Here is a 72089-nt window from a genome sequence, read left to right as displayed (position 1 = left end):
AAAAGTTCATGAAATTGGGAAAACTTCATCACTTTTTAAAAAATACCATAGATTTGAAAAACAGTTCATCGATTTTGAAAAAATTTCACCAATCTTAAAAAAGTTCATCGGATTGGAAAAAAAGTTCTTTAAATTTGGAAAAAGTTCATCGAATTTGAAAAAAAAACGTTCGTCAAACCCAGGAAGAAGAAAAATAAAAACAAAAAACGAAATAAAAACAAAAGAAAAATTAATGAAGAAAAGACATAAAAAGATGAAAGCTAGCACGTCCAGTTGGGGATGGCGGGGTGGTTACTGCAGTGTACAATTAAGCAGGACGTCCCCCGTTTGGATCGCAGCACTATTGTACTATAGCGGGTGCAGAGGGCGCAGGATTTAGCGTCGCTTGCTTAGCCGGAATTCCCTATTCGCCACCTTGCAAACTGTTGACAAGACGTACATGCGACCGAGCGAACATCAAGATATGGGCCGGCTTAGGTTTTTACCGGTTTTAGAACCTTCTAGAAGGTTCCTTGAGCATTTTTTTCACATTAGCTTACTTTACTTGTGTTTATGTTTTTTTTATTTTCTTATTCTTTTATAATTTTCCCCAAAACTCACATATTCTCAAAACATGTTAATTTTTTTTTAATTGCATTTTCTAAGAAAAATACTCATAATTTCTAAAAATGTTCATAATTTTAAAAATTGTTCAGATTTTCAGAAAATGGTTGACATTTCTAAAATGATTCGCTATTCCAAAAAAATCAACAATTCTCCATGTTTTCAGAAAATGTTTTTAATTTCAAAATTGTTCAAGATTTCGGAAAATATTCATAGATTGTTTGCATTTTCAAAAGTTGTTCACTTTTACAAAAGAATGTTCGTATGTGAACTATGATCTTTTTGTCCACCATGTGTTTGGTTTTTTCAACGAACTCATTCATTCGGTACCTTTTAGCACAAATTATGGTTATGTTTAGCTGTTTGATGGATCAGTTGGACTTTATCTATGCTCGTAGTTCAATTATGCTGTGGTGCATTGAATAGTTTATGTTGCTTTGAAATGTGATGAATTTGTTTCAATTATTTGAGCAAAGGTTTGAATCGATTGGCAAAATAATTTTTTGAGAGATAAAGCTATAGGGAACTTGCTAGATGAAGAAAAGTATAATCCCCTGAAAATAGTTTTTTTTGGATGAGGAATACATTTTGAAATTTTAGGATAGGGAATCTGCTATAGATGCTATTATCTATTGACGAGATATAGTGTTGCTAGATGTAGCTTGAGCTGACTTGTGCATTGTCGGATGTGCCTCTATAGCTAAGATGCACGCAACCACAAATGAATAATTTAATAAAATAAATAAATATAAAAAACCGACAAGTTGGCAACAGTAAAGACGTATGAGTCTGAAACTATGCCAATGTCGAAGGAGGAGGTGGACCAGTGCGGAGATTATGATGTCATACATGTCACTACTAGGAAAAGGGCTATAGCTAATATGGACATTAATGGTGCACCACATACAGGTGCGCCATTATTGACATATTACTAATGGCGCATCTGATGTGTGGTGCGCCATTACTAGTTTTGAAAAAAAAATTATTAGCAGTGGCGCACCACATGATAGCGTGCCATTACTAATTGACATAGTAATGGTGCACATGTGCAAAGTGCGCCATTACTATGTGTATGACTGCGTCAAACTTAGTAATGGCGCACTTTGCATAGGTGCGCCATTACTATGTCAAACTTAGTAATGGCGCACCTACACAAAGTGCGCCATTACTAACTTTGACCAAGTCATACACATAGTAATGGCGCACTTTATGAAGGTGCGCCATTACTAACTTTCTTTGCACCCCCTGGATCGCCTTTTCAGTTTTAAAATAACTAAAAGAAAATGATGGAAATGTCAAAAAAATAAAATGTGTGTGTGGACATGGCGGCCGGGGCAGGAGCTCACCGGCGAGGCGCGGCAACGGGGGGCAGCGACGGGGACGGAGACGGGCGGTGACGACGGGGATGGGGACGGGGCGGCGACGACGGGGACGGGGACGGGCCGGGCGGGGACGACGGGACGACGGGGCGGGGCGCGGCGACGAGGACGACGAGGACGGGGACGGCCGGGCCGGCGACGGACAGCGACACGGACAGCGACGGGGCAGAGGAGAAAGAAGCAGAGGGAGAGATGAGAAACTGAAAAAAAAATTTGAAGTGTTTTCTTATATAGAACACACCTTTTAGTACCGGTTGAAGCCACCAACCGATACTAAAGGTCTGTTTTGGCCAGGCCAAGCGGCGGGAAGTGCCCCCCTTTAGTACCGGGTGGTGGCACCAACCGGTACTAAAGACCCCCCTTTAGTACCGGTTGGAGCCACGACCCGGTACTAAAGGGTGTGCGCTGCCAGGCGAGGGGCGCAGAAGTTTAGTCCCATCTCGCTAGTTGAGGAGCGCCCAGACCAGTTTATAAGCCCCGGCGCGGGCACTGCTTTGAGCTCCTCTCAAAAGTAGGCCTTCTGGGCCTACCTCTCCTACTCTGCATGTGGGCCTACTGGGCTTGCGGGCCTGCATCCTGGCCCAACTACAGGTTGGGTTTCTAGTCGTATGCAGGCCGCTCTGGCCCAGTAGGTGGGCTTTTTAATTTTCTTTTTTTTTTGCTTTATTTTTTTTGCTTTATTTATTTTTGATTTGTTTTTTTGCTGTATTTAGAGTTTTTTTGTGAATATTTTTGCTTTAGGTACAAAAAATTACAAACTTTCTGTTAGTGCCGGTAGTTTACAAACTTGAATAGTTTAAATTTTGAAATATTTGAAATTTGTGTGAATCACTAGTTTGTGAATAACTTAACTTTGAAAATAGATTTTTCAGTGATTCTTTTTTCTTATGTTTAATATTAGTGTGTTTTATCATTATATTCAATTTGTTAATGCTTAGGTTATTTTAAAAATGAAATGCCTTTGTAACAGATGAGTTTTCGTCCGAAACCCTGATACTTCGAAAGAGATTGTCCATTTTGTACACGAAGTGCATCCAGTTTTTGCGGTAACCCTCTGTACTTTTTTGCACATGCTATGTGGGTGAAATTATGATACCATGCCAACTTTCAACCTTTTCTGAGTTCAACTTTTCTTGCCAAGAAAGATTGGGATCGAAACAAAAAATGAGCGACCAGTCGACGTCGAAAACGCACAACTTGATTAAGGGAAACGATGTCGCAGACACCACAAAAAAAAAAGAATAAGGGAAACGATTCGGTCCGGTCGACCGGCCGAACCCTCCGCAGGTCGCTCGCGCGCTGTTAGATTGAGGCAAAGATCTAAGGAAAAAAAAAATCAGAAACAAACCTTAAACTTGTAAACGATTGCTAAATTGAACCCCAAACTTTTAATCCCTGAAATCAGCACACTGAACTCTTATTCCGGCCTAGTTTAAACCCTGAGTGGGTTTTCGAAGGGATTGTCGAGGTGGCAGCAGAGATCATTGGGTGCGGCAGGAGGCAACTTGGCCGCCCCACCAGGGCGAATTGAGTTTTTCTTTTATGTAGTGCGCGGCTTGAAAATACCGAAAAATGTAAGACTCACAGGGAATCACACTTGTGATCTAACGCTGCTGAACAACTCCGGCTAACCACTCTAACTGATGACTGTTGGTGATAAATGAGAAGCGCGAAAATATTTAAGCACACAACATGGTGTCGAAATTCAAAAACATTTTCTTGAAAATTATCAACAATACTGAATCCAAATATTCTTGAAACAAAAAAACAATATTTCAATTTAGAAACATTTTTGCAAAGTTGTGGACAACTTTTGGAATTATGAACATTTTTTGAAAAGCAACAACAAATTTGGAAAACATGAAGCATTTTTGAAATCCCCGGACATTTTATAAACATGAACCATTGTTTAAACGCTAACAAATTTTTAAACATGAACAAAAAATTTAACTGAGAACAATTTTTTAAAACATGAACATTTTTAAACATAAAGTTTTTTAAAAAATGTGAATAAATTTTGAAACCTGAGCAAAATTTTAAAATGCGAACACTTTCTAATTTTTTAAAAACTTGGAACAAATTTTGAAAGTTTTTTTGCACTTTAAATTTTATTCAGGTTTCAAAAACTGTTCATAATTCCAAAAAGTTGTTCACATTTTTGCAAAAAAAATTGGAATTCTTATGCTTTTAGGAATATTCTGATTTCAAAATGATTGAAAATTTCAAGAAAATGTGGAACATGTTTTGAAATCTGATGCCACGTTGACAATCCCTGTAAACACGCTCTAGGTTTAAAATAGACGGGGATCAGATTGTTTGGTGTGCTGATTTCGAGGATTAGAAATTCAGGCTCGATTTAGCTTTCGCCTACAAATTAAGGTTTATTTTGGACTTTTCCAACAAACAACGGTTTTGACACTCCCTGGTGACACGTTTCGTGTGATGTCCATGCGCCGCCCAAGGTCCCTCTTCATCCTTATCTAGATTCTATACCATACCATAAATAAAAAATCGTATTAACCAAAGAAAAATAGGCTCGATTTGGTTTCTATCAGCTTGGTTTTAAAATGTACAGAGTCAGTGGCCCTATTCACTGCTCTTCGCGAGGAGAGCTCCTATAAGACACTCTGTGCGTCAAAATGACGGAATGAATCATAGAACGTCCGCTATGGGTCGGACCATTCCGTCCGCTAGCAGTGACATTGTCGTCCGCTGGTATTTAGTGATTTAACTAGATCTTTTTAATTTTACTTGTTTTAAGGATGTTTTTTTACTTTCTTTTCTATAAAAACGGGAAAATTATTATGGTTTCAAAAACAAACACGAAAACTATTTAATTTTAAGAAAAATAAACATTTTTTGCCACTTTTACAACATTTTTATGAAAAACATGCGCATTTTCTAGAAAATGTTTTGTGAACAAATTTTTTTAAGTTTTTTGAACAATTTTAAAAATTCTGATTTTTTGAGATCTTGATTTTTCCCCTAAAAGGAAGATTTTTTCTTTTAAGCACGACCACTTCTGAAATTTTCTAAACTTTTTTTAAAAGAAAAAATCCTCAAAAAATCAAGGAAAATGAATAGATAAATGAAAAAAAAGAAAACTAAAAACCAAGAATTAGAAGCTTCCAAAATCTGGAACGTGTAGACGCACTACCTAGCTAAAATAGGATGGACGACTCATGTCCACATTGCTACTCGTACACAGACAAAAGGAGGCGACCACGTTCGAGTGCCGTCGGCGCTGCCACTGGTTCCCTCTCCCTTCGCCGGCCACTCCGATAGCGGGAGGGAGGGGGAACCTCGGAGCTGTGCATCGGATGGGTTCTCAATAGGGTTAGTGTTGAAGGAGATGATGTCGAGGCTGTTGCGGCGGCATCGCGTTTGAATAAGTTTCCTCGGGCTCCGTTCGCGATTAGGTGGGGCTCTTGCATTCGTCTAGGAGCCAGCGGGGTCGAAGATCCCCGGGTTTCGTTGAGGTCGCGGGCTATGGTGTCTGAAGGTCTACTGACCGGTTTAGGCCTTGGATGGGTGGTGGTTGTGTGAAGACAAAGATTTTTCCTTTTTCGTCGGTATGATTTTCGGTTGCCGTTCTTCCTCTTTCTTTGTGCTGCTACTAGAGGGATATCCCGAGGACCAAGCAATCAGACAAGCACGTCACCAAGATTTGTTAACGATGTTCACCATCATGGCTACATCCCGGGGCCCGACTACGGGCGCTCCTCCCCGTGACACCGCTACAATACCGCACACCAGCCATCCGGGCGCCGGCAGACGCCGCCGGCTCCCCCTGTGTGCCTGTGTTATTATGTTGGCATAGGTTACATCGTGTGTCTACTCTCGATATATATGAGAGGCCTAGGATACAAGTGTCCTATTAGGACACAACTCCTACCATGTCTACACACAGTTTAAAAAACCAAGTCCAACTGTAACCTATCTTTTACAATAATATTCGACACAACTCTAACAACTCTACCTTGGCGAATATTCTCCAGCACCTTGAATTCATCCATGCATCGAACTTCCATGTACATTGCACTTGAGATACACCATGAGCACTGCTGCTACTCCTAGACTCCATGTGACTCCACCTGCAACTGTAGTCCCTTCTCGTCCTCTTCACAGTCAGCACTCGAGCAAAAATTAAGTTCTTCATTACTCTACTTTGGGCTCCCAATTTCTGGAGTATCCACTCAACGCCATCACACACCGACCACTGTCTGCATGAAAGTGAACAACTTACATATTGGATGCTACATATAGGAGTTACCTAAACTCAACGTCACTGCTCTTTCTTGATTCCTTGTCTAAAACTTGAAGAAATTTCACCGTCGCCCTTTGTCATCATGAGTCAAATTCACAGTTGTCTCGTCCTTATTCCGGATAGTCTCTGGCATGTCCCACAACTATAGCACTCCGCCTCCTTCTGTATTTGTCATCCGCACTTTGCCATGTGCACTGAAAACCACAGAATATACGGCCATGTACTCTCTCAGCTTTTGACAATTTCAGACTTTCCGCGACTTTCTCAGATTCTCCATGGTCAACTCCTGTCCATCAACCGGCACCGATAGACCCAGTCACCAACTAGAATCCGGTACTCTCCAACACTGCTTCAGCACCCTTGCACACTTTGTCTGACCACATGTCTGACCACTAGTGCCTTGGCCTGTCGTTGTGTCCCGTGCTTACCGCATACCTCGCCGCTATCACCGCGTCGAGCCTCTGCTGTCCCGATCGAGTCTCAAGGGTCGCGAACCCACACCACTTAACCCCCACTGCAGAGAACCATCGATCATCACTAACCGATGTCGAGTATCACGTCTCCATCAGACCACTGGTAACTAGTCTGAACCATGTGTCTCTCGCTATCCCGCTGAAATAGGCTTCGACTGTCCGAATTCTTACGTCATAGCCCCTCCATCAGCACAGAGTGTAGTCATCCATCAGACTCCAGCTTCACCTTCAACATGACTCCATGTAGCTGGCCATGCTACCCCGCGCCCCGTCGACTTCAAGCTCTCTCATGTGTGCACCATCTTGAATCAACCCCGCGACATAGTCTGTCGAAGCCGCACAAGCCCTCAGGTATGCACCACGTGTTTCCACGCCCCAGAATTCGACCACCATCAGCATCACGCGCTTATGCCGTCATCACTGAAATCACCGCCGTCTTCTGCTTTGACCAACATCCCTGCCGATCCGTCAGACTGTCACTGTCCAGTCCAACCCAGCCGAAATTATCCGACTACAACCATGCTCCACCCTGCGTCGTGTCGCCCGCACTTCTCCATGCATTGCTTGACGCCCTGTGTATGCATGATCCACATGACACGCTTGTCCACGTCCTCCGTTGCCTCTCCACACGCTCCAAGCCATCTGATCAAACCAACCTAGCAAAACTTTCATGCAAACTTGAATCTGACAAGTCCCTCGTCTGCAAATTATTATGCTCGTGTTTGATTTATTAGCTTCTCCGCGCACCTAGCAGAAAAGAATCAAATCCTTTCGATCCATGCCAAACCACTCTTGTGCACACGTGTTGGACCTAGCAACACTTTGTTTTCTCAAAACAAACCACGTGTCTGCACAACACCAAGCAAGGCACACGTATACATGACGTACACGTCCAGGATCAGCAGCACCGCTACCTTCTCGGCCACCCAGCACCTGGGCCTGCAGCCGTCCCGCAGAAAACCAAAATACAGCCGTCCCGCAGAAAATTCCACGCCTTGGCCCGCCCTGGTGACTGCCTCCTGCGACGCTCGCTGCGCTCCGTGCCCTAGCCGCCGCTGCTTCAGATCCGACCTGCCGCTGCCTTGGTTGCTTCCGATTGCTTCCAAACCTGCTGCTTTGGCCTCCGTGTCACGACCATCTGACCTTCACATCAGACCTTATCTGCTGCGTACCGTCAGTAGATCGGAATAGAACACGACGCCTCTCTTCAAGACCGACCATCGGAGCTTTTCCTCTTGATCAACAACGATCCAAAACCTCTTCAAAACCTTGCTCATGATACTACTGGTTAGAATGAATCCGAAGCGCACCATCGATCTACCGAGGATCAAGCAATCACACAAGCACATCACCAAGACTTGTTAACGAGGTTCACCATCATGACTACATCCCCGGGGCCTGACTACGGGCGCTACTCCCCGTGACACCGCTACAATACCGCACACCGGCCACCCGGGCGTCAACACGCGCCACCGCCTCCCCTGCGTGCATGTGCTATTATGTTGGCATAGGTTACATCGTGTGTCAACCCTCGATATATATGAAAGGCCTAGGATAGAAGTGTCCTATTAGGACACAACTACTACCTTGTCTACACACAGTTCAAAAACCAAGTGCAACTATAACCTACTTTGTACAATAATATTCGACACAACTCTAACACTTTGTATTTTACTACTTGTTAGAGTGCTCTTTGTTTTTCTAGTTTTTTGTGTGTGCGTTAGGGTGTGCTTACTTGTACGTGTCAAGGACTATGTATTACTAGTAGACTGGCCGTGCGTTGCCACGGGCTTTTGAAATAGTTTGCAAGAGTTACATGTTAACATTCTAAGGTCTCGCCCCGTCGTAGATCCAGATCCCCACCACTGATTCCACCCCGCCTAGGCCGCCGCCTACCGCTGCGCTGCCCCATCACGTTCGCCTCCGTTCCGGCCGCCCCGACCCCGCCCGCCTCCTCTCCGGCCGCCTCCGCCTCCGGTCCATCCTCCGCCCGGCCCCGCTCCGTCCGCCTCCTCTCCGGCCCTGCTCCGTTCGCCTCCTCTCCGGTCCGTCCACCGCCCCGCTCCGTCCGCTTCTGCTCCGCGCCGCACGCCGCCGCCCCGCTCCGTCCGCGTCCGCCCCGCGCCGCACGTCGCCGCCCCGCTCCCCGCTTGGCCGCCGCCCGCTCCCCGATGGCGCCGAAGAAGACGCCGAAGGGAAAGTCCGGTTTCTTCGGCATGAGGGCGAAGCCCTCCGGGACCTTCGGACTGGAGTTCTCCGATGCCGGGCAGCGTTGGTGGCTCGGCACGTATCCCACCGCCGATGAGGCTGCTTGTGCCTACGACGTGGCGGTGTGGCGTGCCGGACGGCCGAAGACGGATCTAAACTTCCTGGAGGTCGAGTCCCATGCGGTGGCGGAGTGGCTCGTGCCGCAGGGCATCCGGATGGAGGAGATGCCGGCTAAGAAGGCGAAGAAGAGACCGGCGGTTGTTGTCGCTCCCGGCGAGAGCAACGAGGCGACGATGGCTTGGTTTGCGTGATTTGCAATTTGCTGCAAAGCCATCTCTAATGAAATGCTATTTGCTACATTTTTAAATAGGAAAATTATTATGATCAGCCAGCCATAACTCAACAGACCAATCTCTAATGAAATGCTATTTGCTACATTTTTTAAATAGAAAAATTATTCCGATCAGCCAGCCATAACTCAACAGACCAATCCGAACCCACATTTTCTAAAGTAAAAAAAAATCCCTTGATAGATCAAGATGCCAAAGTGTCGTTTGCCCGACTGCTATGTTCCTATACATGCAGAGCAAATTAATTTTCAAATCAAGGAATTAAGAAAAGGAAGAATATCATGATGTTCGTGGCACTTGCCAGGTCTGCCATGCTACCATGGCATCGTCTTTTTAGTCTCTACCCACATGCCGAGTTGAGAAATAATCTTCAGATATACCCACTGTTAACACACTCACGTACATAATGGCCCTTGGCTGATTGATTTGGCTGGCTGTTAACACAAGCACACAACACACAAAATCAGTCAATAGCCACACGTATGCATTGTTTACTTTATTCCAATTGTGATGCAATCGTGACACCTACACGCCTCGTCCGCTCGCCCGTCACGGTAATTGCCTACTCGCCGCTGGTGTCAATTGCTCGACCTCGCCACCGCCGCTCACCACTCAGTCTCCACCGGCTGCCCATTGCCTCTTGCGCCACCCGCGCGCTCGCTCGGCCCAATGCTGTTGATTGGAATGCGGGACCGAAGGTAATCCATGGACAGGTTTTAGTTCTGCTTGGCATCAATCTTTGGTACTTGTCAATCCATCTAACACAAAAAAATCGACTCTCAGACAGAAAAGTGATCTAACTCTATTGATGAGCACAACAGTACATACCATCCCATCATGATTACATCTTGTTATTTACAACATGTACACCATCGGGCGATTGCTTTATTAGAAATATATTTACACAATATGATCAGAGCAACATCAAGGAGTCGGATGCTGGTGCACAGATTCTCCTCAAATTCCACATGCAACCCTTGTAGAGAAGAACGACAGATTTTCCTTAGGTGATTTTTGACCGAGCTCCTACAGAAAAATTCAAAGAAATCATGAGGAGCATGGAGCCAGGCAAACTAATCAGAGTAAATCATGAGAGGAGAAGCCTCTCAACCTACTACAGAGAATCGAGTCAACATTAATTCGTGTAAGAATTAAACCGTAATGTAGATCAACAACCCAGCAGTTGATAAAATAACCCTGACACAACCCATTAATACAATATATGGTCACAGGAGTAGATTGAGATTGTGCAGATATCATGATCTACGAACCGTATCTACGAATATTGATTGCAAAGTCACAAACAGAACCTCCTCACATCACAAAACAAATGTTTCATCAACAGAAACTCTAGCGAATGCCAATTGGATTATAGAAGTAAGATAGAGACATCGAAAAAAAGAAAAGATAATTCAAAGAGTATATATTCTATTTTCTTACTTGACATCACAGAGAATGCAAGTCAAAGATATTGCGATACATCTTACCCTTCTATAAATTGACTGCAAGGCACAATCCCCAGCAAAATATACAGAATGAATTGCTCCTATGGTCCAAGTATTGCATAAATAGTTATATACAGACTATTCAACAGTGAGCATAAACATGGCATGTACTACCAAAATCCCTTGGATATGGAGCTTAGTCTGCATGTCTATTCGTCTTATTTCCCTAGTACAATGCCCATGCGTTGCCACGGGCCTTTTAATTTTTTTTTTGATTGCATACATAAGCATAATGCACTTCCATTTTCACATGTATAGAAAAAAATTACAGTAACAATCGGAAAATGTACTTGATGCAATGTATTTTCATTATTCCACTTCACTTGCATCTCCTAGTAGAACGCCCGTGCGTTGCAACGGGCTATATTGACGACTTCTTTTTTTTTACGTCAAAGCACTCTTCTTTTCTTCCATTCTTCCTTCCCCCAATTAAAAATGTTTCTCAGAGTGATATGTGAATGGATAAATTTACAACGATACTAAAATATGAAGGACTAAAACCATATTTATGGAAGAACATATTTCTACAACACATTCGACATGAAACTTATGGTGTTTGATAGATTGGATAAAACACGATGCTAACTTAGCACCAAATCTCATTGATATTTCAAAACATGGTTGTCGTACCATTGTACCTGAAAGATCTGTCTCCCCCTTCCTCGCTCCCTCTCTAGTAGCCGTCCCATGAGCCGGTCGTCATTGTTGCTGTTGATGGCGATGACAACAATGAGGAGGAACACCACAAGAGCTAGATGTTCTTGACCTCTTCCCTATGGTAACTGCCGCCTCTGCATTGGGTGTCGTTCATCAACACCACCGCTGCGCAAGCTACTACTTGTATAGAAAATAAGAAGATAGAAACTTTGTGTGTTGGGTGGGCTTGAATTTGAAATTATAGCCTTATAGGAGGAAAACTTATATGAAATATGCTACAAAAATATCATCTTGTGTTTAAAGCCATGGAAACAAGATCTTTAATAAGGCCATGAGAAGACATGTGCAAAGCAACATAGTACTAAGGTGACTATGCTTTGCCATGGATTCAAGAAAGACATGAAAGTCCAGCTATAGTAATTTTCTCCTACACATTATGTGTAATTTAGACATAGATCTATTCAAGTCCAAAAAGAATAGTGATGAACACTGATTTATCACAATTTTAATCACAACACCTGTTTAAAAGATCCAGGGAGAGAAAGAGATCCATCCGGGGAGCAAGCCTGTGTCGTTTATGATGGCCAAAGTGCAAAAGTAAAAAGGAAAACGACCAGCAACACCACCACAACCCAGTTCTCCTTCTAGCACCGCGTGCAATGAAGAGGGTCTGAGCTTGAAACAACAGCCTCGTTGGGTCTTTTTTGTTGCAGCCGAGATGTAGGGGATTGCAAGCACCCTGCCTAGAGGATTCCAGAATGAAACCTGCAATATATAAAGGCAAACAGAAAATCATTAAAGGCAATCTTAGAGGTGCAAAATCATCAAGCTATGGATGCCCTCATAGAGAGACTTCTTGTCATCAAAATCGACAAGGTACAACTTGCGTACTCACACAGCTCCCACCGTCTAATTTTACTTTTTACCAATCCAAGTTATTTTTAAGGCTTCATTGGTATGCTGCAAAATCACACACATGTATAGAAATTACCATTACAATTTGTGTGGCATTCATAGAAGTTACTCCCTCCGTCCCATAATATAAGAGTGTTTTTGACTCTAGTATAGTGTCAAAAACGCTCTTATATTTTACGACGGAGGGAGTAGAAAAAAATGCTAATCCAGTTTAGCTTGATTGGTTACCTTGGTAAACCCACATGTCATTGAACTTAATTATACCTTTTCTAATTTGGGAAGGAATGGGGAAAACATTTGTAGTCTGCACAGTTGTTATATGTAGATGTATTGTCTACCCAACAAAGGCCTTTTTTAGGAGAAAGGCAGGAGCTTTGCCCAATTCATTAAGAGAGGAAAATAAAATTACAGAATGGCCCTGTTTATGAGGAAAACAAGGCCGAAAACCACGCGATTTAAAAGGGAAAATTGTGCAAAGCCCCGAAAAAAGAAGAGAAACAAAAAAGAAACAACAATTCCGACATCAGCCAACTCGAAACTATACCACCAACTTGCCCACACCCCAGAGATGAGTGGATGAACTCTTCCGAGATGCCTTCAAGAAGGATAACGACGCCCAAGGGCGCCGCCGTTTCCCTCCTTTTCCCGCTAGGATCGGAAATCCTGTATTTTCCATATCCATACAATCGAGTCATTAGGTTTCTGAAATAGTGTAATGGAAAAAGAAGTGCTTCGAATCATTGCTATTTGACTCGGACCTGTTCTGAAAAAGTCGAGGTATTTCGAATTGTTTGTTGACACGGACAAAGTAAGTCGCGGTCATCGACCCCTTCGAAGACTTAAGATTTCGCCCAGAGTTACCCACAACAGCTGGCAGACCTCAGGAGATGGCCGCCCACACCAACAACCCCCACGGCAACCCTTAAAACCAGCAAGCCATGGTCTAGTGAAGAGGAGGAACTCATCGATGACAACTCCAAAGAGGAGGGAGCTACAACGCCATGGTCGCTGGTATCCTTCAACGCCCATCAAACCAAGACTTTCGTCCTAAGCCCCTCGACCTAACCCAGCCCCGAGGAAGGAACTCAGCCACCGCGGATCGAGAGCAAGCCAAGACCACGCTATACGGGCAGCAGCAAACCATGACCACCAGTTCCGAGAGCCCTTCGATCGATCCGCACGACCAACATGGAGGCGAGTCAACACCAACGCACAACACAACACAACCGAGCCTCAGATACACCACGAAAGCCAAAGCTCACGCAGTAAGCACGGCCTGGACGCAGCCCAACCATGCCCATGTCACAGTATCCAACGGCCAGCCCCATGGCCGGAGCGGACAGATCGGGACCGCCATGATCTGAGCCTTCGAGCCCGCTCCCGGGCAGCTGCCCCAGCAACCGAGTCGCCCACGCCTCCTAGGCCACCCACCTCACCACATCCGCCGACGCAAGAGGCACGACACCGCGCTGGCCGTCGCCCTCCGCTTGCCGCCCGCCCCATGAGCTCCCCAACTCATGGAGGACACAACCGCGGAGAAAAGGAACTGTCCCCGCCGCCGCCCGCTCGGCGACGGTGAGGGGAGGAGGGTGGGGGTCGCCGGGCTTAGGGTCGCCCATGGGGATGGAGTGACATGGGGCTGGTCGGCATTTCACTGTCTAGCTGTTTTATCATTTCCAACAAAGGCCTTTCATGCAATATAATTGGGCTATTAAGTTCTAGTATCGATCATACTGTGAGAACAACAAAAAAGAGCATATTGTATACAACGCCACAATAATGATATCATAGACATACATAAAAGTACATGTTAGTACCTTGAGCATTTTAATCCCTTCCTCGTACGTTAGCTTCAACGTTTTCTCTAGGTACTGTATATAAATTAGAAGAAGTTGAGACAGTAAATTAAGCAAAAGCACACATATAACAACACAAAACAGTAAGGAGTAATGTCTTACCTTCAGAGGTTCAAATGGATACTGCCTATTTATTGTCTCGAGTTCCTTCTGACAATTTTCATTTGGGTGTTTGAATATTGCTACAATTAGCAATCTATGATATCACAAACCTGAAAACAAAAATCAGTACTTGGTCAGCATCGCTTCAATAGACAAACTAAAGAATTATTTCCTCCAAATCTTCCTTGCCTCAAAGTAGTGCTTCTTAATCTCCATTTCTGCATCCAACCCAATAAACTCACACAGATGCCTGTGAGTGTTTGATTTTTCTGATCTAAATACCGGACCAGCCTCAAACACGCGCCCAAAGCCACCACAGATGCTCATTTGCTTGTATGATTGTGGAGACTGCGCTAAACAAGCAGGCTGGTAATTGTACACCAGCTTGAATGGAGATGCACCAAGTTCACTTGATCCACCAATCAACTTTGGACTGTGGATCCCAAGTCCGAGAACAAAAACTCGCTGAAAGTCTGCATGTGTATCCAACAATCATGACATGTACTCCCTATGTAAAGAAATATAAGAGCGTTTAGATCACTTCTTTAGTGATCTAAACACTCTTATATTTCTTTGAGGAGGGATTATGGACCAAAAGAAGAAAATAAACATTGCATGCTACAGAAATGGATAATAAAATCTATCTGCATGAGATGCCACATGAATGTCACAAACATAAGCATAGTTTCGATGCACACTATCTCATGTTGCATGTTAAATACAGGTTTGTGCACGTTGCCTTTTGCTGGTAGATGGAGATACTAAGATGAAAAAATGGTCACACAAAAATTGCTTTTCAAATGTTAATATTACCAAGACTAATCCATGAATAAAATGTATGCAACTATGCACAGTAAAGATACTTAAAATAGTTACTGTACTAAACTCACTGATATAGAGCTATCAAAACCGGAGCCAAAGCTCAAATCTTGAACAACGATCAAAGCAGACTTCAGCCTTGTGGTTGCCGCATAGGCTCACCACACTGACAACACCAACTCTCTTCCGTCTTCTCAGTTTCTTGACAAAAAATGATACTGCTATTTGCACATTAGGGAGTAAATTATGCTTCAAGCATTCCTCAAACCAAATCGGCAATATGTAGGCTTAAAATATCAGCAGGCATCCACACAGATTTCTACAGCTGAAATATAGTGTTGTGATTTGTGTACCCATAATGCAGAATAACCTATTGTTCTATTTGGTGGTTAAATAAATAAATATTATTGTTTTTGGCTAGTGCCGGTAGAGCTACTAAATGATAGTCAGTGTCACTGTATATTTCTAAGAAAGAAAATTATAAGACTTCATTGGTTGTAAATAACGCTAATTGTATTGGTTGCCACCAATGTCGACTTGAAAAGAAAATTATGGAGCTTCAGTTCATATGCATCTAGTCATATAAAAAAATAAGAACACATGCTTCAGCTCCTGTTAGTTCAGTCACAAAAAAAATCACCACCAAAAATCAGAAGACAAAGTATCATTGTTATATTTGTTGACTTGATTGATTACTGTAGGTTAACACAGCCAACTGGAATTAACCTGCAATAGGATAAAAGAAATTAAGATTTGAGACGTGTGTTATAGGGTTCATAGAAGAGAGAAGAGGGAGGTACCATAGCAAATCATTGGTCGCACAGTTTGACATTCAACTTTCCATTTGCCAATGAGACCTCAGGGATTCATATACATAAACGTTGATTGATATATCAGGTCCAACTCCCTGTAACTCATAAAAGTTACTGGGAAGTCAACTAAAAAACAATTCTCAGTAGAAGCAGACGGCTTACCAATAAGGTGGACCAAAGGCCTTTATACAATCCTCTACCACTCTCTTCTCTACAAATTGTAGACAACGTGTGAAAGATGCCCTTGTAATACCTAGTGGTTTTCTGCAGAATTTTATAGACATGAAAGTTTAGCTTACTAAAACCTGTTCCTTTGGTCTGTAAAGCTGCATTGCATGAAAGCGTTAGGTAAAGATGCTCTAAGTTCTAACTGGAAGTTATATTGATTGATTGATTGGCTTAGTGTTATTCACAAATCACAAAAGGAAGAAAAGCATCACCTGTGTTGTCAGGTGATTTCGAACAACATCCAATGGGTAAGTTACAGATGCAGGTGTCACTCACGCTAGACCACCACCAAGTAAACATATAGACACTAACATAATTTGGGCCGTCCATTCCGTGAAGCTGCAACTATATTTCGAAATTTATAAACCTATAACAAAAAAAAATAGTCACGAGAAATCTTGCAAGTTAACATACTAAAATTCAGTGCTGAACTTTTTGTATCGCTCATATCAATAGAAGCTGATGGCGGAATAAGAAAATCGATGTACAATTTTGACAAGATTGCCTTTCGAATATGCCCAAAACACTTCTTGTCGAACAACCCACAAAGCCATGTGCCATATACTACCCTTCCTTAGAGCTGCAACATCTGAACGCATACCTGCCACCTGTCGGATCAGTATGCCACAAGCTCATACAACAAACTTTATCATCAGCATATGGGTTATGTGACAAAAAAATTACTGTATTCAAGAACATTTTCAAGAGATTGCAATTTTGTAGCTATGAACAGCATATGGTACATACAATGAATCCACAGCCAAGGTTTAAGTTTGGACCATGATTGGACAATACAGCGCAGAGTGTTGTAAATTAACAACAATAATAATAGGCCATGACTGTCAACCAGAGATATATTGTTTGGGGCAATCAATTCAAAGGGAGGGAAGAATATATATATATATATCACATTCAGGGAACTAAGTTGATATTATCAGCATCCAATTCCTTTGAAGAATCTATATATGTGCAGTGTGAAGGCAGAAGGAGCACAGCAGCACCATGAAATAGAAGAGAAATATTCCTTCACGCTCACAATCCGTGCACACGAGAACGCGGGAGATAAAAGAGGGGGCGGAAAGCCTATTACCTGCAAGAGGATGGAGAGTGGCGAGGATCGAGATGCAGATCTTGCCGACCACGCCGGCGAGGTGTGCGACGGTGATCCAGCCAAGGAGCCGCTGCGCTTGGCAGGGGAAGGCCCCGCCGACGCCATGGAAGAGGACACGGTGGCCGCCGCCAGTCGACGGCATCGGGGACCTGGCCGATATCAGCAGGGCCTGGATATCACCTCCATCATCCCAGACACGCCTTCATGGTGGGCATCCTCACGGCCCCTTGAAACCGCAGCAGCTTCTCCTTGCATCCCGTCGCCAGATCATAGCAAACTGCACACACGCCCGAATCAGATCAAGATGCGGAAATAACCAAACCAGAAAAAGTGGAGGAGGGATTCGTACCTGGTCGAGGCCATGGACCAGAGGGTGATCTGCGGCGCCCACGCCAGATCGATCATCATGGCCGCGGGCGAGGGAGGCGGCGGCGACCTCGTTCCCCGGCGGCGGCGGATCCTCTCGGGGTTGGGGCGTCTCCTCTCGGCGGCGGTGGCTCCTCTCGGGGCTGGGGCGTCTCCTCTCGGCGGCGGCGGCGGCTCCTCTCGGGGCTGGAGGCTGAGATGAAACAGATCGAGATTGAGGTTAGTTTTACGTGCGGGGTGAGATACGAAAGAAAAACCAGACGAAAAAAAAACGACGAAAAAAAACCAGACGAAGGTGGGACGAAAAAAACCAGTCGAAAAAAAACCAGACGAAAGTGGGGGGACTATTCAACCAACTCGTCCATTAGAAGTAGAGATTTGATGATTTGAATACAAGCATGCTTTCTAAAAAAACCAAAACTGAGATGGCCCAGTCCAGCCACTCGCTCGTAGGCTCTATGTAAGACTCGATATTAAGTCGCAATGCGCGGTAAATAGAAAATGCTCCTATTTTGCGCTTTAAGGGCCAGGTTGCCACAAAAATGGGCACGGGCCACGGCCCACAATCCTCTGGTTCACTCCTGCTGGCTTGGAAAAGAATGCTATCTTTTATCATTTTCAGTTTTGAAAAAGTTGGTGAAATAAAAAATTCACGGATTTAAAAGATTCATAAATTTTCAAAATTATGACAGATTTGGAATAATGTTCAAAAAAATAAAATACTCAGGAATTTGCAAAAGTGTTTACGAATTTTAAAAATCACAAAATTTTAAGAAATTTTCACGAATTAGAAATATATGATAAATTAAAAAAGTTTGTATATTTAAAAGTAATCAAATTTTCTAAAAAACACTACCGAGAGGAAAATTTATAATAAAAATAGAAAAACAACAAAACCAGGAGAAAAAAGAAGAAAAAAAACGTGCACACGCCCTCACGCCCGTCATGAGCTGCCAATTGCTAGGCCCAATTAGAATATGTCTCCACAAATATGGTCACACTCGGTCAATAATTTGGTGGAATCCCCACTGCATACACACAAATGGCACTCGGAAGTCTTTAAATTTTCAGTCCATCATTTAAGAATTAAAAATTTCCAATCTTTCTCACAAATTATGCAATACTTGAGCAAGTGCCGGAGAACAATACAAACCTATCAACTCAAGAGCACCGTTGGTGGCAATTCGATGTTAGTTGTGCTCCCTTCAAGCATCTCGACAACTCTAGTCATTGTTGGACGATCTGTAGGACTCAACTGTATGCACCTCCCTACCACTATCATCTTCCTTACAATCTCTGAGGTCCCTCCATTTATCTCGGAAGCACTAAGACAATATTCATCTAAATGTTCATAAATCCATTGTGGGAAATATTGGCTGGTAGATTCACTATTTTGGCTGATATTCTTGTCCCTTGCCCCAACCATCTCAAGAACCATCATTCCATAACTGTAAACATCAGACTTAGTACTTACTGTTCCAAATTGCTTCGAATAAACCTCGGGGGCTATATAGCCTATTGTTCCTCTTGCACCACCAATGGAAATAACACTTTCTTTATTGAGGCACTGCTTGGCTAGTCCAAAATCAGAAATCTTTGGACAGAAATTTTGATCCAATAGAATGTTGTGGGGCTTGATATCAAAATGCACCATGCGGGTATTGCATCCTCTGTGGAGATATTCAAGTCCTCGAGCAATGCCCACTGCTATATCAAATAATTTTTCCCAACCTAAAGTATTTCCACCTTTAGAGCCATCCTTGAAGGCATACTTTTCAAGTGAACCATTAGGCATATAGTCATAAATTAATGCCCTTTTAGATCCTTCCAAGCAAAATCCTAAGAGATTAAGAACGTTAACGTGAGAAGTTCTACTAATGCTAGCTACCTCATTGATGAAATCCTCCCCATCAGTCTTGTAGTCCTTGAGTATTTTGACTGCTATCTGACGACCATCAAAGAGGTCGCCTCTGTAAACAGCACCAAATCCACCTTGACCTAGCTTTTCAGCAAAAGATCTCGTTATTCTTTTCACTTGGGCATAAGTGTACCGTTTCAAATGGACAGTTCCATTCTTTTGTAGGATGGACTCAATCTTTGCTCTCTCCTTTGATTTCCTTTTGGATCCGTACTTCCTGTAGCCCAACCAAAATGCAAAAAGAAGCATAAGTACGCTCGAGCTGCCTGCTATTGCATCTGCATCAAAATTTTGGAGGGGAAAAGGCATCAAACGGGGAAGTAACTTCTACAATCTTCTAGTTAGTGATTGCATCTTGCAAAATGTGTGGAAATATTCTAGTTAAAGACCCTTTTGGCAAACCTATTTGTATATGCGTCATAAACTCCAGAATTAACCAGTGTGTCAAGAACTCGTGCACTTTTCAAATAAACTGGACACAACTACTAAATACATACAATTGAAGCAGAGCTTGTTAAAGGACGGACAAATATATTCCTTTTGTTTATCGTACACATTTGAACAGAATTAACTTGCTATTCATCTACTAGTCTAGCACATTAGTAATTTCTGTTACAGGAACAACCACTGTTGTTTTCTCTAGAATAAGAAAGGCCGTTGTTTTCTATGCATAACCATTAACCTCTGAGAGAGATAAGTTTATACATGAAAAATAAGGGCCAGTTCTTATTTTCTCAAGAAAAGATCATCACTTGAAGTTGATCTTATAGTGACCAATAGGGAAGCCTCTTGTCAGTTTTAGGATTAGTGGTGATGAATTCGTTTTGAGATCAGATTGGTGTGATTGTTCAGGTGTCATCGGCAATTTCAGGTCAGAATAGTCAATGCCAATGTGTAAGCGAATACTGTCAAGTGACGAACACAACTTAACTAGTGTTCACAGGAGAAGATGTTGATGATCTACTTCTGAATAGGTCACGGTGCTAAACAGATGATATTATCAGCCACGGATGGATTTGTTTGCTGTCAATATGCTAAGCAGTTCAACACACATCATTCATATGGATATGTCTTGCCCACAACCATAAGGTGGTTCCTGTCGAGCAGTCCCGTGAATAAATCAGTTAAATCCATCTATGTGGGTGTTCGCCAGAAATAAATTGGTTCAAGTTTCCAGTGCCAACTAAGTCGAGAACAAGTAGTCCGAGGCAAGGTTCCTGGTTCAAGATGGGTTTCAGTTTAACCACTAACCTGAACAACTTTATTCAAATTACAGGCATTGCCACACCTGAAGAAACGTGAGGGAACTGACGATTCATAGTTAGATCTGACAGGCTTGATTTACAGCGATCAGAAATGCTCGAATGAGTAGCAAGATCTTCAAACCGGATGAGTAGTAAGATGTGTCATCGAGGATTGTTTGAGTTTGCATCTGACAGATAGAATGGACAAGTTGGTGGTTCAAGGTTCAAGCAGTCGACAATCGGACATAATTAAAAGAGAACTAAATGAAGTGGAATTCCAGTTTCTCTACCTTAATTAGACACTAAAAGATCTACAGCTTTGTAACACATAGAAGAATGTCAAGGTGTCAAAGGATTACCAGGAGCTGGAGCCAATGGCCTGAACCACACTAGATCAAGATGATTGTAGTCCCCAATCAGTACTGGATTGATCCGAATTGTATGCAGGCTAAGAGAATAATTCATCGCAGTAACTTGTTCGGATGAGAAGCTATTTCCAGTGTGGGGAGCTATGTCCATTGTCATATTTAGCCCAGAAGTTCCAACAACATAGAAATTTACAATCTCAAACTGAGTAACCCGCAAGTTGAGATGTGACGCAAGCTCCTCAAGAAATTCGTTGCTCCAATTTGAATTCAAGGAAACATTGTGAAGAAAGAGCACAACTCTTACCGGGTAAACACAATGGCAGTTCTCGCTACCTCGTCTCTGTACCATGTTCGGAGCACAACAGCCTAGTGAAACAGAGAGTGAATTATATAACATATTTGACTGTACGACAGCGCATCTAGAGCAAATATCAGGGTGTACTAACATACATAAGTATCTATGATTGATGTCAAATGTTATCCATCACCATTGATTATTTATGAAACTGCTACCAACCATTTCATCAGTCACCATTCCAAAATGATGGATCAAAACATTATGCTTGAACTAATAAAAGCTAACAAGCTTATATAATTTACAGCCAGGTAAGAGTGGTTTTAAATAGCGCGATATAGCTCTGTTATAACACGCTATAGCGTTTAGAAGAGGTACTGTGCTAAGGCACTTTGGTCCAAATACATGAACACACATTTTAAATAGCGCGCTATAGCGTTTAGAAAAGGTCCGCCGCTAAGAGGCATAGCGTGCTATTTAAAACTATGGGTAAGACAATTGATATTACGATCAGTCACATGGTGCTACTTTCCCAAATGAGGAAGATGCAGATTAGATTAAAATACACAAGTATCACCTTTTATGTAATTTGTAGTCATGTTTGACATGATGAAATCATTTGGAATTAAATTATTTCAGGATCTAGGAAAACTTGAAAAGTTACCATCGTATGGAGATAGTGGGGGCTGCACCACTCCAGAAGGAGCTGTACTAGTATTCGAAGCTGCATCAGGGAGGTCAGCATCCACATGAGCAGGAACCTCTTCTGCTGAGCGCCTGTTGTGCTGCATCGAAGGATCGAACAGGTCCAGTGAATCAAAAGAGAGTTCAGAAGCACCCGAGATGGAGCTATAGCTCGGCGCAGAGATAGGAGAGTGCACAGATGATAGAGCTGATGGTGATGAATATGGCTTCTTTTGTCTATGCTGACTCATTGCAATACTTGTGACAACTTTGGTTTGGGATACCATGGGCCGAACTGAACTCCATTCTTGTGAAGCAGACATAATAGGAGTGTGAGTGTCAGCCTTTAGAGCCGATGTTTTGGCAATCAAATCAGCCTTATTGATAAATTCCAGAGCCAATATAACGACCAAGAAATTAAATAAAAGTTTCCTTGGAGCATCTTCAAACAGTCCTGCCAAGAAACAGTACAACCAACCAATCAGCATCATCTTAATTAAGATAGGGGTATGCTGAGAAGTGCAACTAATTGATATGAACTCACATATCTACAGAATTAGTGTGAACAGCCCATGGTCCGCATGGCCCATTAGTGTCAAAAGCGCTCTTATATTATGGGACGGAGGGAGTAATACACAACCTGCCTTTCTAACTAGTCAGGTCGAAATGTTTTCAAGACCATCTACCACTAATGCAATTTAACTGAGTTGATGCGAAATGAGGCTAGAGTACATACTTTTAATTTAACTGAGTTGATGCGAAATGAGGCTAGAGTACAGACTTTTTTTTTAAGTACAGAACAGACACACTTATGTTTATCTCAAAGCGATGGTGAATTAAGGACACTCAGAATACTTATCGTCTCGATTGCCTCCAAAGCATTCCTTATTAAGCCAATAATTAACTAGTTCTCTCTAGAAACAGATCTACCTACTGAAGCAGCACTATTTGATAAGAACGGTTAAAAAAATACAGTGAAGTGTTCCACCAATGAGCAACGGATCTTTTGAGCTAACTAAAACCACGACAAGTATTTTTTAACGGCGGGAGTACTGAAGCAGGGCTATTTAATAAGAACGGGCAAGAAAATATAGTGCAAATGTTCCATCAAAGACACGGGTTCATGGCATGAGACAATTCTAAGCTCTTGAAGCATTCCCTGATTAGGCTCCCGCTACACAGCAAAGCAAGGGCAGCGCAGGAGCTACTCACCTCCACCATTCCCACGACTCCCAACCGAGCTCCAAACGATTTGGACAGTGAACAAGCGGGGCAACGAAGATCCTAGAACAGCCACCACGGCGAACACTGAATTGCCGTCACCTCACACCCCCACAGAAACGCTAAGCAAAGTCCGACTTTCCAACAGGTTTGTCTGCTCGAGCGCCAGTTTCGATCACGCAATATAGTCGTTTTTTTCAGCGCGCGGCTAATCTAGCGCATCTGTTGGAGATTCTCTAACGAAGCAAAGCAAACAAGACATCAAGCACGGGTCCCGGTGTTGCAACGCAACCTTGGAGTGAGCTCAGATAAGGGGAGTCTGGCTTACCTTGTTCAGCGCGGCACAAGGCATGCCCGGGCAGCATCATCTCCTGGCGCGGCGGCGGTAAGGACCGGCGCCGGCGACACCTGGCTACGTTTACAGGAAGCCGGAGCCGCGCCGCGCTGCGAATTTGTGTCTGCTTTCTTTTCCTCTCTGCTATGACTCAACCTATGGTGGGAGTTTGGTAGGAGAAAGAGACTTGGCAGAAACAAGGGAGCAGGTGGGAGAACGCGGACGTTCGGTGTTCGGCCGCGTTGGCCGGCGCTAGGCGCCAGCCGGCTGTAGATATGAAATAATCAGTAGCCGCGTGAGGCGTGACCCTCTATCAACCTTGGGCAATGCTCACGCACGCATCGTGCATCACTACCCGTGCGGCCGTGCCTCCCTCTCGCTCTCATCGACTGCACGGCACCATGCTTGCGGCATCTGGCATGGCAACATCGTCAAAATCCTCATAGTGTCGCCTCGCAGCAGCAGCGGTGCCCGAAGTGAAGAGCTCGGCGGCGGCGGCGGAATCGTGGTTGCGGCTGGGGTTGTTGGGGGCATTGGCGGGCGTCAAGCAGTCGCGTCTATGCCCCAACAACTCTCATCGCTCGCAGCGGAGGAAGGTGGGCCGGTCATGTACACGTGGGTTCTTCTTTTTTTTTACGAAAATGTTAACGCCCACACGTGTGGGCGTCTGGCAACTCGCCCACACGCATGGATCCTCGTCCAACCAATTCTGCACGAATCTTGGCGCGTTTTAGCAGTTTTTGTGTGCCACGTAGGACTAAGCTGGTGTGTGGGCATTCATCCGGTCGCCCACACGTCCTTTTTTCACCACACGGGGGCTGGTGTGTGGGCGTTTATCACTTCGCCCACACGCCCGTCTCCTAGCCCACACCCAAAGCTGGTAGTTGCCATGTGTTTCTGCAGGTATATGACAACTGCCCTAGCTTTGCTTGTAAGCAGATGGCAACTCTTTTTTACCCGAGTTGCCATGTGTTTTTGCATGGTACATGGCAACTGCCGTAGCGTGCACGTAAGCAGATGGCAACTCTTTCTTTTACATGGCAACTGCCCTAGCGTGCTTGTGAGCACATGGCAACTCTCTTTTTTACCCGAACATGTTTTTTTGCCATGCCTTCTTGTAGTGCTACATGGCAACTGCTAGTGTTTAGTGGGTGGCAACTCCTAAAGTTTTGAAATCATGGCAACTACAGTAGATCAGATCATACATGACAACTGCAGTTGAGCACCATGGCAACTGTAGTTGTCTGACATGGCAACCGAAGTTCAGCGACATGGCAACTGCAGTTAAACGAACATGGACGAGGGTCTGGACCATGGCAACTGCAGGACGCGCGGTGACTGTCACGCGGGCATGCGGGACCACGAGGTACGAGGCCTGACGTACGGGGCGTGTGGGCGTTATCTATTTCGCCCACACGCACGCGTGTGAGAGGGGTCGGGAGGGAAAAAAGAGGTGTGTGGGCATTACTTTTTTTGCCCACACGTGGGTGTGTGGGCTGTTCCTCTTATACACCACACAAAATGTGTGGGCAGCCCCCCTAACGCCCACACGTGTGGCACTTATCGGCGTCTTTTTTTAGGATATGTACGCGTGGGTTCGCTGTGTTATTCTCGGTCGTTGGCTGCTGATGAGTTTTTTCCTCTTTTTCCTGTGTCGTATTTTGGCTTTGGTTTTCCTTCTTTTTTCTTTCTTCCTGATTTTTTTCATTTGGCATATTTTATTTTCTATATAGTTTTTATATTATAAACATTTTTTCTAATCCCCCCAATATGTGCTTTCTCATGGAAAATCTCACGCGTAGATGTTGGCGTCAGATAGATTGTAGTCCAGTGAGGCTTCAAATTTCCTCATCCGAAATCAACACCCCTAATACCCCCCAATATGTGCTTTCTCAGGGAAGTCTCACGCATGATGTAGCTCGTAGCCAATCCCCGAGCGAGCGATGAGAGTTGTTGTAGAATCTCCCCTACCTACCACGGTAAACATATTGTAGAGCATAGGCTTCAAGATAGCGACGAATCCGAACGAGATGGAAAGGGGATGACGTGGTGTTGGCTATCTGTTGGTCAAAATTGTCATGGGTAGTTAGCATTAGGCTAATAGACAATTAGCGTTATCTTTAGGCTAAACTACCAGCAGTTGGAAGACCTACTTTGTCCAAACATTGTGTATGGCAGTTTACCTCTTCCGTAGGATGGAAACATGTAACAACTGACATTGTAAACGACTGTTCAGACAGTATATAAGCCTGAACAAATTATCAAAATACAAGCATCCATTCTTTCTTTCAATCCGTGTTTCTCTTTGAAAATTGTTTGTGACTAGAAGATCCAAGAAGGTGGAGTCTAGCAAATCTGACGGTGATGAACGTGTCGCGCATGAAACACAAGGGAGCGAATGATTCTCTCATGTCAGGCCACGTTGGCAAATTTCTGCGATTCATGCATGACATCGGACGGCAATAATCACATCGCACCATGGAGCCATCGAGGAAGCTACCTTTTCCGTCATATATTGCGCATTGACTTTCAGGAAAAATCAAACTTCATAAATTTTAACCGAAACTACAGAGAAAATTATCTATATCTACAACATGTAGGAATAGTACACATATCATATGAAAATATATTTCATGATAAATCTAATACTATTGATTTGGTATTTTAAGGGTTGACATGTTTTATATTTTGATCATAGTCCTGAGCATATCATTTTGATCATTTTGATTATGTTTTTACCTCTCACCTCGGTCACTTGGTTCTAGGACATGGCCGACTGTGGTTTAGAGATATTGATGCTCAATAAGAGAGAAGGAGAGGCCGAACATCGGTTAGCAGTTTGCCTTTGTTTCTACCCATGGACAGTATTGTCAACGCATCCCCAATTTTACAATAGGGTGATGGCCAAACATCGATTTGCAGTTTACTTTTGTTTCTCTGAAACATTTCATACAATTGTGTACAGCTTCCTCTAGAATGGCCACTCAGTTCCAAAGAAGTGTTAAGCAATCTGCTCTTCTTTGAAACTTAAAATTTAGAACTTCGGAACTTCGGAGAAATTAAATATTGCTTCTTGATTGCACTGAAAGTGACTATATTTGTTTGTTTTAGTCAAGCACCTAGTTTGTGAAAAGAGATTTTGCAACACCCATTCACGCACATGTTGTATTCAGTGAGTTTGTTGTTTATCTTTTCACAGTCAGGAAAGCTACTTTTCTTGGTTTATCTCACACATATGCCAATTGGCTGTGAAATGCTCTCCGGCTCTTTTGATTCAGAACAATGTTCTATGACGCTGGCTATATATACTTTACTCGATGCAAAGACATGATGTTTCCAGCGGCTAGATGCAACCGTTTCAAGGGGGTATATGTCAATTTGCTGGCCTGCCTATATGCTAATCCATTGGACGTGGAGAGTAAGTTGCAAAGACATGATGTTTTCAGGGGCTAGATGCAAACGTTTCAAGGGGGTATATTGAAATAGATTGGTCAATTGATCCTGCCCATTCATGCATATCTGACGCACCTAGAGGTCCGGTAGCAGCGGTTCTCTCCATGGCCCAGAGCAGCGTCTCGTGGCGGAAAGGCAGCGACTACTGCTAGTGGAGCGGTGTCCGGTGCAGCAACCGGACTGGACATGTCCTGGAGCTCCAACATGGAAATAATGAGTCGATTTGTGATCAGCAATACCATGGCCGGAAAACATATTTAACAGGCGTCTATCCCTATTTTCTTTGGAGCATCTGGAGCACTTGATCTCTGTTCGAATTTGTTGGATATCCAAAGTGATGGCCATCCTTCAAATTTATTGTGATCTTGGGAGAGCCTGAGATATATGAACCTCTCGGGCATAGGATTGGACCTCACGCTGCTTCCATGGCTTGCACCTCTGGGACTGGACATGCCCTGAATCTTACTCCATAATCGGTCCTTTAGATACTTGAAGGCCCCGTTCTTGGAATTTCCAATGTCGGACGGCATGCCCAATTAGTTCTCGCCCAAGGTTTCATTTGGGACGTTGAGGAGAGACTTTATTTCTTGGCGTGTGGTATCCGACAACCCTTTACTGAAGAAAATTGAAGACCTCGAGTAATTGATTCGTTGCCCTGTTGCTTGATAGTATATGTACAGAACTAGGTTCCCTCTGTAGCACCCATATCGTTTGCCTTGAAGACCAACAGGCTGTCATCGACGAACAAAAGATGGTTTATCGATGGCACTCGCGGTGCTACCTGAATCCCATGCAAATTGAATAAAAAATGGTATATAGAGGTAGTACTGATGAGCGTTAATATTGCTCGCCTAACATGTCGGGCCAGCCCATGAACCACTCTCGCCTCCGAACGCGTGTCGCTTGCGAGTCCTCTTCATTGGTGCCTTATGCACTGCTTTTGCCTCATGGCGCTTATGTCCAAGCTCACTTGGGCCGGCCCACTTATCTGGATCGATCCCTTCCTTCAGCTAAATCCTATTTGGCGCCTCGCCCGTTTTAGTTGTTCCCGCAATCGGGCGCATACCCCCCTCTCCTCGCGTCGCGTTTTTGGGCCGGCCCGTTTTGCTTCCCGCAAAAATCGCGAAGCAAAAGAAAAGCGGGTGAACCGGGATTCGAACAAGCAACCTCCTGCTTCAGCAGCACACATCACTAACCACCACGCTAGCAAGCGTAATGTGGTTACGTGCATCTTTCTTGTTCTTTTCTTCCTTGTCTTTTCTTTTTTCCTTTTTCCTTTTTCCTTTTTCCATTTTCCGTTTTTCTTTTTTCTCTTTCTTCCTGGGTTTGATGCAAAATCTATGAACTTTTTCTCAAATTCGATGAAATTTATATTTCAAATTTTGGTGAACTTTTTCTCAAATTCGATGAACTTTTTTTAAAATCAATGAACTTTTTTAAAATCTCGATGAACTTTTTTCTAACTCGGTGAACTTTTTTCAAACTCGATGAACAGTTTTTGAGCTCGATGAACTTTTTCTCAAACTCGATGAACTTTTTTGAAGCTCGATGAACTTTTTTGAAGCTCGATGAACTTTTTCTCAAACTCGATGAACTTTTTTGAAACTCGATGAACTTTTTTCAAACTCGATGAACTTTTTTGAAACACGATGATTTTTTTTTTCAAATTCAATGAACTTATTTTTAAAGTTGATGAACTTTTTTCTAAGACAAGTGTACATACAGTAGCAAACCGGTTTTTTCTAAGAAAAATAGTCTGTACTGTAGCATTTTTAGAATGAAGAAAAAAAGATCAAGCGGGAGCCAGCGATCGAGCGGGCAGCGATAGCCAGCGATCAAGCGAGCGGCAGCAGCCAGCGTTCGCTGCTGGGCCAGGCCCATGCTAGTGACACAGTGGGCGCTGGAATCGCCAGCGGGCGCTGAAGGCGCCAAGGAGGAGCTCTCCTTCCTTCGATCGCTCCACAAAAAGAAACTCGCTCGTTCAGTTCAATTGACCGCTTTGATCGTTCAATTGAGTTGACTGTGTTGACCATTAAACGTTTGACCGCTTTGCAGTTGACTGTGTTAACTTTTCAAAAAAAAAATCATCAAATTTGAAAAACAGTTCCTCGATTTGGAGAAGTTCATTGATTTTTGCATCAAATTTCGGAAAAAAGTTCATGAAATTGGGAAAACTTCATCACTTTTTAAAAAATACCATAGATTTGAAAAACAGTTCATCGATTTTGAAAAAATTTCACCAATCTTAAAAAAGTTCATCGGATTGGAAAAAAAGTTCTTTAAATTTGGAAAAAGTTCATCGAATTTGAAAAAAAAACGTTTGTCAAACCCAGGAAGAAGAAAAATAAAAACAAAAAACGAAATAAAAACAAAAGAAAAATTAACGAAGAAAAGACATAAAAAGATGAAAGCTAGCACGTCCAGTTGGGGATGGCGGGGTGGTTACTGCAGTGTACAATTAAGCAGGACGTCCCCCGTTTGGATCGCAGCACTATTGTACTATAGCGGGTGCAGAGGGCGCAGGATTTAGCGTCGCTTGCTTAGCCGGAATTCCCTATTCGCCACCTTGCAAACTGTTGACAAGACGTACATGCGACCGAGCGAACATCAAGATATGGGCCGGCTTAGGTTTTTACCGGTTTTAGAACCTTCTAGAAGGTTCCTTGAGCATTTTTTCACATTAGCTTACTTTACTTGTGTTTATGTTTTTTTTATTTTCTTATTCTTTTATAATTTTCCCCAAAACTCACATATTCTCAAAACATGTTAATTTTTTTTTAATTGCATTTTCTAAGAAAAATACTCATAATTTCTAAAAATGTTCATAATTTTAAAAATTGTTCAGATTTTCAGAAAATGGTTGACATTTCTAAAATGATTCGCTATTCCAAAAAAATCAACAATTCTCCATGTTTTCAGAAAATGTTTTTAATTTCAAAATTGTTCAAGATTTCGGAAAATATTCATAGATTGTTTGCATTTTCAAAAGTTGTTCACTTTTACAAAAGAATGTTCGTATGTGAACTATGATCTTTTTGTCCACCATGTGTTTGGTTTTTTCAACGAACTCATTCATTCAGTACCTTTTAGCACAAATTATGGTTATGTTTAGTTGTTTGATGGATCAGTTGGACTTTATCTATGCTCGTAGTTCAATTATGCTGTGGTGCATTGAATAGTTTATGTTGCTTTGAAATGTGATGAATTTGTTTCAATTATTTGAGCAAAGGTTTGAATCGATTGGCAAAATAATTTTTTGAGAGATAAAGCTATAGGGAACTTGCTAGATGAAGAAAAGTATAATCCCCTGAAAATAGTTTTTTTTGGATGAGGAATACATTTTGAAATTTTAGGATAGGGAATCTGCTATAGATGCTATTATCTATTGACGAGATATAGTGTTGCTAGATGTAGCTTGAGCTGACTTGTGCATTGTCGGATGTGCCTCTATAGCTAAGATGCACGCAACCACAAATGAATAATTTAACAAAATAAATAAATATAAAAAACCGACAAGTTGGCAACAGTAAAGACGTATGAGTCTGAAACTATGCCAATGTCGAAGGAGGAGGTGGACCAGTGCGGAGATTATGATGTCATACATGTCACTACTAGGAAAAGGGCTATAGCTAATATGGACATTAATGGCGCACCACATACAGGTGCGCCATTATTGACATATTACTAATGGCGCATCTGATGTGTGGTGCGCCATTACTAGTTTTGAAAAAAAAATTATTAGCAGTGGCGCACCACATGATAGCGTGCCATTACTAATTGACATAGTAATGGTGCACATGTACAAAGTGCGCCATTACTATGTGTATGACTGCGTCAAACTTAGTAATGGCGCACTTTGCATAGGTGCGCCATTACTATGTCAAACTTAGTAATGGCGCACCTACACAAAGTGCGCCATTACTAACTTTGACCAAGTCATACACATAGTAATGGCGCACTTTATGAAGGTGCGCCATTACTAACTTTCTTTGCACCCCCTGGATCGCCTTTTCAGTTTTAAAATAACTAAAAGAAAATGATGGAAATGTCAAAAAAATAAAATGTGTGTGTGGACATGGCGGCCGGGGCAGGAGCTCACCGGCGAGGCGCGGCAACGGGGGGCAGCGACGGGGACGGAGACGGGCGGTGACGACGGGGATGGGGACGGGGCGGCGACGACGGGGACGGGGACGGGCCGGGCGGGGACGACGGGACGACGGGGCGGGGCGCGGCGACGAGGACGACGGGGACGGGGACGGCCGGGCCGGCGACGGACAGCGACGGGGCAGAGGAGAAAGAAGCAGAGGGAGAGATGAGAAACTGAAAAAAAATTTGAAGTGTTTTCTTATATAGAACACACCTTTTAGTACCGGTTGAAGCCACCAACCGATACTAAAGGTCTGTTTTGGCCAGGCCAAGCGGCGGGAAGTGCCCCCCTTTAGTACCGGGTGGTGGCACCAACCGGTACTAAAGACCCCCCTTTAGTACCGGTTGGAGCCACGACCCGGTACTAAAGGGTGTGCGCTGCCAGGCGAGGGGCGCAGAAGTTTAGTCCCATCTCGCTAGTTGAGGAGCGCCCAGACCAGTTTATAAGCCCCGGCGCGGGCACTGCTTTGAGCTCCTCTCAAAAGTAGGCCTTCTGGGCCTACCTCTCCTACTCTGCATGTGGGCCTACTGGGCTTGCGGGCCTGCATCCTGGCCCAACTACAGGTTGGGTTTCTAGTCGTATGCAGGCCGCTCTGGCCCAGTAGGTGGGCTTTTTAATTTTCTTTTTTTTTTGCTTTATTTTTTTTGCTTTATTTATTTTTGATTTGTTTTTTTGCTGTATTTAGAGTTTTTTTGTGAATATTTTTGCTTTAGGTACAAAAAATTACAAACTTTCTGTTAGTGCGGGTAGTTTACAAATTTGAATAGTTTAAATTTTGAAATATTTGAAATTTGTGTGAATCACTAGTTTGTGAATAACTTAACTTTGAAAATAGATTTTTCAGTGATTCTTTTTTTTTATGTTTAATATTAGTGTGTTTTATCATTATATTCAATTTGTTAATGCTTAGGTTATTTAAAAAATGAAATGCCTTTGTAACAGATGAGTTTTCGTCCGAAACCCTGATACTTCGAAAGAGATTGTCCATTTTGTACACGAAGTGCATCCAGTTTTTACGGTAACCCTCTGTACTTTTTTGCACATGCTATGTGGGTGAAATTATGATACCATGCCAACTTTCAACCTTTTCTGAGTTCAACTTTTCTTGCCAAGAAAGATTGGGATCGAAACAAAAAATGAGCGACCAGTCGACGTCGAAAACGCACAACTTGATTAAGGGAAACGATGTCGCAGACACCACAAAAAAAAAAGAATAAGGGAAACGATTCGGTCCGGTCGACCGGCCGAACCCTCCGCAGGTCGCTCGCGCGCTGTTAGATTGAGGCAAAGATCTAAGGAAAAAAAATCAGAAACAAACCTTAAACTTGTAAACGATTGCTAAATTGAACCCCAAACTTTTAATCCCTGAAATCAGCACACTGAACTCTTATTCCGGCCTAGTTTAAACCCTGAGTGGGTTTTCGAAGGGATTGTCGAGGTGGCAGCAGAGATCATTGGGTGCGGCAGGAGGCAACTTGGCCGCCCCACCAGGGCGAATTGAGTTTTTCTTTTATGTAGTGCGCGGCTTGAAAATACCGAAAAATGTAAGACTCACAGGGAATCACACTTGTGATCTAACGCTGCTGAACAACTCCGGCTAACCACTCTAACTGATGACTGTTGGTGATAAATGAGAAGCGCGAAAATATTTAAGCACACAACATGGTGTCGAAATTCAAAAACATTTTCTTGAAAATTATCAACAATACTGAATCCAAATATTCTTGAAACAAAAAAACAATATTTCAATTTAGAAACATTTTTGCAAAGTTGTGGACAACTTTTGGAATTATGAACATTTTTTGAAAAGCAACAACAAATTTGGAAAACATGAAGCATTTTTGAAATCCCCGGACATTTTATAAACATGAACCATTGTTTAAACGCTAACAAATTTTTAAACATGAACAAAAAATTTAACTGAGAACAATTTTTTAAAACATGAACATTTTTAAACATAAAGTTTTTTAAAAAATGTGAATAAATTTTGAAACCTGAGCAAAATTTTAAAATGCGAACACTTTCTAATTTTTTAAAAACTTGGAACAAATTTTGAAAGTTTTTTTGCACTTTAAATTTTATTCAGGTTTCAAAAACTGTTCATAATTCCAAAAAGTTGTTCACATTTTTGCAAAAAAAATTGGAATTCTTATGCTTTTAGGAATATTCTGATTTCAAAATGATTGAAAATTTCAAGAAAATGTGGAACATGTTTTGAAATCTGATGCCACGTTGACAATCCCTGTAAACACGCTCTAGGTTTAAAATAGACGGGGATCAGATTGTTTGGTGTGCTGATTTCGAGGATTAGAAGTTCAGGCTCGATTTAGCTTTCGCCTACAAATTAAGGTTTATTTTGGACTTTTCCAACAAACAACGGTTTTGACACTCCCTGGTGACACGTTTCGTGTGATGTCCATGCGCCGCCCAAGGTCCCTCTTCATCCTTATCTAGATTCTATACCATACCATAAATAAAAAATCGTATTAACCAAAGAAAAATAGGCTCGATTTGGTTTCTATCAGCTTGGTTTTAAAATGTACAGAGTCAGTGGCCCTATTCACTGCTCTTCGCGAGGAGAGCTCCTATAAGACACTCTGTGCGTCAAAATGACGGAATGAATCATAGAACGTCCGCTATGGGTCGGACCATTCCGTCCGCTAGCAGTGACATTGTCGTCCGCTGGTATTTAGTGATTTAACTAGATCTTTTTAATTTTACTTGTTTTAAGGATGTTTTTTTACTTTCTTTTCTATAAAAACGGGAAAATTATTATGGTTTCAAAAACAAACACGAAAACTATTTAATTTTAAGAAAAATAAACATTTTTTGCCACTTTTACAACATTTTTATGAAAAACATGCGCATTTTCTAGAAAATGTTTTGTGAACAAATTTTTTTAAGTTTTTTGAACAATTTTAAAAATTCTGATTTTTTGAGATCTTGATTTTTCCCCTAAAAGGAAGATTTTTTCTTTTAAGCACGACCACTTCTGAAATTTTCTAAACTTTTTTTAAAAGAAAAAATCCTCAAAAAATCAAGGAAAATGAACAGATAAATGAAAAAAAAGAAAACTAAAAACCAAGAATTAGAAGCTTCCAAAATCTGGAACGTGTAGACGCACTACCTAGCTAAAATAGGATGGACGACTCATGTCCACATTGCTACTCGTACACAGACAAAAGGAGGCGACCACGTTCGAGTGCCGTCGGCGCTGCCACTGGTTCCCTCTCCCTTCGCCGGCCACTCCGATAGCGGGAGGGAGGGGGAACCTCGGAGCTGTGCATCGGATGGGTTCTCAATAGGGTTAGTGTTGAAGGAGATGATGTCGAGGCTGTTGCGGCGGCATCGCGTCTGAATAAGTTTCCTCGGGCTCCGTTCGCGATTAGGTGGGGCTCTTGCATTCGTCTAGGAGCCAGCGGGGTCGAAGATCCCCGGGTTTCGTTGAGGTCGCGGGCTATGGTGTCTGGAGGTCTACTGACCGGTTTAGGCCTTGGATGGGTGGTGGTTGTGTGAAGACAAAGATTTTTCCTTTTTCGTCGGTATGATTTTCGGTTGCCGTTCTTCCTCTTTCTTTGTGCTGCTACTAGAGGGATATCCCGAGGACCAAGCAATCAGACAAGCACGTCACCAAGATTTGTTAACGATGTTCACCATCATGGCTACATCCTGGGGCCCGACTACGGGCGCTCCTCCCCGTGACACCGCTACAATACCGCACACCAGCCATCCGGGCGCCGGCAGACGCCGCCGGCTCCCCCTGTGTGCCTGTGTTATTATGTTGGCATAGGTTACATCGTGTGTCTACTCTCGATATATATGAGAGGCCTAGGATACAAGTGTCCTATTAGGACACAACTCCTACCATGTCTACACACAGTTTAAAAAACCAAGTCCAACTGTAACCTATCTTTTACAATAATATTCGACACAACTCTAACAACTCTACCTTGGCGAATATTCTCCAGCACCTTGAATTCATCCATGCATCGAACTTCCATGTACATTGCACTTGAGATACACCATGAGCACTGCTGCTACTCCTAGACTCCATGTGACTCCACCTGCAACTGTAGTCCCTTCTCGTCCTCTTCACAGTCAGCACTCGAGCAAAAATTAAGTTCTTCATTACTCTACTTTGGGCTCCCAATTTCTGGAGTATCCACTCAACGCCATCACACACCGACCACTGTCTGCATGAAAGTGAACAACTTACATATTGGATGCTACATATAGGAGTTACCTAAACTCAACGTCACTGCTCTTTCTTGATTCCTTGTCTAAAACTTGAAGAAATTTCACCGTCGCCCTTTGTCATCATGAGTCAAATTCACAGTTGTCTCGTCCTTATTCCGGATAGTCTCTGGCATGTCCCACAACTATAGCACTCCGCCTCCTTCTGTATTTGTCATCCGCACTTTGCCATGTGCACTGAAAACCACAGAATATACGGCCATGTACTCTCTCAGCTTTTGACAATTTCAGACTTTCCGCGACTTTCTCAGATTCTCCATGGTCAACTCCTGTCCATCAACCGGCACCGATAGACCAGTCACCAACTAGAATCCGGTACTCTCCAACACTGCTTCAGCACCCCTGCACACTTTGTCTGACCACATGTCTGACCACTAGTGCCTTGGCCTGTCGTTGTGTCCCGTGCTTACCGCATACCTCGCCGCTATCACCGCGTCGAGCCTCTGCTGTCCCGATCGAGTCTCAAGGGTCGCGAACCCACACCACTTAACCCCCACTGCAGAGAACCATCGATCATCACTAACCGATGTCGAGTATCACGTCTCCATCAGACCACTGGTAACTAGTCTGAACCATGTGTCTCTCGCTATCCCGCTGAAATAGGCTTCGACTGTCCGAATTCTTACGTCATAGCCCCTCCATCAGCACAGAGTGTAGTCATCCATCAGACTCCAGCTTCACCTTCAACATGACTCCATGTAGCTGGCCATGCTACCCCGCGCCCCGTCGACTTCAAGCTCTCTCATGTGTGCACCATCTTGAATCAACCCCGCGACATAGTCTGTCGAAGCCGCACAAGCCCTCAGGTATGCACCACGTGTTTCCACGCCCCAGAATTCGACCACCATCAGCATCACGCGCTTATGCCGTCATCACTGAAATCACCGCCGTCTTCTGCTTTGACCAACATCCCTGCCGATCCGTCAGACTGTCACTGTCCAGTCCAACCCAGCCGAAATTATCCGACTACAACCATGCTCCACCCTGCGTCGTGTCGCCCGCACTTCTCCATGCATTGCTTGACGCCCTGTGTATGCATGATCCACATGACACGCTTGTCCACGTCCTCCGTTGCCTCTCCACACGCTCCAAGCCATCTGATCAAACCAACCTAGCAAAACTTTCATGCAAACTTGAATCTGACAAGTCCCTCGTCTGCAAATTATTATGCTCGTGTTTGATTTATTAGCTTCTCCGCGCACCTAGCAGAAAAGAATCAAATCCTTTCGATCCATGCCAAACCACTCTTGTGCACACGTGTTGGACCTAGCAACACTTTGTTTTCTCAAAACAAACCACGTGTCTGCACAACACCAAGCAAGGCACACGTATACATGACGTACACGTCCAGGATCAGCAGCACCGCTACCTTCTCGGCCACCCAGCACCTGGGCCTGCAGCCGTCCTGCAGAAAACCAAAATACAGCCGTCCCGCAGAAAATTCCACGCCTTGGCCCGCCCTGGTGACTGCCTCCTGCGACGCTCGCTGCGCTCCGTGCCCTAGCCGCCGCTGCTTCAGATCCGACCTGCCGCTGCCTTGGTTGCTTCCGATTGCTTCCAAACCTGCTGCTTTGGCCTCCGTGTCACGACCATCTGACCTTCACATCAGACCTTATCTGCTGCGTACCGTCAGTAGATCGGAATAGAACACGACGCCTCTCTTCAAGACCGACCATCGGAGCTTTTCCTCTTGATCAACAACGATCCAAAACCTCTTCAAAACCTTGCTCATGATACTACTGGTTAGAATGAATCCGAAGCGCACCATCGATCTACCGAGGATCAAGCAATCACACAAGCACATCACCAAGACTTGTTAACGAGGTTCACCATCATGACTACATCCCCGGGGCCTGACTACGGGCGCTACTCCCCGTGACACCGCTACAATACCGCACACCGGCCACCCGGGCGTCAACACGCGCCACCGCCTCCCCTGCGTGCATGTGCTATTATGTTGGCATAGGTTACATCGTGTGTCAACCCTCGATATATATGAAAGGCCTAGGATAGAAGTGTCCTATTAGGACACAACTACTACCTTGTCTACACACAGTTCAAAAACCAAGTGCAACTATAACCTACTTTGTACAATAATATTCGACACAACTCTAACACTTTGTATTTTACTACTTGTTAGAGTGCTCTTTGTTTTTCTAGTTTTTTGTGTGTGCGTTAGGGTGTGCTTACTTGTACGTGTCAAGGACTATGTATTACTAGTAGACTGGCCGTGCGTTGCCACGGGCTTTTGAAATAGTTTGCAAGAGTTACATGTTAACATTCTAAGGTCTCGCCCCGTCGTAGATCCAGATCCCCACCACTGATTCCACCCCGCCTAGGCCGCCGCCTACCGCTGCGCTGCCCCATCACGTTCGCCTCCGCTCCGGCCGCCCCGACCCCGCCCGCCTCCTCTCCGGCCGCCTCCGCCTCCGGTCCATCCTCCGCCCGGCCCCGCTTCGTCCGCCTCCTCTCCGGCCCTGCTCCGTTCGCCTCCTCTCCGGTCCGTCCACCGCCCCGCTCCGTCCGCTTCTGCTCCGCGCCGCACGCCGCCGCCCCGCTCCGTCCGCGTCCGCCCCGCGCCGCACGTCGCCGCCCCGCTCCCCGCTTGGCCGCCGCCCGCTCCCCGATGGCGCCGAAGAAGACGCCGAAGGGAAAGTCCGGTTTCTTCGGCATGAGGGCGAAGCCCTCCGGGACCTTCGGACTGGAGTTCTCCGATGCCGGGCAGCGTTGGTGGCTCGGCACGTATCCCACCGCCGATGAGGCTGCTTGTGCCTACGACGTGGCGGTGTGGCGTGCCGGACGGCCGAAGACGGATCTAAACTTCCTGGAGGTCGAGTCCCATGCGGTGGCGGAGTGGCTCGTGCCGCAGGGCATCCGGATGGAGGAGATGCCGGCTAAGAAGGCGAAGAAGAGACCGGCGGTTGTTGTCGCTCCCGGCGAGAGCAACGAGGCGACGATGGCTTGGTTTGCGTGATTTGCAATTTGCTGCAAAGCCATCTCTAATGAAATGCTATTTGCTACATTTTTAAATAGGAAAATTATTATGATCAGCCAGCCATAACTCAACAGACCAATCTCTAATGAAATGCTATTTGCTACATTTTTTAAATAGAAAAATTATTCCGATCAGCCAGCCATAACTCAACAGACCAATCCGAACCCACATTTTCTAAAGTAAAAAAAAATCCCTTGATAGATCAAGATGCCAAAGTGTCGTTTGCCCGACTGCTATGTTCCTATACATGCAGAGCAAATTAATTTTCAAATCAAGGAATTAAGAAAAGGAAGAATATCATGATGTTCGTGGCACTTGCCAGGTCTGCCATGCTACCATGGCATCGTCTTTTTAGTCTCTACCCACATGCCGAGTTGAGAAATAATCTTCAGATATACCCACTGTTAACACACTCACGTACATAATGGCCCTTGGCTGATTGATTTGGCTGGCTGTTAACACAAGCACACAACACACAAAATCAGTCAATAGCCACACGTATGCATTGTTTACTTTATTCCAATTGTGATGCAATCGTGACACCTACACGCCTCGTCCGCTCGCCCGTCACGGTAATTGCCTACTCGCCGCTGGTGCCAATTGCTCGACCTCGCCACCGCCGCTCACCACTCAGTCTCCACCGGCTGCCCATTGCCTCTTGCGCCACCCGCGCGCTCGCTCGGCCCAATGCTGTTGATTGGAATGCGGGACCGAAGGTAATCCATGGACAGGTTTTAGTTCTGCTTGGCATCAATCTTTGGTACTTGTCAATCCATCTAACACAAAAAAATCGACTCTCAGACAGAAAAGTGATCTAACTCTATTGATGAGCACAACAGTACATACCATCCCATCATGATGTTGCCATCTCTCACACTTGATGATTACATCTTGTTATTTACAACATGTACACCATCGGGCGATTGCTTTATTAGAAATATATTTACACAATATGATCAGAGCAACATCAAGGAGTCGGATGCTGGTGCACAGATTCTCCTCAAATTCCACATGCAACCCTTGTAGAGAAGAACGACAGATTTTCCTTAGGTGATTTTTGACCGAGCTCCTACAGAAAAATTCAAAGAAATCATGAGGAGCATGGAGCCAGGCAAACTAATCAGAGTAAATCATGAGAGGAGAAGCCTCTCAACCTACTACAGAGAATCGAGTCAACATTAATTCGTGTAAGAATTAAACCGTAATGTAGATCAACAACCCAGCAGTTGATAAAATAACCCTGACACAACCCATTAATACAATATATGGTCACAGGAGTAGATTGAGATTGTGCAGATATCATGATCTACGAACCGTATCTACGAATATTGATTGCAAAGTCACAAACAGAACCTCCTCACATCACAAAACAAATGTTTCATCAACAGAAACTCTAGCGAATGCCAATTGGATTATAGAAGTAAGATAGAGACATCGAAAAAAAGAAAAGATAATTCAAAGAGTATATATTCTATTTTCTTACTTGACATCACAGAGAATGCAAGTCAAAGATATTGCGATACATCTTACCCTTCTATAAATTGACTGCAAGGCACAATCCCCAGCAAAATATACAGAATGAATTGCTCCTATGGTCCAAGTATTGCATAAATAGTTATATACAGACTATTCAACAGTGAGCATAAACATGGCATGTACTACCAAAATCCCTTGGATATGGAGCTTAGTCTGCATGTCTATTCGTCTTATTTCCCTAGTACAATGCCCATGCGTTGCCACGGGCCTTTTAATTTTTTTTTGATTGCATACATAAGCATAATGCACTTCCATTTTCACATGTATAGAAAAAAATTACAGTAACAATCGGAAAATGTACTTGATGCAATGTATTTTCATTATTCCACTTCACTTGCATCTCCTAGTAGAACGCCCGTGCGTTGCAACGGGCTATATTGACGACTTCTTTTTTTTACGTCAAAGCACTCTTCTTTTCTTCCATTCTTCCTTCCCCCAATTAAAAATGTTTCTCAGAGTGATATGTGAATGGATAAATTTACAACGATACTAAAATATGAAGGACTAAAACCATATTTATGGAAGAACATATTTCTACAACACATTCGACATGAAACTTATGGTGTTTGATAGATTGGATAAAACACGATGCTAACTTAGCACCAAATCTCATTGATATTTCAAAACATGGTTGTCGTACCATTGTACCTGAAAGATCTGTCTCCCCCTTCCTCGCTCCCTCTCTAGTAGCCGTCCCATGAGCCGGTCGTCATTGTTGCTGTTGATGGCGATGACAACAATGAGGAGGAACACCACAAGAGCTAGATGTTCTTGACCTCTTCCCTATGGTAACTGCCGCCTCTGCATTGGGTGTCGTTCATCAACACCACCGCTGCGCAAGCTACTACTTGTATAGAAAATAAGAAGATAGAAACTTTGTGTGTTGGGTGGGCTTGAATTTGAAATTATAGCCTTATAGGAGGAAAACTTATATGAAATATGCTACAAAAATATCATCTTGTGTTTAAAGCCATGGAAACAAGATCTTTAATAAGGCCATGAGAAGACATGTGCAAAGCAACATAGTACTAAGGTGACTATGCTTTGTCATGGATTCAAGAAAGACATGAAAGTCCAGCTATAGTAATTTTCTCCTACACATTATGTGTAATTTAGACATAGATCTATTCAAGTCCAAAAAGAATAGTGATGAACACTGATTTATCACAATTTTAATCACAACACCTGTTTAAAAGATCCAGGGAGAGAAAGAGATCCATCCGGGGAGCAAGCCTGTGTCGTTTATGATGGCCAAAGTGCAAAAGTAAAAAGGAAAACGACCAGCAACACCACCACAACCCAGTTCTCCTTCTAGCACCGCGTGCAATGAAGAGGGTCTGAGCTTGAAACAACAGCCTCGTTGGGTCTTTTTTGTTGCAGCCGAGATGTAGGGGATTGCAAGCACCCTACCTAGAGGATTCCAGAATGAAACCTGCAATATATAAAGGCAAACAGAAAATCATTAAGGCAATCTTAGAGGTGCAAAATCATCAAGCTATGGATGCCCTCATAGAGAGACTTCTTGTCATCAAAACCGACAAGGTACAACTTGCGTACTCACACAGCTCCCACCGTCTAATTTTACTTTTTACCAATCCAAGTTATTTTTAAGGCTTCAGTGGTATGCTGCAAAATCACACACATGTATAGAAATTACCATTACAATTTGTGTGGCATTCATAGAAGTTACTCCCTCCGTCCCATAATATAAGAGTGTTTTTGACTCTAGTATAGTGTCAAAAACGCTCTTATATTTTACGACGGAGGGAGTAGAAAAAAAATGCTAATCCAGTTTAGCTTGATTGGTTACCTTGGTAAACCCACATGTCATTGAACTTAATTATACCTTTTCTAATTTGGGAAGGAATGGGGAAAACATTTGTAGTCTGCACAGTTGTTATATGTAGATGTATTGTCTACCCAACAAAGGCCTTTTTTAGGAGAAAGGCAGGAGCTTTGCCCAATTCATTAAGAGAGGAAAATAAAATTACAGAATGGCCCTGTTTATGAGGAAAACAAGGCCGAAAACCACGCGATTTAAAAGGGAAAATTGTGCAAAGCCCCGAAAAAAGAAGAGAAACAAAAAAGAAACAACAATTCCGACATCAGCCAACTCGAAACTATACCACCAACTTGCCCACACCCCAGAGATGAGTGGATGAACTCTTCCGAGATGCCTTCAAGAAGGATAACGACGCCCAAGGGCGCCGCCGTTTCCCTCCTTTTCCCGCTAGGATCGGAAATCCTGTATTTTCCATATCCATACAATCGAGTCATTAGGTTTCTGAAATAGTGTAATGGAAAAAGAAGTGCTTCGAATCATTGCTATTTGACTCGGACCTGTTCTGAAAAAGTCGAGGTATTTCGAATTGTTTGTTGACACGGACAAAGTAAGTCGCGGTCATCGACCCCCTTCGAAGACTTAAGATTTCGCCCAGAGTGACCCACAACAGCTGGCAGACCTCAGGAGATGGCCGCCCACACCAACAACCCCCACGGCAACCCTTAAAACCAGCAAGCCATGGTCTAGTGAAGAGGAGGAACTCATCGATGACAACTCCAAAGAGGAGGGAGCTACAACGCCATGGTCGCTGGTATCCTTCAACGCCCATCAAACCAAGACTTTCGTCCTAAGCCCCTCGACCTAACCCAGCCCCGAGGAAGGAACTCAGCCACCGCGGATCGAGAGCAAGCCAAGACCACGCTATACGGGCAGCAGCAAACCATGACCACCAGTTCCGAGAGCCCTTCGATCGATCCGCACGACCAACATGGAGGCGAGTCAACACCAACGCACAACACAACACAACCGAGCCTCAGATACACCACGAAAGCCAAAGCTCACGCAGTAAGCACGGCCTGGACGCAGCCCAACCATGCCCATGTCACAGTATCCAACGGCCAGCCCCATGGCCGGAGCGGACAGATCGGGACCGCCATGATCTGAGCCTTCGAGCCCGCTCCCGGGCAGCTGCCCCAGCAACCGAGTCGCCCACGCCTCCTAGGCCACCCACCTCACCACATCCGCCGACGCAAGAGGCACGACACCGCGCTGGCCGTCGCCCTCCGCTTGCCGCCCGCCCCATGAGCTCCCCAACTCATGGAGGACACAACCGCGGAGAAAAGGAACCGTCCCCGCCGCCGCCCGCTCGGCGACGGTGAGGGGAGGAGGGTGGGGGTCGCCGGGCTTAGGGTCGCCCATGGGGATGGAGTGACATGGGGCTGGTCGGCATTTCACTGTCTAGCTGTTTTATCATTTCCAACAAAGGCCTTTCATGCAATATAATTGGGCTATTAAGTTCTAGTATCGATCATACTGTGAGAACAACAAAAAAGAGCATATTGTATACAACACCACAATAATGATATCATAGACATACATAAAAGTACATGTTAGTACCTTGAGCATTTTAATCCCTTCCTCGTACGTTAGCTTCAACGTTTTCTCTAGGTACTGTATATAAATTAGAAGAAGTTGAGACAGTAAATTAAGCAAAAGCACACATATAACAACACAAAACAGTAAGGAGTAATGTCTTACCTTCAGAGGTTCAAATGGATACTGCCTATTTATTGTCTCGAGTTCCTTCTGACAATTTTCATTTGGGTGTTTGAATATTGCTACAATTAGCAATCTATGATATCACAAACCTGAAAACAAAAATCAGTACTTGGTCAGCATCGCTTCAATAGACAAACTAAAGAATTATTTCCTCCAAATCTTCCTTGCCTCAAAGTAGTGCTTCTTAATCTCCATTTCTGCATCCAACCCAATAAACTCACACAGATGCCTGTGAGTGTTTATTTTTCTGATCTAAATACCGGACCAGCCTCAAACACGCGCCCAAAGCCACCACAGATGCTCATTTGCTTGTATGATTGTGGAGACTGCGCTAAACAAGCAGGCTGGTAATTGTACACCAGCTTGAATGGAGATGCACCAAGTTCACTTGATCCACCAATCAACTTTGGACTGTGGATCCCAAGTCCGAGAACAAAAACTCGCTGAAAGTCTGCATGTGTATCCAACAATCATGACATGTACTCCCTATGTAAAGAAATATAAGAGCGTTTAGATCACTTCTTTAGTGATCTAAACACTCTTATATTTCTTTGAGGAGGGATTATGGACCAAAAGAAGAAAATAAACATTGCATGCTACAAAAATGGATAATAAAATCTATCTGCATGAGATGCCACATGAATGTCACAAACATAAGCATAGTTTCGATGCACACTATCTCATGTTGCATGTTAAATACAGGTTTGTGCACGTTGCCTTTTGCTGGTAGATGGAGATACTAAGATGAAAAAATGGTCACACAAAAATTGCTTTTCAAATGTTAATATTACCAAGACTAATCCATGAATAAAATGTATGCAACTATGCACAGTAAAGATACTTAAAATAGTTACTGTACTAAACTCACTGATATAGAGCTATCAAAACCGGAGCCAAAGCTCAAATCTTGAACAACGATCAAAGCAGACTTCAGCCTTGTGGTTGCCGCATAGGCTCACCACACTGACAACACCAACTCTCTTCCGTCTTCTTAGTTTCTTGACAAAAAATGATACTGCTATTTGCACATTAGGGAGTAAATTATGCTTCAAGCATTCCTCAAACCAAATCGGCAATATGTAGGCTTAAAATATCAGCAGGCATCCACACAGATTTCTACAGCTGAAATATAGTGTTGTGATTTGTGTACCCATAATGCAGAATAACCTATTGTTCTATTTGGTGGTTAAATAAATAAATATTATTGTTTTTGGCTAGTGCCGGTAGAGCTACTAAATGATAGTCAGTGTCACTGTATATTTCTAAGAAAGAAAATTATAAGACTTCATTGGTTGTAAATAACGCTAATTGTATTGGTTGCCACCAATGTCGACTTGAAAAGAAAATTATGGAGCTTCAGTTCATATGCATCTAGTCATATAAAAAAATAAGAACACATGCTTCAGCTCCTGTTAGTTCAGTCACAAAAAAAATCACCACCAAAAATCAGAAGATAAAGTATCATTGTTATATTTGTTGACTTGATTGATTACTGTAGGTTAACACAGCCAACTGGAATTAACCTGCAATAGGATAAAAGAAATTAAGATTTGAGACGTGTGTTATAGGGTTCATAGAAGAGAGAAGAGGGAGGTACCATAGCAAATCATTGGTCGCACAGTTTGACATTCAACTTTCCATTTGCCAATGAGACCTCAGGGATTCATATACATAAACGTTGATTGATATATCAGGTCCAACTCCCTGTAACTCATAAAAGTTACTGGGAAGTCAACTAAAAAACAATTCTCAGTAGAAGCAGACGGCTTACCAATAAGGTGGACCAAAGGCCTTTATACAATCCTCTACCACTCTCTTCTCTACAAATTGTAGACAACGTGTGAAAGATGCCCTTGTAATACCTAGTGGTTTTCTGCAGAATTTTATAGACATGAAAGTTTAGCTTACTAAAACCTGTTCCTTTGGTCTGTAAAGCTGCATTGCATGAAAGCGTTAGGTAAAGATGCTCTAAGTTCTAACTGGAAGTTATATTGATTGATTGATTGGCTTAGTGTTATTCACAAATCACAAAAGGAAGAAAAGCATCACCTGTGTTGTCAGGTGATTTCGAACAACATCCAATGGGTAAGTTACAGATGCAGGTGTCACTCACGCTAGACCACCACCAAGTAAACATATAGACACTAACATAATTTGGGCCGTCCATTCCGTGAAGCTGCAACTATATTTCGAAATTTATAAACCTATAACAAAAAAAATAGTCACGAGAAATCTTGCAAGTTAACATACTAAAATTCAGTGCTGAACTTTTTGTATCGCTCATATCAATAGAAGCTGATGGCGGAATAAGAAAATCGATGTACAATTTTGACAAGATTGCCTTTCGAATATGCCCAAAACACTTCTTGTCGAACAACCCACAAAGCCATGTGCCATATACTACCCTTCCTTAGAGCTGCAACATCTGAACGCATACCTGCCACCTGTCGGATCAGTATGCCACAAGCTCATACAACAAACTTTATCATCAGCATATGGGTTATGTGACAAAAAAATTACTGTATTCAAGAACATTTTCAAGAGATTGCAATTTTGTAGCTATGAACAGCATATGGTACATACAATGAATCCACAGCCAAGGTTTAAGTTTGGACCATGATTGGACAATACAGCGCAGAGTGTTGTAAATTAACAACAATAATAATAGGCCATGACTGTCAACCAGAGATATATTGTTTGGGGCAATCAATTCAAAGCGAGGGAAGAATATATATATATATATATATCACATTCAGGGAACTAAGTTGATATTATCAGCATCCAATTCCTTTGAAGAATCTATATATGTGCAGTGTGAAGGCAGAAGGAGCACAGCAGCACCATGAAATAGAAGAGAAATATTCCTTCACGCTCACAATCCGTGCACACGAGAACGCGGGAGATAAAAGAGGGGGCGGAAAGCCTATTACCTGCAAGAGGATGGAGAGTGGCGAGGATCGAGATGCAGATCTTGCCGACCACGCCGGCGAGGTGTGCGACGGTGATCCAGCCAAGGAGCCGCTGCGCTTGGCAGGGGAAGGCCCCGCCGACGCCATGGAAGAGGACACGGTGGCCGCCGCCAGTCGACGGCATCGGGGACCTGGCCGATATCAGCAGGGCCTGGATATCACCTCCATCATCCCAGACACGCCTTCATGGTGGGCATCCTCACGGCCCCTTGAAACCGCAGCAGCTTCTCCTTGCATCCCGTCGCCAGATCATAGCAAACTGCACACACGCCCGAATCAGATCAAGATGCGGAAATAACCAAACCAGAAGAAGTGGAGGAGGGATTCGTACCTGGTCGAGGCCATGGACCAGAGGGTGATCTGCGGCGCCCACGCCAGATCGGTCATCATGGCCGCGGGCGAGGGAGGCGGCGGCGACCTCGTTCCCCGGCGGCGGCGGATCCTCTCGGGGTTGGGGCGTCTCCTCTCGGCGGCGGTGGCTCCTCTCGGGGCTGGGGCGTCTCCTCTCGGCGGCGGCGGCGGCTCCTCTCGGGGCTGGAGGCTGAGATGAAACAGATCGAGATTGAGGTTAGTTTTACGTGCGGGGTGAGATACGAAAGAAAAACCAGACGAAAAAAAACGACGAAAAAAAACCAGACGAAGGTGGGACGAAAAAAAACCAGTCGAAAAAAAACCAGACGAAAGTGGGGGGACTATTCAACCAACTCGTCCATTAGAAGTAGAGATTTGATGATTTGAATACAAGCATGCTTTCTAAAAAAACCAAAACTAAGATGGCCCAGTCCAGCCACTCGCTCGTAGGCTCTATGTAAGACTCGATATTAAGTCGCAATGCGCGGTAAATAGAAAATGCTCCTATTTTGCGCTTTAAGGGCCAAGTTGCCACAAAAATGGGCACGGGCCACGGCCCACAATCCTCTGGTTCACTCCTGCTGGCTTGGAAAAGAATGCTATATTTTATCATTTTCAGTTTTGAAAAAGTTGGTGAAATAAAAAATTCACGGATTTAAAAGATTCATAAATTTTCAAAATTATGACAGATTTGGAATAATGTTCAAAAAAATAAAATACTCAGGAATTTGCAAAAGTGTTTACGAATTTTAAAAATCACAAAATTTTAAGAAATTTTCACGAATTAGAAATATATGATAAATTAAAAAAGTTTGTATATTTAAAAGTAATCAAATTTTCTAAAAAACACTACCGAGAGGAAAATTTATAATAAAAATAGAAAAACAACAAAACCAGGAGAAAAAAGAAGAAAAAAAACGTGCACACGCCCTCACGCCCGTCATGAGCTGCCAATTGCTAGGCCCAATTAGAATATGTCTCCACAAATATGGTCACACTCGGTCAATAATTTGGTGGAATCCCCACTGCATACACACAAATGGCACTCGGAAGTCTTTAAATTTTCAGTCCATCATTTAAGAATTAAAAATTTCCAATCTTTCTCACAAATTATGCAATACTTGAGCAAGTGCCGGAGAACAATACAAACCTATCAACTCAAGAGCACCGTTGGTGGCAATTCGATGTTAGTTGTGCTCCCTTCAAGCATCTCGACAACTCTAGTCATTGTTGGACGATCTGTAGGACTCAACTGTATGCACCTCCCTACCACTATCATCTTCCTTACAATCTCTGAGGTCCCTCCATTTATCTCGGAAGCACTAAGACAATATTCATCTAAATGTTCATAAATCCATTGTGGGAAATATTGGCTGGTAGATTCACTATTTTGGCTGATATTCTTGTCCCTTGCCCCAACCATCTCAAGAACCATCATTCCATAACTGTAAACATCAGACTTAGTACTTACTGTTCCAAATTGCTTCGAATAAACCTCGGGGGCTATATAGCCTATTGTTCCTCTTGCACCACCAATGGAAATAACACTTTCTTTATTGAGGCACTGCTTGGCTAGTCCAAAATCAGAAATCTTTGGACAGAAATTTTGATCCAATAGAATGTTGTGGGGCTTGATATCAAAATGCACCATGCGGGTATTGCATCCTCTGTGGAGATATTCAAGTCCTCGAGCAATGCCCACTGCTATATCAAATAATTTTTCCCAACCTAAAGTATTTCCACCTTTAGAGCCATCCTTGAAGGCATACTTTTCAAGTGAACCATTAGGCATATAGTCATAAATTAATGCCCTTTTAGATCCTTCCAAGCAAAATCCTAAGAGATTAAGAACGTTAACGTGAGAAGTTCTACTAATGCTAGCTACCTCATTGATGAAATCCTCCCCATCAGTCTTGTAGTCCTTGAGTATTTTGACTGCTATCTGACGACCATCAAAGAGGTCGCCTCTGTAAACAGCACCAAATCCACCTTGACCTAGCTTTTCAGCAAAAGATCTCGTTATTCTTTTCACTTGGGCATAAGTGTACCGTTTCAAATGGACAGTTCCATTCTTTTGTAGGATGGACTCAATCTTTGCTCTCTCCTTTGATTTCCTTTTGGATCCGTACTTCCTGTAGCCCAACCAAAATGCAAAAAGAAGCATAAGTACGCTCGAGCTGCCTGCTATTGCATCTGCATCAAAATTTTGGAGGGGAAAAGGCATCAAACGGGGAAGTAACTTCTACAATCTTCTAGTTAGTGATTGCATCTTGCAAAATGTGTGGAAATATTCTAGTTAAAGACCCTTTTGGCAAACCTATTTGTATATGCGTCATAAACTCCAGAATTAACCAGTGTGTCAAGAACTCGTGCACTTTTCAAATAAACTGGACACAAATACTAAATACATACAATTGAAGCAGAGCTTGTTAAAGGACGGACAAATATATTCCTTTTGTTTATCGTACACATTTGAACAGAATTAACTTGCTATTCATCTACTAGTCTAGCACATTAGTAATTTCTGTTACAGGAACAACCACTGTTGTTTTCTCTAGAATAAGAAAGGCCGTTGTTTTCTATGCATAACCATTAACCTCTGAGAGAGATAAGTTTATACATGAAAAATAAGGGCCAGTTCTTATTTTCTCAAGAAAAGATCATCACTTGAAGTTGATCTTATAGTGACCAATAGGGAAGCCTCTTGTCAGTTTTAGGATTAGTGGTGATGAATTCGTTTTGAGATCAGATTGGTGTGATTGTTCAGGTGTCATCGGCAATTTCAGGTCAGAATAGTCAATGCCAATGTGTAAGCGAATACTGTCAAGTGACAAACACAACTTAACTAGTGTTCACAGGAGAAGATGTTGATGATCTACTTCTGAATAGGTCACGGTGCTAAACAGATGATATTATCAGCCACAGATGGATTTGTTTGCTGTCAATATGCTAAGCAGTTCAACACACATCATTCATATGGATATGTCTTGCCCACAACCATAAGGTGGTTCCTGTCGAGCAGTCCCGTGAATAAATCAGTTAAATCCATCTATGTGGGTGTTCGCCAGAAATAAATTGGTTCAAGTTTCCAGTGCCAACTAAGTCGAGAACAAGTAGTCCGAGGCAAGGTTCCTGGTTCAAGATGGGTTTCAGTTTAACCACTAACCTGAACAACTTTATTCAAATTACAGGCATTGCCACACCTGAAGAAACGTGAGGGAACTGACGATTCATAGTTAGATCTGACAGGCTTGATTTACAGCGATCAGAAATGCTCGAATGAGTAGCAAGATCTTCAAACCGGATGAGTAGTAAGATGTGTCATCGAGGATTGTTTGAGTTTGCATCTGACAGATAGAATGGACAAGTTGGTGGTTCAAGGTTCAAGCAGTCGACAATCGGACATAATTAAAAGAGAACTAAATGAAGTGGAATTCCAGTTTCTCTACCTTAATTAGACACTAAAAGATCTACAGCTTTGTAACACATAGAAGAATGTCAAGGTGTCAAAGGATTACCAGGAGCTGGAGCCAATGGCCTGAACCACACTAGATCAAGAAGATTGTAGTCCCCAATCAGTACTGGATTGATCCGAATTGTATGCAGGCTAAGAGAATAATTCATCGCAGTAACTTGTTCGGATGAGAAGCTATTTCCAGTGTGGGGAGCTATGTCCATTGTCATATTTAGCCCAGAAGTTCCAACAACATAGAAATTTACAATCTCAAACTGAGTAACCCGCAAGTTGAGATGTGACGCAAGCTCCTCAAGAAATTCGTTGCTCCAATTTGAATTCAAGGAAACATTGTGAAGAAAGAGCACAACTCTTACCGGGTAAACACAATGGCAGTTCTCGCTACCTCGTCTCTGTACCATGTTCGGAGCACAACAGCCTAGTGAAACAGAGAGTGAATTATATAACATATTTGACTGTACGACAGCGCATCTAGAGCAAATATCAGGGTGTACTAACATACATAAGTATCTATGATTGATGTCAAATGTTATCCATCACCATTGATTATTTATGAAACTGCTACCAACCATTTCATCAGTCACCATTCCAAAATGATGGATCAAAACATTATGCTTGAACTAATAAAAGCTAACAAGCTTATATAATTTACAGCCAGGTAAGAGTGGTTTTAAATAGCGCGATATAGCTCTGTTATAACACGCTATAGCGTTTAGAAGAGGTACTGTGCTAAGGCACTTTGGTCCAAATACATGAACACACATTTTAAATAGCGCGCTATAGCGTTTAGAAAAGGTCCGCCGCTAAGAGGCATAGCGTGCTATTTAAAACTATGGGTAAGACAATTGATATTACGATCAGTCACATGGTGCTACTTTCCCAAATGAGGAAGATGCAGATTAGATTAAAATACACAAGTATCACCTTTTATGTAATTTGTAGTCATGTTTGACATGATGAAATCATTTGGAATTAAATTATTTCAGGATCTAGGAAAACTTGAAAAGTTACCATCGTATGGAGATAGTGGGGGCTGCACCACTCCAGAAGGAGCTGTACTAGTATTCGAAGCTGCATCAGGGAGGTCAGCATCCACATGAGCAGGAACCTCTTCTGCTGAGCGCCTGTTGTGCTGCATCGAAGGATCGAACAGGTCCAGTGAATCAAAAGAGAGTTCAGAAGCACCCGAGATGGAGCTATAGCTCGGCGCAGAGATAGGAGAGTGCACAGATGATAGAGCTGATGGTGATGAATATGGCTTCTTTTGTCTATGCTGACTCATTGCAATACTTGTGACAACTTTGGTTTGGGATACCATGGGCCGAACTGAACTCCATTCTTGTGAAGCAGACATAATAGGAGTGTGAGTGTCAGCCTTTAGAGCCGATGTTTTGGCAATCAAATCAGCCTTATTGATAAATTCCAGAGCCAATATAACGACCAAGAAATTAAATAAAAGTTTCCTTGGAGCATCTTCAAACAGTCCTGCCAAGAAACAGTACAACCAACCAATCAGCATCATCTTAATTAAGATAGGGGTATGCTGAGAAGTGCAACTAATTGATATGAACTCACATATCTACAGAATTAGTGTGAACAGCCCATGGTCCGCATGGCCCATTAGTGTCAAAAGCGCTCTTATATTATGGGACGGAGGGAGTAATACACAACCTGCCTTTCTAACTAGTCAGGTCGAAATGTTTTCAAGACCATCTACCACTAATGCAATTTAACTGAGTTGATGCGAAATGAGGCTAGAGTACATACTTTTAATTTAACTGAGTTGATGCGAAATGAGGCTAGAGTACAGACTTTTTTTTTAAGTACAGAACAGACACACTTATGTTTATCTCAAAGCGATGGTGAATTAAGGACACTCAGAATACTTATCGTCTCGATTGCCTCCAAAGCATTCCTTATTAAGCCAATAATTAACTAGTTCTCTCTAGAAACAGATCTACCTACTGAAGCAGCACTATTTGATAAGAACGGTTAAAAAAATACAGTGAAGTGTTCCACCAATGAGCAACGGATCTTTTGAGCTAACTAAAACCACGACAAGTATTTTTTAACGGCGGGAGTACTGAAGCAGGGCTATTTAATAAGAACGGGCAAGAAAATATAGTGCAAATGTTCCATCAAAGACACGGGTTCATGGCATGAGACAATTCTAAGCTCTTGAAGCATTCCCTGATTAGGCTCCCGCTACACAGCAAAGCAAGGGCAGCGCAGGAGCTACTCACCTCCACCATTCCCACGACTCCCAACCGAGCTCCAAACGATTTGGACAGTGAACAAGCGGGGCAACGAAGATCCTAGAACAGCCACCACGGCGAACACTGAATTGCCGTCACCTCACACCCCCACAGAAACGCTAAGCAAAGTCCGACTTTCCAACAGGTTTGTCTGCTCGAGCGCCAGTTTCGATCACGCAATATAGTCGTTTTTTTCAGCGCGCGGCTAATCTAGCGCATCTGTTGGAGATTCTCTAACGAAGCAAAGCAAACAAGACATCAAGCACGGGTCCCGGTGTTGCAACGCAACCTTGGAGTGAGCTCAGATAAGGGGAGTCTGGCTTACCTTGTTCAGCGCGGCACAAGGCATGCCCGGGCAGCATCATCTCCTGGCGCGGCGGCGGTAAGGACCGGCGCCGGCGACACCTGGCTACGTTTACAGGAAGCCGGAGCCGCGCCGCGCTGCGAATTTGTGTCTGCTTTCTTTTCCTCTCTGCTATGACTCAACCTATGGTGGGAGTTTGGTAGGAGAAAGAGACTTGGCAGAAACAAGGGAGCAGGTGGGAGAACGCGGACGTTCGGTGTTCGGCCGCGTTGGCCGGCGCTAGGCGCCAGCCGGCTGTAGATATGAAATAATCAGTAGCCGCGTGAGGCGTGACCCTCTATCAACCTTGGGCAATGCTCACGCACGCATCGCGCATCACTACCCGTGCGGCCGTGCCTCCCTCTCGCTCTCATCGACTGCACGGCACCATGCTTGCGGCATCTGGCATGGCAACATCGTCAAAATCCTCATAGTGTCGCCTCGCAGCAGCAGCGGTGCCCGAAGTGAAGAGCTCGGCGGCGGCGGCGGAATCGTGGTTGCGGCTGGGGTTGTTGGGGGCATTGGCGGGCGTCAAGCAGTCGCGTCTATGCCCCAACAACTCTCATCGCTCGCAGCGGAGGAAGGTGGGCCGGTCATGTACACGTGGGTTCTTCTTTTTTTTTACGAAATGTTAACGCCCACACGTGTGGGCGTCTGGCAACTCGCCCACACGCATGGATCCTTGTCCAACCAATTCTGCACGAATCTTGGCGCGTTTTAGCAGTTTTTGTGTGCCACGTAGGACTAAGCTGGTGTGTGGGCATTCATCCGGTCGCCCACACGTCCTTTTTTCACCACACGGGGGCTGGTGTGTGGGCGTTTATCACTTCGCCCACACGCCCGTCTCCTAGCCCACACCCAAAGCTGGTAGTTGCCATGTGTTTCTGCAGGTATATGACAACTGCCCTAGCTTTGCTTGTAAGCAGATGGCAACTCTTTTTTACCCGAGTTGCCATGTGTTTTTGCATGGTACATGGCAACTGCCGTAGCGTGCACGTAAGCAGATGGCAACTCTTTCTTTTACATGGCAACTGCCCTAGCGTGCTTGTGAGCACATGGCAACTCTCTTTTTTACCCGAACATGTTTTTTTGCCATGCCTTCTTGTAGTGCTACATGGCAACTGCTAGTGTTTAGTGGGTGGCAACTCCTAAAGTTTTGAAATCATGGCAACTACAGTAGATCAGATCATACATGACAACTGCAGTTGAGCACCATGGCAACTGTAGTTGTCTGACATGGCAACCGAAGTTCAGCGACATGGCAACTGCAGTTAAACGAACATGGACGAGGGTCTGGACCATGGCAACTGCAGGACGCGCGGTGACTGTCACGCGGGCATGCGGGACCACGAGGTACGAGGCCTGACGTACGGGGCGTGTGGGCGTTATCTATACGCCCACACGCACGCGTGTGAGAGGGGTCGGGAGGGAAAAAAGAGGTGTGTGGGCATTACTTTTTTTGCCCACACGTGGGTGTGTGGGCTGTTCCTCTTATACACCACACAAAATGTGTGGGCAGCCCCCCTAACGCCCACACGTGTGGCACTTATCGGCGTCTTTTTTTAGGATATGTACGCGTGGGTTCGCTGTGTTGTTCTCGGTCGTTGGCTGCTGATGAGTTTTTTCCTCTTTTTCCTGTGTCGTATTTTGGCTTTGGTTTTCCTTCTTTTTTCTTTCTTCCTGATTTTTTTCATTTGGCATATTTTATTTTCTATATAGTTTTTATATTATAAACATTTTTTCTAATCCCCCCAATATGTGCTTTCTCATGGAAAATCTCACGCGTAGATGTTGGCGTCAGATAGATTGTAGTCCAGTGAGGCTTCAAATTTCCTCATCCGAAATCAACACCCCTAATACCCCCCAATATGTGCTTTCTCAGGGAAGTCTCACGCATGATGTAGCTCGTAGCCAATCCCCGAGCGAGCGATGAGAGTTGTTGTAGAATCTCCCCTACCTACCACGGTAAACATATTGTAGAGCATAGGCTTCAAGATAGCGACGAATCCGAACGAGATGGAAAGGGGATGACGTGGTGTTGGCTATCTGTTGGTCAAAATTGTCATGGGTAGTTAGCATTAGGCTAATAGACAATTAGCGTTATCTTTAGGCTAAACTACCAGCAGTTGGAAGACCTACTTTGTCCAAACATTGTGTATGGCAGTTTACCTCTTCCGTAGGATGGAAACATGTAACAACTGACATTGTAAACGACTGTTCAGACAGTATATAAGCCTGAACAAATTATCAAAATACAAGCATCCATTCTTTCTTTCAATCCGTGTTTCTCTTTGAAAATTGTTTGTGACTAGAAGATCCAAGAAGGTGGAGTCTAGCAAATCTGACGGTGATGAACGTGTCGCGCATGAAACACAAGGGAGCGAATGATTCTCTCATGTCAGGCCACGTTGGCAAATTTCTGCGATTCATGCATGACATCGGACGGCAATAATCACATCGCACCATGGAGCCATCGAGGAAGCTACCTTTTCCGTCATATATTGCGCATTGACTTTCATGAAAAATCAAACTTCATAAATTTTAACCGAAACTACAGAGAAAATTATCTATATCTACAACATGTAGGAATAGTACACATATCATATGAAAATATATTTCATGATAAATCTAATACTATTGATTTGGTATTTTAAGGGTTGACATGTTTTATATTTTGATCATAGTCCTGAGCATATCATTTTGATCATTTTGATTATGTTTTTACCTCTCACCTCGGTCACTTGGTTCTAGGACATGGCCGACTGTGGTTTAGAGATATTGATGCTGAATAAGAGAGAAGGAGAGGCCGAACATCGGTTAGCAGTTTGCCTTTGTTTCTACCCATGGACAGTATTGTCAACGCATCCCCAATTTTACAATAGGGTGATGGCCAAACATCGATTTGCAGTTTACTTTTGTTTCTCTGAAACATTTCATACAATTGTGTACAGCTTCCTCTAGAATGGCCACTCAGTTCCAAAGAAGTGTTAAGCAATCTGCTCTTCTTTGAAACTTAAAATTTAGAACTTCGGAACTTCGGAGAAATTAAATATTGCTTCTTGATTGCACTGAAAGTGACTATATTTGTTTGTTTTAGTCAAGCACCTAGTTTGTGAAAAGAGATTTTGCAACACCCATTCACGCACATGTTGTATTCAGTGAGTTTGTTGTTTATCTTTTCACAGTCAGGAAAGCTACTTTTCTTGGTTTATCTCACACATATGCCAATTGGCTGTGAAATGCTCTCCGGCTCTTTTGATTCAGAACAATGTTCTATGACGCTGGCTATATATACTTTACTCGATGCAAAGACATGATGTTTCCAGCGGCTAGATGCAACCGTTTCAAGGGGGTATATGTCAATTTGCTGGCCTGCCTATATGCTAATCCATTGGACGTGGAGAGTAAGTTGCAAAGACATGATGTTTTCAGGGGCTAGATGCAAACGTTTCAAGGGGGTATATTGAAATAGATTGGTCAATTGATCCTGCCCATTCATGCATATCTGACGCACCTAGAGGTCCGGTAGCAGCGGTTCTCTCCATGGCCCAGAGCAGCGTCTCGTGGCGGAAAGGCAGCGACTACTGCTAGTGGAGCGGTGTCCGGTGCAGCAACCGGACTGGACATGTCCTGGAGCTCCAACATGGAAATAATGAGTCGATTTGTGATCAGCAATACCATGGCCGGAAAACATATTTAACAGGCGTCTATCCCTATTTTCTTTGGAGCATCTGGAGCACTTGATCTCTGTTCGAATTTGTTGGATATCCAAAGTGATGGCCATCCTTCAAATTTATTGTGATCTTGGGAGAGCCTGAGATATATGAACCTCTCGGGCATAGGATTGGACCTCACGCTGCTTCCATGGCTTGCACCTCTGGGACTGGACATGCCCTGAATCTTACTCCATAATCGGTCCTTTAGATACTTGAAGGCCCCGTTCTTGGAATTTCCAATGTCGGACGGCATGCCCAATTAGTTCTCGCCCAAGGTTTCATTTGGGACGTTGAGGAGAGACTTTATTTCTTGGCGTGTGGTATCCGACAACCCTTTACTGAAGAAAATTGAAGACCTCGAGTAATTGATTCGTTGCCCTGTTGCTTGATAGTATATGTACAGAACTAGGTTCCCTCTGTAGCACCCATATCGTTTGCCTTGAAGACCAACAGGCTGTCATCGACGAACAAAAGATGGTTTATCGATGGCACTCGCGGTGCTACCTGAATCCCATGCAAATTGAATAAAAAATGGTATATAGAGGTAGTACTGATGAGCGTCAATATTGCTCGCCTAACATGTCGGGCCAGCCCATGAACCACTCTCGCCTCCGAACGCGTGTCGCTTGCGAGTCCTCTTCATTGGTGCCTTATGCACTGCTTTTGCCTCATGGCGCTTATGTCCAAGCTCACTTGGGTTGGCCCACTTATCTGGATCGATCCCTTCCTTCAGCTAAATCCTATTTGGCGCCTCGCCCGTTTTAGTTGTTCCCGCAATCGGGCGCATACCCCCCTCTCCTCGCGTCGCGTTTTTGGGCCGGCCCGTTTTGCTTCCCGCAAAAATCGCGAAGCAAAAGAAAAGCGGGTGAACCGGGATTCGAACAAGCAACCTCCTGCTTCAGCAGCACACATCACTAACCACCACGCTAGCAAGCGTAATGTGGTTACGTGCATCTTTCTTGTTCTTTTCTTCCTTGTCTTTTCTTTTTTCCTTTTTCCTTTTTCCTTTTTCCATTTTCCGTTTTTCTTTTTTCTCTTTCTTCCTGGGTTTGATGCAAAATCTATGAACTTTTTCTCAAATTCGATGAAATTTATATTTCAAATTTTGGTGAACTTTTTCTCAAATTCGATGAACTTTTTTTAAAATCAATGAACTTTTTTAAAATCTTGATGAACTTTTTTCTAACTCGGTGAACTTTTTTCAAACTCGATGAACAGTTTTTGAGCTCGATGAACTTTTTCTCAAACTCGATGAACTTTTTTGAAGCTCGATGAACTTTTTTGAAGCTCGATGAACTTTTTCTCAAACTCGATGAACTTTTTTGAAACTCGATGAACTTTTTTCAAACTCGATGAACTTTTTTGAAACACGATGATTTTTTTTTTCAAATTCAATGAACTTATTTTTAAAGTTGATGAACTTTTTTCTAAGACAAGTGTACATACAGTAGCAAACCGGTTTTTTCTAAGAAAAATAGTCTGTACTGTAGCATTTTTAGAATGAAGAAAAAAAGATCAAGCGGGAGCCAGCGATCGAGCGGGCAGCGATAGCCAGCGATCAAGCGAGCGGCAGCAGCCAGTGTTCGCTGCTGGGCCAGGCCCATGCTAGTGACACAGTGGGCGCTGGAATCGCCAGCGGGCGCTGAAGGCGCCAAGGAGGAGCTCTCCTTCCTTCGATCGCTCCACAAAAAGAAACTCGCTCGTTCAGTTCAATTGACCGCTTTGATCGTTCAATTGAGTTGACTGTGTTGACCATTAAACGTTTGACCGCTTTGCAGTTGACTGTGTTAACTTTTCAAAAAAAAATCATCAAATTTGAAAAACAGTTCCTCGATTTGGAGAAGTTCATTGATTTTTGCATCAAATTTCGGAAAAAAGTTCATGAAATTGGGAAAACTTCATCACTTTTTAAAAAATACCATAGATTTGAAAAACAGTTCATCGATTTTGAAAAAATTTCACCAATCTTAAAAAAGTTCATCGGATTGGAAAAAAAGTTCTTTGAATTTGGAAAAAGTTCATCGAATTTGAAAAAAAAACGTTCGTCAAACCCAGGAAGAAGAAAAATAAAAACAAAAAACGAAATAAAAACAAAAGAAAAATTAACGAAGAAAAGACATAAAAAGATGAAAGCTAGCACGTCCAGTTGGGGATGGCGGGGTGGTTACTGCAGTGTACAATTAAGCAGGACGTCCCCCGTTTGGATCGCAGCACTATTGTACTATAGCGGGTGCAGAGGGCGCAGGATTTAGCGTCGCTTGCTTAGCCGGAATTCCCTATTCGCCACCTTGCAAACTGTTGACAAGACGTACATGCGACCGAGCGAACATCAAGATATGGGCCGGCTTAGGTTTTTACCGGTTTTAGAACCTTCTAGAAGGTTCCTTGAGCATTTTTTCACATTAGCTTACTTTACTTGTGTTTATGTTTTTTTTATTTTCTTATTCTTTTATAATTTTCCCCAAAACTCACATATTCTCAAAACATGTTAATTTTTTTTTAATTGCATTTTCTAAGAAAAATACTCATAATTTCTAAAAATGTTCATAATTTTAAAAATTGTTCAGATTTTCAGAAAATGGTTGACATTTCTAAAATGATTCGCTATTCCAAAAAAATCAACAATTCTCCATGTTTTCAGAAAATGTTTTTAATTTCAAAATTGTTCAAGATTTCGGAAAATATTCATAGATTGTTTGCATTTTCAAAAGTTGTTCACTTTTACAAAAGAATGTTCGTATGTGAACTATGATCTTTTTGTCCACCATGTGTTTGGTTTTTTCAACGAACTCATTCATTCGGTACCTTTTAGCACAAATTATGGTTATGTTTAGTTGTTTGATGGATCAGTTGGACTTTATCTATGCTCGTAGTTCAATTATGCTGTGGTGCATTGAATAGTTTATGTTGCTTTGAAATGTGATGAATTTGTTTCAATTATTTGAGCAAAGGTTTGAATCGATTGGCAAAATAATTTTTTGAGAGATAAAGCTATAGGGAACTTGCTAGATGAAGAAAAGTATAATCCCCTGAAAATAGTTTTTTTTGGATGAGGAATACATTTTGAAATTTTAGGATAGGGAATCTGCTATAGATGCTATTATCTATTGACGAGATATAGTGTTGCTAGATGTAGCTTGAGCTGACTTGTGCATTGTCGGATGTGCCTCTATAGCTAAGATGCACGCAACCACAAATGAATAATTTAACAAAATAAATAAATATAAAAAACCGACAAGTTGGCAACAGTAAAGACGTATGAGTCTGAAACTATGCCAATGTCGAAGGAGGAGGTGGACCAGTGCGGAGATTATGATGTCATACATGTCACTACTAGGAAAAGGGCTATAGCTAATATGGACATTAATGGCGCACCACATACAGGTGCGCCATTATTGACATATTACTAATGGCGCATCTGATGTGTGGTGCGCCATTACTAGTTTTGAAAAAAAAATTATTAGCAGTGGCGCACCACATGATAGCGTGCCATTACTAATTGACATAGTAATGGTGCACATGTACAAAGTGCGCCATTACTATGTGTATGACTGCGTCAAACTTAGTAATGGCGCACTTTGCATAGGTGCGCCATTACTATGTCAAACTTAGTAATGGCGCACCTACACAAAGTGCGCCATTACTAACTTTGACCAAGTCATACACATAGTAATGGCGCACTTTATGAAGGTGCGCCATTACTAACTTTCTTTGCACCCCCTGGATCGCCTTTTCAGTTTTAAAATAACTAAAAGAAAATGATGGAAATGTCAAAAAAATAAAATGTGTGTGTGGACATGGCGGCCGGGGCAGGAGCTCACCGGCGAGGCGCGGCAACGGGGGGCAGCGACGGGGACAGAGACGGGCGGTGACGACGGGGATGGGGACGGGGCGGCGACGACGGGGACGGGGACGGGCCGGGCGGGGACGACGGGACGACGGGGCGGGGCGCGGCGACGAGGACGACGGGGACGGGGACGGCCGGGCCGGCGACGGACAGCGACACGGACAGCGACGGGGCAGAGGAGAAAGAAGCAGAGGGAGAGATGAGAAACTAAAAAAATAAATTTGAAGTGTTTTCTTATATAGAACACACCTTTTAGTACCGGTTGAAGCCACCAACCGATACTAAAGGTCTGTTTTGGCCAGGCCAAGCGGCGGGAAGTGCCCCCCTTTAGTACCGGGTGGTGGCACCAACCGGTACTAAAGACCCCCCTTTAGTACCGGTTGGAGCCACGACCCGGTACTAAAGGGTGTGCGCTGCCAGGCGAGGGGCGCAGAAGTTTAGTCCCATCTCGCTAGTTGAGGAGCGCCCAGACCAGTTTATAAGCCCCGGCGCGGGCACTGCTTTGAGCTCCTCTCAAAAGTAGGCCTTCTGGGCCTACCTCTCCTACTCTGCATGTGGGCCTACTGGGCTTGCGGGCCTGCATCCTGGCCCAACTACAGGTTGGGTTTCTAGTCGTATGCAGGCCGCTCTGGCCCAGTAGGTGGGCTTTTTAATTTTCTTTTTTTTTGCTTTATTTTTTTTGCTTTATTTATTTTTGATTTGTTTTTTTGCTGTATTTAGAGTTTTTTTGTGAATATTTTTGCTTTAGGTACAAAAAATTACAAACTTTCTGTTAGTGCCGGTAGTTTACAAATTTGAATAGTTTAAATTTTGAAATATTTGAAATTTGTGTGAATCACTAGTTTGTGAATAACTTAACTTTGAAAATAGATTTTTCAGTGATTCTTTTTTCTTATGTTTAATATTAGTGTGTTTTATCATTATATTCAATTTGTTAATGCTTAGGTTATTTAAAAAATGAAATGCCTTTGTAACAGATGAGTTTTCGTCCGAAACCCTGATACTTCGAAAGAGATTGTCCATTTTGTACACGAAGTGCATCCAGTTTTTGCGGTAACCCTCTGTACTTTTTTGCACATGCTATGTGGGTGAAATTATGATACCATGCCAACTTTCAACCTTTTCTGAGTTCATTTGAAATGCTTTTCAATTTCAGGGTCATTTAGCTGAAAAAATCAGTAAATGCATGAAAGAATTTGTTTGCACATAAAATTTCTTCGTGTTTCAAATGCCAAAACACATAACTACCCTAACTATTACAGAGATTCCCTCCTAGGTGTGAAGCACAGAAGAAAGTGATGATAGTGAAGCCGATCACATCCCAGATCTTTAGGTGTGAAACTTTTTCTTCGCGTGTCCCTTTGCGCCGTAGCCATGGAAAATCTTCATCATTTAACTGGATGCTCGGGTCAATTTTCACTGTGAATGGAGCAATTTCATCAAAATTTTCATAATCTTCTGACATGTCTGTCTTGTCATCCACTCCCACGATTCTCTTCCCAGAAAGAACTATGTGGCGCTTTGGCTCATCGTATGATGCATTAACTTCCTTATCTTTTCTTTTTCTTGGCTTGGTAGACATGTCCTTCACATAGAAAACCTGTGCCACATCATTGGCTAGGACGAATGGTTAGTCTGCATACGCAAGATTGTTGAGATCCACTGTTGTCATTCCGTACTGCGGGTCTTCCATTACCCAGCCTCGTGTCATATTGACCCATTTGCACCGAAACAAAGGGACCTTCAAACCACGTCCATAGTCAAGTTCCCATATGTCCTCTATGTAACCATATTATGTTTCCTTTCCCGTCTTGGTTGTTGCGTCAAAGCGGACACCACTGTTTTGGTTGGTGCTCTTCTTATCTTGGGCGATCGTGTAAAATGTATTACCATTTATCTCGTACCCTTTGAAAGTCATTATATTAGAAGATAGTAACTGGGACAGCGAGTACAAGTCATCTTCAATAGAGGCGTCATGCATGGTACGTGTCTGCAACCAGCCGGCGAAACTTCTGGTTTGGTCATGTGTAATCCAGTCATCAGACCGCTCCGGGTGTTTGGAGCGTAGAAAATTCTTGTGTTCGTCCATATACGGAGCGACCAAGGCGGAATTCTGTAGAACTGTGTAGTGTGCTTCAGTGAGAGAATGTCCATCCATACATATTAGTTGATTCCCTCCTAGCGTGTCTTTTCCCTCCAGTCAGCCCTTATGCCGCGATTCAGGAACACCATTCGGCTTAAGGTCAGGAATAAAGTCAATACAAAACTCAATGACCTCCTCATTGTGATGGCCCTTGGAGATGCTTCCTTCTGGCCTAGCACGGTTATGAACATATTTCTTTAAGACTCCCATGAACCTCTCAAAGGGGAACATATTGTGTAGAAATACAGGACCCAAAACGTTAATCTCTTCGCATAGGTGAACTAGGACGTGCGTCATGATGTTGAAGAAGGATGGTGGGAACACCAACTCGAAACTGACAAGACATTGCACCAAATCATTCTCTAACCTTGGTATGATTTCTGGATCGATTGCCTTCTGAGAGATTGCATTAAGGAATGCACATAGCTTCACAATGGCTAACCGAACGTTATCCGGTAGAAGCCCCCTCAATGCAACCGGAAGCAGTTGCGTCATAATCACGTGACAATCATGAGACTTTAGGTTCTGGAACTTTTTCTCTGCCATGTTTATTATTCCCTTTATATTCGACGAGAAGCCAGATGGTACCTTAATACTGAGTAGGCATTCAAAGAAGATTTCCTTCTCTTCTTTGGTAAGAGCGTAGCTGGCATGACCCTGATGTATGCCGTCTTTTCCGTGCATACGTTGCTGGTCCTCCCGTGCCTCAGGTGTATCTTTTGTCTTCCCATACACACCCAAGAAGCCAAGCAGGGTCACGCAAAGATTCTTCGTCACGTGCATCACGTCGATTGCGGAGCGGACCTCTAGGTCTTTCCAATAGGGCAGGTCCCAAAATATAGATTTCTTCTTCCACATGGTTGCACGTCCGTCAGCGTCATTCGGAATAGGTTGTCCGCCAGGACCCTTTCCAAAGACTACCTTCAAATCCTTGACAATATCATGTACATCAGCACCAGTACAGTGGCGAGGCTTCGTCCGGTGATCCGCCTCACCTTTGAAATGCTTGCCTTTCTTTCTTACGGGATGCCTGCTCGGAAGAAATCGACGATGTCCCAGGTACACATTCTTCCTACAATTGTCCAAATATATACTGTCGGTATCGTCCAAACAGTGCGTGCATGCGCGGTATCCCTTGTTTGTGTGTCTTGAAAGGTTACTGAGAGCAGGCCAATCATTGATGGTCACGAACAGCAACGCCTTTAGGTCAAATTCTTCCCCCATGTGCTCATCCCACGCACGTACAACTGTTCCATTCCACAGCTGTAAGAGTTCTTCAACTAATGGCCTTAGGTACAGATCAATGTCGTTGCCGGGTTGCTTAGGGCCTTGGATGAGCACTGGCATCATAATGAACTTCCGCTTCATGCACAACCAAGGAGGAAGGTTATACAAACATAGAGTCACATGCCAGGTGCTATGGTTGCTGCTCTGCTCCCCAAAAGGATTAATGCCATCTGCGCTTAGACCAAACCATACGTTCCTTGCGTCATCTGCAAACTCCTTCCCGTACTTTCTCTCGATTTTTCTCCACTGCGACCCGTCAGCGGGTACTCTCAACTTTCCGTCTTTCTTACGGTCTTCTCTGTGCCATCGCATCGCCTTGGCATGCTCTTTGTTTTGGAACAAACGTTTCAACCGTGGTATTATAGGAGCATACCACATCACCTTGGCAGGAATCTTCTTCCTGGGGCGCTCGCCCTCGACATCACCAGGGTCATCGCGGCTGATCTTATAGCGCAATGCACCGCATACCGGGCAAGCATTCAAATCCTCGTACTCACCGCGGTAGAGGATGCAGTCATTAGGGCATGCATGTATCTTCTGCACCTCTAACCCTAGAGGGCAGACAGCCTTCTTTGCTTCGTACGTACTCTCGGGCAATTCGTTGTCCTTTGGAAGCATATTCTTTATCATTACCAGCAACTTTCCAAATCCCTTGTCAGATACACCATTCTCTGCCTTCTACTGCAGCAATTCCAGTGCGGTGCCCAACTTTTTCTTGTCAGCTTCGCAATTCGGGTACAACAATTTCTTGTGATCCTCTAACATGCGCTGCAACTTCTTCTTCTCCAAATCACTTGCGCATTTTCTCTTTGCATCGGCAATGGCCCGACCTAGATCATCAGCGGGCTCATCTGATGCCTCTTCTTCAGCTTCTTCCCGTATTGTCGGCTCAGCTTCTTCCCCCATTGTTGTATCATCGTATTCAGGGAACCCATGGCCAGGATAGCTGTCGTCGTCCTCTTCTTCTTCATTGTCTTCCATCATAACCCCTCTTTCTCCGTGCTTGGTCCAAACATTATAGTGGGGCATGAAACCGGACTTAAACAGGTGGACGTGAATGGTTCTTGACGTAGAGTAATTGTGATCATTCTTACAGACAGCACATGGACAAGGCATAAAACTACCCGCCCGCTTGTTTGCCTCAGCCGCAAGCAGAAAAGTTTGCACGCCATTAATGAACTCGGGAGAGCATCGGTCATCGTACATCCATTGTCGGCTCATCTTCATTACACAACACCGAAAAGACCAAATTAATACAAGTTCATACATAAAGTTCATACAACACTTAAATGCAACAAACAAATAACTCTCTAACTAAAGCATTTAAATGCAACAACAAATGCGATCAAGATCGCAACTAAGGTAACAATTGATCCAACATCATAATGATACCAAGCCTCACTATCAATGGCATATTTTCTAATCTTTCTAATCTTCAAGCGCATTTTCTCCATCTTGATCTTGTGATCATCGACGACATCGGCAACATGCAACTCCAATTCCATCTTCTCCCCCTCAATTCTTTTCAATTTTTCTTTCAAATACTTGTTTTCTCTTTCAACTAAATTTAACCTCTCGACAATAGGGTCGGTTGGAATTTCCGGTTCACAAACCTCCTAAATAAAAATATCTATGTCAACTTGATGGGCATAATAATTTGTCATAAACACGAAATGCAACAACTAGTTTTAAAAGAGAATATACCACATCCGAATCATAACAAGGATGAGGGCCGACGGGGACGGATATCAAAACCATGGCACTATGTATAACAAACAACGTACGGGTAAGATAATTATACGAGTAACTATATATCCAAATCACACAAACATCAATTTGGTAATGTAAAACATTCATGAACAAGAGGCTCACCACAAGGTGGTGCCGGCGACGAGACGGTGCGGGCGATCGATGGTGGTTATGACGGAGATTTAGAAGGCACTAAGTAAACCACACCTACATATGCAAACTAAGTGTTATTTTTGACCTCAAATTGCATATAAATCAAATACTAGCACATATATTTCCTCCCAAATTACTAAACTCATAAATTAATCACTATACAAAGCATTGCAAGAGCTAATCTAGCAATGAGAGATGAAAGGACAAAGTTGCTAACCTTTGTGATCATTTGAATGGATGGGGGCCTTCAAATCTTGGCAATTTTGGGAAAAATGTGTGATGAGCTCGAGAGGAAGAGGGGAAGAACAGAGCGGAGAGGGGAAAGGGGAAGAACAGAGCGAGCTCGGGTGGACGAAGGGTTTATGTACGACGACCTTTAGCACCGGTTCGTGCCACGAACCGGTACTAAAGGTGCTGGAGGGGCCCCGGACTGACAACATCCTGCCACCACTCACTTTAGTACCGGTCTGTGGCACGAACCGGTGCTAAAGGTTAGCCACGAACCGGTACTAATGAGAGCGGCCGGCTAGCCGTTGGAACCGGCAATAATGCACACATTAGTGCCGGCTCAAAATCAAACCGGCACTAATGTGCTTGACATTTGACCCTTTTTCTACTAGTGATGCTTGGTGCGCTGATGTTGAACGGGGTTGGAGGAGAGATACACAACACTCACATTGTCGCAGTACACGATCGTGGCTCGTTGAGGAGGACGATGAAGCTCTGCAAGGAGCTGGCGCAGCCAGCAGGACTCAGCCACGCAGTTAGCACCTGCACGGTACTCTACCTCGGCACTGGAGCGGGACACGGTGTGTTGGCTTTTGGATGACCAGGAGACCAAGTTAGAGCCGAGGAACACACAAAACCCGGAAGTAGATCGCCGAGCGTCAGGGCATCCAGCCCAGTCAGCGTCACTGTAAGCAACAAGATCGTGAGAAGAGGACCGATAGAGATGGAGTCCATAGCGAGCCGTGCTACGAATGTAGCGAAGGACACGCTTAAGCAGCTGATAGTGGACGTCCATCGGTGCATGCATGACGAGACAGAGCTGTTGTACAGCATAGGAGAGATCAGGTCGTGTGAGCGTGAGGTACTGGAGAGCGCCGGCGAGGCTGCGGTAGTGAGTGGGATCGGAGTAGGGTGTACCGCCGGTGCTAGAGATCTTGCTGCCCGTGTCGATAGGAGTGGAGATGGGCTTGCAGTTAAGCATGCGAGCACGATCAAGGATCTCCAGAGCGTACTGCTCCTGGGAGTGAAATAAGTCTGCGGGGGAGCGATGGACGTTGACCCCAAAAAAAATGGTGGATGTCACCGAGATCACTCACAGAGAACTCGCTGGTGAGGGAGGCGACGAGTGATGTAAGAAGAGCGGGAGTGCTGGCGGTAAGGATGATGTCGTCAACGTAAACCAGAAGGTATGCAAGAGCGTTGCCCTACCGTAGGATGAAGAGAGAGGTGTCACACCGAGAGGACACAAAACCTAGAGTGTGAAGGAACTTGGTGAACCGAAGGAACCAAGTGCGGGGCGCCTGCTTGAGACCGTAGAGGGATTTGTTAAGACGACATACGTGGGTGGGCTGCGAGGTGTCGAGAAAGCCGGCGGGCTGCTGACAGTAGACAGTCTCGGCGAGGTCGCCGTGAAGAAAGGCATTCTTGACGTCCATCTGTCGGATGGGCCAAGCATGGGCAGTGGCGATACTGAGAACGACGTGAATGGTGGCTGGTTTGACAACGGGACTGAACGTCTTCCCATAGTCTACACCCGGCTGCTGAGTGAAGCCACGGACCACCCACCAAGCTTTGTACCGCGCCAAGGTACCGTCAGGATGAAGCTTATGACGGAATATCCACTTGCCGGTCACCACGTTCACACCTGCAGGACCAGGAACCAAAGACCACGTATCATTCCGAATTAGCGCGTTATACTCGTCAAGCATCGCGACATGCCAGTTTGGGTCTTTGAGGGCCGCACGGTACGAAGAGGGGATGGGAGACAGAGCATCAGCTATATGCAGATCAAAGATGTCTTTGGGCATGGCATAACCGGTTTTCCCTCGGGTCCGCATCGGATGGGAATTGGCTGGAGGTGGGACTGGAATGGCTCATGCTAGTAGATGCTGGGTGGGAGGAGACACCGGCAAACGTGGTCGCGTGGGTGTGGGAAATAGCGTGCGGCGCGAAGAACCCGAGGAGGATTCGTTGGTCTGCGGTGGCGTCCGAGCAGGGTGGGATGATCCCGAGGGATCGGGCGCAGATGGGAAGGTGCGCTCGGATCCCGAGGCGACCGGGGGACTGATGGAAGGCGAGTGATTGGTGGGCGGGGTGGCGTGGCCCGCAGCGGGCGCGAGGACGCGCGTGGGCGGGGTGGTAGTGGAGGGGGTGGGGACAGCTGGCGCGGGAGGAGTGGGGGGCGGTGGATGGGTTGGTGGCGTCTGGTACGAGGTACGCGAATCGAGAGGGATTCGGGTGGCAGCGGTGTGAGGTAGCGTATTTTCTGTGGCTACCAAATCGGGGCACGAGGAAAAAGGGAAACAAGTCTCATCAAACGTGACATGCCGAGAAATAATTACTTTGCGCGTGGAAAGATCAAATCAGCGATAACCTTTTTGTTGTCGGGGATATCCTAAGAAAACGCAGCGCACGGAGCAAGGGGAAAGTTTGTGGGCGGCGATGGCAGAGAGATTCGGAAAGCAAAGACATCCAAACGTCCGGAGGTGATCATAGGTAGGGTGTATGCCATACAGGAGAAAATGGGGTGTGAAGTGATGGATGGCATGTGACAGCCGGATGTTGAGAAGTGTAGTGGCCGTGTGCAAGGCTTCGACCCAAAAGGAAGGAGGGAGAGAGGCCTGAAGAAGTAAGGTACGGACTACGTCGTTGGTGGTGCGGATATGCCGTTCGGCCTTCCCGTTCCGTGGCGAAGTGAGGACAAGTGAGGCGGAACACAACCCCATGAGCGGAGAAAAAATCGCGAAGAGTGGTAGTGAGGAATTCCCCACCATTGTCACATTGGACACAACGGATAAGCACGCCGAATTGGGTGTGAATAAAGTGAAAGAAACGAAGGAGAGTGTCGCATGTGTCGGATTTTGCGCGTAGGGGAAAGGTCCACGAGTAGTGAGTGTAATCGTCCATAATAACAAGGTAGTACTTATAACCATAGTAGCTCACAATGGGGGAAGTCCACAAGTCACAATGGATCAAATGAAAGGGAGCACTAGAATAAGTGGTTGATGTACATAAGTGCGATAATCGAACATCATTATTACATGAGGAAAGAAAATCTAGAGAAAAATGAGAAAAAGTGGAAGAGCTAGGGTGGCCAATGTTGACGCCGCCTCTCGCAGCGCTCTTCTTCTTCTACCTCGAGCTGCCTCGCACAACTCTCTTTCTCTCGTTTGTCTCACACAAGAACACACACACACACACCGAGGGAAGACTCAACACACACACGCACACGCCAAGGAAGAAGCCAGCACCAGCTTTGCCGAGAGCTTTCCTCCTTGGTGACACAAATGTGCTACATTGTTTCCTTCAGCCCTCACAGCCTTAACTCTTCTCATTCACTCAAAGCAACATATATAAGGCGTTGTTTGGATAGGGCCGGATACATGGTAAACAAGTTTGTAGCCAGATTTTAGCAAAATCGGTTTTGCTAATGAATTTTTGGATAACTAATTTACACAGAAACACGTTTGGGTTTGGAAAGGATAAAACTGGCTTGTACATTTCCTTGTTTGGGTAGGAGGATATCGATTCACTTCCTCCCCTTGCCTTCTCTCTCTTACTTTCCCCAATTTTGGCCATTGACGACGACTTCCCAAAGCTTCGACTCCAGCCGCTCCAGCCTGTGATTCCTGTTCCGTCGTTCGTCCTCACCGCCAGACACCGGTGCCCTCCTCCCGTCGGGACGGCCTCGACGACTCCGCGCGCGGAGGCTTTCCCTGGTCGCCTAGGCCGACTCTGGTCGTCCCCGTGCAGGCTCTGCTCGGCGAGATCTGCTCCTCGAGCTCATCCCGTAGGTCCGCCGCCCCTGGGCGACCTCCCACATCGGCCCTGCACAGGCTTTGCTCGGGGAGAGGTTCTTCTCGAGCTCATCCCAGATGTACGCCGCCCCTTGATGCTGGCCGTCCAGCAGCGTCCGTACATGGAAGTTCAGATCTCAAAAGAGTGCTCGACGCCGCCCACCCTGATAGCGGCCATGTCGGGGCTGGAGGTCAAGCGTGAGGACGATGATTCGGCGGAGCAGGTCAACATTTCATCTTTGTTTGCATTTCAAGGTCGAATTATTTGAGCTGGGAGCTTGAACAATTCATATGATGATTCTACTTGTGTTAATAAGAAATGCCATTCTACTTGCCAAGAGGAAAAAACTTCATAGTTTACAGGGCTTAACAATTAGCTACATGGTAAAGTCGTTGATTTAATTCTTTCCCATAATAGGGACGAAGTGATAATTTGGAGAGTGGTTTGACACAGCCTTTGCTCATAGAGACAAAGGAGTGGCAAGTTGACAATGCAGAGGATAATGATGGTTGCTAGTCCATACAGATTCCTCATGCCACATGTGAAGGTTTTCTCGTAATCTCTTGAATGTGCTTATTTTTTGTTGCTGAGTGCATAACCTTCATCTGCATTGGCTCTTTTCACAAATATATCAGTTTCAGTTCTTCAACTTCATTCTCTAGTCTGCAATGGCCATTTTTCTTATCGAATGACAAATTTATTGCACACAGTTGTACATAAAATAATTTAGCATTACTATCATCTTGTAATACATAACGGGAAGTTTTGGAACCTATAAATTGATGAAAAATTGTAACAATTATTATTGTAATGAATCTATAAATAAAATTTAAAAAATAATATTGTAATGCTCAATCATCTTCTGGTTGTTGAGCGGAACGCTGTTGATGGTTACTCCACAACTGTCGAGCAATGCCTGCACGAACTCTCTCACCAGCAGCTCGTTCATCTTCTCTTGCTTGCCCTCTAACTTGCTGATCACCATGGTCAACATGTTGTTGTGCTTCCCCATGCTCATAAAGCTCGAACAACTCATCATGATGATTAACCTTCCGGATGAAGTTGTGGATAATACAACAAGCCATAACAATTTTGACTTGTGTTTTATATGGATAAGGAATTCCTCCTTTCCTACTTAAAATTGGAAAGCGAGCTTTTAGAACACCAAAAGTTCGCTCAACAACATTTCGTAGTTGTGCGTGCAGATGATTGAACATATCTTTCTCACTAGTATATCGTCGATTACTTCCACGAAAAGAAGCAATATGATAACGATCTCCACGGTACGGGGCAATAAATTTTGGAGTATTTGCATATCCAGAATCAACAAGATAAAATTTACCTGCACGTAAGGTTTGATAGCACGGTTAGAATCTTTATTTAATAAGATTAATCAATATATAGTTCATATGTTTGAACTTTTACCTTCAGGAACAACAAAACCCCCACTAGTAACAACCCATCTTAGAACTGCTTGATCTGACGCAGAACCTTCCCATCCAGCAGCGACATATGAGAATGTCATGTCAAATGACACTGCTGCCATTACATTTTGAGAGGGGTAACCATGCCTATTTCTATAAGGAGTTTGCTTATCTAGCCTGATTTTTGCCTCAATGTGTGTCCCATCAATTGCTCCTAGGCAGTTCTGTTGGGATTTTTGTTAGTCAAACAATGAAGTTTAAGTTTCCATGACATAGTATTTAATCATATTTAAAAGTAACATGTGTTTGCGATAGGAAAATACCTTGAAATATGGGTAGAACCTTGCATCACCCAATATTTTTGCTGGGATTTCATTCCTTGGATCTGTTTGCTTGAACCATCTTTCCCTTTGCTAGATACAGCACCAACTCCAGATGTCGTTGAACTAGCACATATTTGTTGAAGATCTTCCCAACTAGGCCACACCTTTTCTCGATATTCTTGGAGTGACTTATCCTTCTGCAAGTTGTTAATTTTTTTATTAATAAATACAATATACAAATTTTATATGAATCCTACTCGCACAAACTTACCTCAATTAGTTCCTCCCAAGTTTCTTCTGAAGCTTTTATCATTTTGTCATCGTCGTCCCAACCAAATCCCGTCAGTTTAAGAAGTCTATCCATGG

The 72089-nt window shown here is 43.9% G+C and overlaps 2 protein-coding genes across 6 annotated transcripts; both read right to left on the bottom strand.

Annotated features, from left to right (window-relative positions):
- Window positions 1-11833: 11833 nt before the first annotated feature.
- LOC141025493 (LEAF RUST 10 DISEASE-RESISTANCE LOCUS RECEPTOR-LIKE PROTEIN KINASE-like 2.3) lies at window positions 11834-23913 on the bottom strand. The gene is made up of 14 exons (XM_073500858.1): window positions 23710-23913; window positions 22141-22614; window positions 21173-21547; window positions 18805-19847; window positions 17635-17844; window positions 17265-17562; window positions 16387-16541; window positions 16109-16210; window positions 15935-16041; window positions 15206-15860; window positions 14505-14788; window positions 14316-14425; window positions 14175-14228; window positions 11834-12207 (listed from the first exon to the last, which is right to left on the bottom strand). The coding sequence occupies exons 1-4, from the start codon at window positions 23747-23749 to the stop codon at window positions 18808-18810; spliced, it is 1929 nt and encodes a 642-aa protein (XP_073356959.1). The 5' UTR covers window positions 23750-23913; the 3' UTR covers window positions 11834-12207; window positions 14175-14228; window positions 14316-14425; window positions 14505-14788; window positions 15206-15860; window positions 15935-16041; window positions 16109-16210; window positions 16387-16541; window positions 17265-17562; window positions 17635-17844; window positions 18805-18807.
- Window positions 23914-39604: 15691 nt separating this feature from the next.
- On the bottom strand, window positions 39605-53670 carry LOC141025492 (LEAF RUST 10 DISEASE-RESISTANCE LOCUS RECEPTOR-LIKE PROTEIN KINASE-like 2.3). Of its 5 annotated transcripts, none has more exons than XM_073500854.1 (6): window positions 53038-53670; window positions 51469-51942; window positions 50501-50875; window positions 46963-49175; window positions 43501-46890; window positions 39605-42345 (listed from the first exon to the last, which is right to left on the bottom strand). In XM_073500854.1, the coding sequence occupies exons 1-4, from the start codon at window positions 53075-53077 to the stop codon at window positions 48136-48138; spliced, it is 1929 nt and encodes a 642-aa protein (XP_073356955.1). In that variant the 5' UTR covers window positions 53078-53670; the 3' UTR covers window positions 39605-42345; window positions 43501-46890; window positions 46963-48135. The 5 variants fall into 5 exon arrangements, with proteins under 5 accessions (XP_073356955.1, XP_073356958.1, XP_073356957.1 ...); XM_073500857.1 differs by having other exon boundaries at window positions 39605-43554; window positions 43642-46890; XM_073500856.1 differs by having other exon boundaries at window positions 39605-45535; window positions 45712-46890.
- Window positions 53671-72089: the final 18419 nt, after the last annotated feature.

This window comes from Aegilops tauschii, chromosome 6 (genome assembly GCF_002575655.3).
Source record: "Aegilops tauschii subsp. strangulata cultivar AL8/78 chromosome 6, Aet v6.0, whole genome shotgun sequence".
Lineage (NCBI taxonomy): Eukaryota > Viridiplantae > Streptophyta > Magnoliopsida > Poales > Poaceae > Aegilops > Aegilops tauschii.
The sequence above is the reverse complement of the archived record's forward strand: the minus strand, read 5'-3'. Positions and strand labels throughout refer to the sequence as shown.

Bases quoted from the DNA above. Each gene is read 5' to 3' on its own strand.
- LOC141025492 (XM_073500853.1), bottom strand. From the start codon at position 53,077: ATGATGCTGCCCGGGCATGCCTTGTGCCGCGCTGAACAAG. The intron at 50,876-51,468 runs GTAACTTTTCAA...CTGTTTCACTAG, and splicing joins CCCACTATCTCCATACGATG to GCTGTTGTGCTCCGAACATG. The intron at 49,176-50,500 runs GTAATCCTTTGA...ATTTTGATGCAG, and splicing joins GCCATTGGCTCCAGCTCCTG to ATGCAATAGCAGGCAGCTCG.
- LOC141025493 (XM_073500858.1), bottom strand. From the start codon at position 23,749: ATGATGCTGCCCGGGCATGCCTTGTGCCGCGCTGAACAAG. The intron at 22,615-23,709 runs GTAAGCCAGACT...GTTTCTTGGCAG, and splicing joins CTTGTGCCGCGCTGAACAAG to GACTGTTTGAAGATGCTCCA. The intron at 21,548-22,140 runs GTAACTTTTCAA...CTGTTTCACTAG, and splicing joins CCCACTATCTCCATACGATG to GCTGTTGTGCTCCGAACATG.